This window comes from Cryptomeria japonica, chromosome 8, assembly GCF_030272615.1.
Source record: "Cryptomeria japonica chromosome 8, Sugi_1.0, whole genome shotgun sequence".
NCBI lineage: Eukaryota > Viridiplantae > Streptophyta > Pinopsida > Cupressales > Cupressaceae > Cryptomeria > Cryptomeria japonica.
In genome coordinates this window covers 211,480,806-211,552,894 of record NC_081412.1, presented here as the reverse complement: position 1 = coordinate 211,552,894, position 72,089 = coordinate 211,480,806, and the positions used below count along the sequence as shown (strand labels likewise).

The window sequence follows — 72,089 nt, the reverse complement described above, 5'->3', positions numbered from 1 at the left end:
TTTGTTGATATACCTTTAAATGATCAAAAGCATTTTGTCTTCTTTCATGGATCAATTCTAACTCCTGCAATCTAGATACTCGATGTTCTTCATCTGAGATAAGACCTTTTAATGATACTCGTAGAGAAGGTATCTCTACTTCTATTGGCAATAATGCTTCTGATCCATAAACAAGAGAGAAAGGTATGGCACCTATTGGTGTGTGGATACTAGTATGGTAGGCCCATAGAGCAAGGTTCAATTAAATATGTCAATCTCTGCCAGCATCATTCACTACTTTTTTGAGGATTTTTAGAATAGTTTTGTTTGATGCTTCTGCTTGCCCATTCCCTCGTGGATAGTAGGGTGTGGAAAATATGTGTTGGATCTTGAATTTCTCACATAGTTCTTGTACATTCTGATTCTTGAACGGTCATCCATTATCAGTGATAATGGTCATGGGTATTCCATAAAGACAGATGATGTAGTTCAAGATAAAAGAAACAATTTGTTTTCCCATGATATTTGTGAAAGGTACTGCCTCAATCCATTTTGTGAAATATTTTGTAGCTACAAGGATGAATTTGTGACCATTAGATGAAGAAGGATTTATCTTCCCTACTAGATCAAGACCCCATTGATAGAAAGGCCAAGATGTTGCCAAAGCATGAAGTTCTTGTGTTGGTGCATGAATCAAATTCTCGTGGATCTAACATTGTTTGCATGTTCTAGCTATTTGAAAAGAATCTCATTCCATAGTTGGCCAATAATAGCCCAAGCGTATGAGTTTTTTCAAAAGGGTAAGACCACTTGAATGAGTACCACAAATTTCATAATGGACTTCATGTAAGGCCTTCTCAGATTCTTCTTGTTCGAGACATCTTAAAAGAGTACCATTTAGACCTCGTTTAAATAGGGCATCCACGACGAGAGTAAAATGGGAGGATTGGCAAATAAAGTTTCTCTTTTGGTTCTTTGATATGTTAGGAGGGACAATATTATCTTTCAGGTATGTGTAAGTTTACCCATAGCGGGAGGAATCATGCCCAACAAGGTGACTAATAGTTTGGGAATCAAGATAATTATGAGCAGGGTAAAACAACTCTTCCACCAGGGATTCATAATGTTGTTGATTTTCCTGTGTCTGAAGGAGAGAAGCAAGTGTAGCCATGGTGTCTGCTGCTTTGTTGTCATTCCTTGGAATCTACTAAAAAGTTATTTCTACAAAGTATTTCTTGATATCATCAACCATCCTTTTGTAAGGCATTAATTTTTCGTCTTTTGTTTGATAATCGCCATTAATTTGATTGATGACGAGCTGAGTCTCCAAAGACTTGAAGTTGTGTAATGTTCCATTCTATAGCCATTTTGATGCCTATAACCAAAGCTTCATATTTTGTTGTATTGTTGGTGCATGGGAAGCTTAATTTGTATGCTTTCAGAATTGTATGACCTTGCGATGTGATGAATAGAATATCTGCGCCTGATCCATGCTATGTATATGGACCATCAAAGTATAATTTCCATGTCTTTGTGGTGACCATTAGGATATCAATATCGGGAAATTCAATCTGCAAAGGATGATTATCTTAAAGCAGTGCCTCGGCTAGTTGGTCTACAATGACTTGTCCCTTGATAGCTTTTCTATCTACATACTCAATATCAAATTCACTTAGGATCATGATCCATTTTGCTATTCATCCTGTTAATGTTGCCTTGCTGAGTAAATACTTCAGAGGATCGATTTTAGGTATTAACTTGATGGACTCAGATAGTAGATAGTGTCTTAATTTTTGAGAAGCAAAAACTACCACCAAGCATGCTTTTTTCTGTTGGGGAATAATTGAGATCACATCCCACTAGTGTTCTACTGATGTAGTAGATGGCTCATTCTTTTTCTTCATTATCCTATTGTGCAAGCATAACTCCTAATGATACTTCAATGGTCGATACATAGAGTAACAATGACTTTCCTAGAATTGGTGACATTAGGACAGGTGGTTGCATGAGATATGCCTTGATCTTTTTGAATGCATCCTCACATTAATGGTCCCACTTGAAATGAACATTTTTGTGTAATAGATCTGTAAATGGTTGACCTTTATTTGCTAGTTGAGCAACAAATCTCCTAATTGACTGGAGTCTTCCTTGGAGTGATCAGAGTTGACTTATATTCTTAGGAGATGCCATCTCCATGATTTCTTTGACCTTAGCTAGATCTACTTTGATACCTCTAGCTGAAACAATGTATCCCAATAGCTTTCCTGAAGTGACACCAAAGGCATATTTCTTAGGATTGAGTCATAGCTTATATTGTTCTAACTGGTCAAAGATCTTTTCTAGTATTCCTATATGGTCTTCTCTATTGTATGATTTTGCCAAGATGTCATCCACATAGTCTTCCATGAATGTATGCATCATTTCATGGAATATTGTTGTCATAGCTCTTTGATATGTAGCACCTGTGTTCTTTAGTCCAAAAGGCATGACATTCCAGTAGAAAGTACACCATGGGCATGTGAAATTTGTCTTTTCTTGATCTTCAGGTGCTATTTTAATCTGATTGTATCCAGAGAAACCATCCATTAGAGAAAACATGGAGTGTCTAGCAGTTAAATCTACAATGATGTCAATGTTAGGCAAAGGAAAGTCATCATTTGGATATGTGTTATTAAGATCTCTGAAGTCTGTGCATATTTTGATGCTTTTATCTGGTTTTGAAATAGGAACAATGTTGGATACCCATTAAGGATAAGCTACAGGTCTGATGAATCTGACATCCAATAATTTCTTTAATTTTGTTTTGACTAGGAGAGCGATATGTGGATGCATTTTCCTTAACTTCTATTTGACTGGTTTGGCTCTTGGATTGACATTTAAGTGATGCATAATAAGCTTTGGATCTAACCCCAACATGTCTACATATGACAAGGAAAAATTGATTTGTCGTCGTTTGAAGAATTCCATATATTGTTGCATTTATTCTTTTGATAGAGAAGTTGTTGGATGCAAGATCTTTGGTTACTTTGTTGTCCCAATGTTAACTGCCTTTGTTGGTTCAATCAAAATGGATGACCTTTCTTGATAGTGTATAGGTAAAGTGTCAAATCTCCCATCTTTTGGCACCTCGAGGAGGTTTTCACCGTTAAATGTGTTCTTTATTTTTACTTTTTCTTGATTAATGTTGCCAAAAAAAGGTTTTCAACATTAGACCTTTCGGGCCTCCCGAGCCTTTCACTAGAATTTCAAAATGAGGAAGTCTTTAAGGGGATAGCGAGCTCTTTTGGAGAACTTCTCTCGATCAACCCAATGACTGCAGCTAAATCAAGGGAAATGGACCCAAGCGATTGAATATGAATCGCTCCCATTTGCTTGCTTCCATTGTAAAAAATTGGGCCATTGGGCAAAATCTTGTCTGCTTAAGAAGGGTAAGGATAGAAAGACTAATAGCAATGTGCAACAGAAGCAGAAATGGCAAATGAAAGAGAAAAAAGGAGACCCATCAGTAGGGTGTGATCCAGATAAGGAAGTGATGGAGCCAGAAAAGGAGGTGAAGAAGGATGTGAATAGTAATAATGAAAAACCTGTTTGTGCTTGTGTCTGTTCTAATAATCAAATAGAAAGTGTAGACACTCAAAATTGTCATGTCTAATTAAATAAATATTTTATTTATTTAATTATCTAAGCCTAATTCTTCTATTAATTAAATAAATCCTTATTTATTTAATTAATTCATTTATCCTCTTCTAGCCTTATTTCTCATTTAAATAAATACATTTATTTATTTAAATTATCCTTTTCCTAAATTAAATAAATATTTTTATTTATTTAATTATCCTATTTCTTCTATTAATTAAATAAATCTTTATTTATTTAATTAATTCATTAGCTTTTTCTACCTATGACACATGTCATTCATCTCTTAATTCATACACTACCTACCCCTTTCATTATTTTGGTATTTCTTTTACCTACCCTCTAATCCTAGCCGACCTCTCTTTTTACACCTCTCAATCTTATCCCTCCATTTCATATTGTGTCTTCTATTTAAGGAGATGCCTTCTTCATTATCAAACCCTAATCACTCATGCTAATGATCATTTTTGGCTACACTACTATCCTACTTGCAACCACATTCCGTTCTTTGTTGAGCTCTTGTGCACATAAAATCTGAGAGCAAATATATCAAGCAAGATCAATGGAGATAGGAAGAATGGAGATAAAAACCCTATTGGACATCTGATGGTATAATCTTTGTGATTTCATTTGATTTGCATTGTCTTAGGTAATCTTCATATGTTATGGTGGATTTTTGTTGTTGTTAGGCTAGGGTTTTGTGGTTGGATTCATTTAGCCTTTCAATATTGTTATTATTGTTATCCATTTTCACCATATACATTTTGGCACGCCCAGTGGGACTCTTGTCCCTTTGCATTTAATCTTTTTGTTGTAGATTTTGCGTTTTTGAAGTTGCAGATCGGACAGTTTTCAATGACATTTTAGGTTTTTCCGCATCTGCAAACTTTCGGATCGCGTCTCTGAGTTTCAGGAGCGTCTGCAGATATAGGAGTCGCGTCTGTGTATTTGACAAGTTTTATTTTGCAGGTCTCAGATAGGAGCGTCTGTGTTTCATAAGCGCGTCTGTGTTGTTTATGCTCGCGTCTGTGTCCGATAAAGACGTTTGTGATTTTTGGCCGCATCTGTGGGTCACAGAACCGCGTCTATGTCATAAAGACGCGTTTGTGTCATGGGTAACAGCGTCTGTGTTTTTACTGTTTCGGAATTTTCAAATTTTCTTTGATTCAGTTTTCGGATTTAGTACTTAGGGTTTCAGATCTGGTATATTTTTAGACTAACCCCTATCAGATCTAGCTAACTAAGTTTGTGCAGCTTGTTTTGGAAGCAAAAACGTTTTGGTTGAAGGCCCCTCTTTCACAAAGTCTTTTGGGTTTCTAAAATTTACCTAACTTGTGTGCTTGCAGGAAGGGGTGATCATTTGAAACAACCCAAACTACTACCAAATTTTGTTGCAGGTCCTTGGCTAGGGTTTTGAAATTTTGTTGTGTGCCTTGTTTTCATAGATTAGCAAACACTTCAATTGATGCACTAAAATTGAATCATTGTCTTTTGTGTCTTGAGCAATAGGTTCTTTTTGTTTAATCTTTAGAGGGCCTGTCTTCCCATGTGGTCATTAGGACTACTAGTGAGAAGAGAACGACCCAAGTGGTAGCAAAAGAAAAGCCATCTTCTTCCAAACCACTATAAATAAATGTATTCATGGTGAAAACTATGAATAACGTGTGTTGATTGGTTCATACCGACACTATGTCTCCCCATAAACCCATTTGATCAAATTTATTTGATCATTTGTAGGGCGTAACCCCTACCGGCTGGGAGCCTTCTGTATTTACAGAGCTGAAAGTGCCGCATGTATGGCCACATGAGCGTATGCCCTTACTAGCACCTTTTTGTTTTAGAAGCCCAAATCCTTCTAGTTGTTGAGGCAGGAGGTCGGACCTCTGGTAGCGGCCCACACACATACTGTTCTTAGTAGAGATACAAAGTTCGCCATGGGGAGTTTTCATGGGGATTGATGCTTGGCTGGCCCGAGAAGTGAGTGCCGAGGGTGGAGCCAGTGACATCAAGCATCTAAGTATCCGCTCTAAATAGCGTAGCCTCGGGGGTAAAACCCTATGTGGGATCAACAACTATTGTCTTGGCTAGCCATAAGAATTGTGCTTGTAAGGGCATACATTGAGTCCTCATCAACATTGTGTCCTCTTGTCATGAAAAACAGTCAAATAGTCGGATTTGGTCACAACAAAACAACTTCACAGATTGGAAAAATTGCACGAAGCTTACAGAAACGCGTTTGTGTCTGTTTTAACCGCGTCTGAGTCATCTAAGCGTGTTTGTGAAGGGCATAATAGCATCTGTGTGTCTAGCAGCGTCTGTGTCGAACTGAGACACGTCTGTGTCTGGAAATCGCGTCTGTGAAGTATACAGAAGCGTCTGTGTACAGAATTGAAAATTTTTACAGTCCAGCAAACAAAGGAAATCAGTTTCGGAATACTTGAGCTTCCTAGGTTGTTTCTTCAGGTTTCATCTAGCATTCAATCTATCCTTGGGTCTCATACAGTCCATCATTGCTTCACATCTCATTTTACATTCACAATTGTCTAAACTTGAGTCAAAAGGTCACTTGCTTGTCCTCATCATACTTTGTCAACACACTACATACAACTACACTTTGCTAAGTGGTCCCTCATCAAGGTTTCTTACCTTTGGGTCTCATTTGGTCTTACTTAGAGTCAAGGTCAGCTTACCTCATCAAGAGAAACTATCATCTCTTTGGAAGTCACACCTACTCTACTACTTACATACTTGGTCTTACACTTTGGACATTGCAAGTACACCTCAAGATTCATTTACACTCCATACAACTCTTGGTCTTCCATACTCTTTCCATTTTTCATCTAGTCTCTCACATCTTGGTCAAACACCTAGTTCATGGTTGAAACCCGTCTTCAAAAATCTAGGAGAAAAGCTAAAGAAGCTCAAGAGTCCACAAACATGAGTTCTTATGAGTATGACAATGATTTATTTTTCAATCCTGAGCACACTACATTGCCTAACATGGATGTTTATAGACACATTCCAAATGTGGAAAATGCAGACACTACAAACAACAATGCTACACACAATGACAATGTGGACAATTTCTCAATACAATCAGCAGATATAGAAGAATCCATTATGAATCCTCATTTCAATAGATTAGTTGAAGAGATAATGAAGAGGGATAGACAATACTTCTTACACATGATGGCACAAAGTGGAACTAAAATACCTCATGACTTTGACATGTCTCAACTTATGGAAAACCGACCCTCGCAACAAACTCACTCCAACATGGATCAAAGAAGACCCAATAGTGGAGGAAATAGAGGACCGCATATGGTACCTGAATCACCATCAACTTTGCTTCAAAAATCAGAAATCCCACATACACATGGTCAAACATATGATACTTACCTTCGAAGACCATTATGGAAGCCTTATGCAGATAGATATGCTCAATCACATGCTCAAGCTATGGATCAATCAAAACAAGTGGAAATTCAAAGGCATGCTCAAAATTTGGACACAAGGAAACCTCATGTCAAATTTGGGGGCAATACATTAGAACACGACATGCCTATAGAATATGGTATACATGCACAAAGTAGATATGGGGTTCCTCAACATGAAGCTATACCAAGTGCTCCCTATATGCCGCATCAATATAGACCTCCTCCATATGAACATGTCTATGATCAGTATCATCCATACATGCAACAAGCTCCTCCTCAAATTGGTGTCTCAAACATGGGGTATGCTACAAGAAATCGATCGCCACCCAAGAGCAATTTGGAGCAACAAATCAAAGATTTACAGAAGAAAATGGAGGACATGAGTACACTAAAACCAACATATACTATGAGAGACATATGTCCTTATCCATTTGATAAGAGCATTCCAATGCCTCCGTTTCCTGCACACTTTGTGACGCCAAAATTTGACAAGTATAGAGGAAAAGGAGACCCCAAGGCACACATACGACAATTTTTCACAGCTTGCATTGAGGTAGCGGTAGAAGAAACATATTTGATGAGGTTGTTCCTGCAAAGCTTAGGCGATCAAGCTATGGAATGGTTCTCTCAATTACCTCCTGGTATTAAGTCATGGGGTGACTTAGCAGAGGCATTTATTTAGCATTTCTCCTACAATATAGAAACAGATATCTCAGTCACTACTTTGTGCAATACTAAGCAAAAGGAGGGAGAATCTTTTGCGTCATTTTTACAAAGATGGAGAAATCTAGCTAGCAGATGCTCTTGCGAAATCCCACATAAACAAATGGTAGAAATGTTCACTCAAAACATTAACAAGGACATTGGCTATGATCTAAGGAAAGCTTGTTTGTCCACCTTCAAGGATGTTATTGAAAAGGGCTTAGCAACAGAAAAGGTCTTAATTGAACAAGGAGTCATTAAGATATTCAAGGAAAACAAAGATGACTTTAAAGGAAAAGACAAGCCAAGATTTTGGAATAAAAACAAGAACACAGTCAATGATGGTGTTGTTGATGCCAACACAGTGAGACCCAAGTTCATCTTTTCAGGATCAAGTTCTACAAACAATCAAGTGAATACTCAAACAACTTCTAGACCACGAAGGAAGTACACCCCATTGGGAGAACCACTTGAATCAGTCTTCAAAAAGCTAGTGGCAAACAAAGTGATCACAGTTCTAGATTTTCCTCCATATGAACCAAAGGTCAAACCAAATTGGTGGAATGATGATGAGTATTGTGAGTTTCAAAAGAGCAAGGGTCACAAGACAGGTAATTGCCATTGACTGAAGAACATTGTGCAAGATCTCATTGATAGAGGTGACATTGAGATTGAGGGACACTCATCCAATCAAGAACATGAAATGTTTAAAGAGCCATTCCCAAAGCATGACAAGGGAAAAGCCAAAGTCACAGATGATCAGGCCAACTATACTAGAGCACCTTATAACTATGACTCAACTATCAATCACATCTCAATGGACAATCATATCTCTACTATTACCATCAAGAACAAAAATCCTGAGAATCCTCCTCAGAGACCCAAGATTGTTCTAAGAGGTGTTGGATCTTCTTCCGAATCTACCTCTGAATGTCATGTTACAACTCATCGAGGTAAAATTACTTTGCCAGGTGCTTCCACTAAAAATACCACTTCTTCATCAACCAAACCTGAGTATGACCTTGTAGAACAGTTAGGGAAGACACCCGTGCTCATCTCCATCCTTGAGCTCCTACGTATATCCCCCGCTCATAAAGCTATTCTTGACAAAATCTTGAGAGATACTGCTGTTCCTATTGATCTGAACGTGGACCAGTTTCAAGCCATGGTGGGATACCTTTCCATTCCACACTCCCTCACATTCATAGAAGCCGATGACGCCTCCGTAAGTCAGCCACAGAATGCACCTTTACATGTTGAAGCCTTCATACACAAACATTGAATAAAGCGACTCCTGATAGATGGAGGAGCTGGTCTAAACATTTGTACATTGAGCACCATTAAACAATTGGGATATTCTGATAAAGCTATGAATTCAACAAATCAAATCACCATCAAGGCATATGATGATGAAGAGCGTTCATCCAAGGGCATAGACACCTTACCTCTAAGAATTGGGCCAGTTACAAAGGATGTGGTTTGTCAAGTCCTAGATCTGGATCTCACATACAACATATTACTAGGACGTCCTTGGATTCATGAAATGAGGGCAGTCCCATCGACATATCATCAATGCATTAAGTTTCCTCATAATGGAGTCAAGGTAACAGTTAACGGTGATCCTAATCCGTTCATATATTGCAATAAATTGAGATCACATACGGACACCATCATTCCTAGTAATCGTGAAGTTGTTCCTTCCTCGGCATACATTGACCCTGAGTCATTGAAACCTTTGACATCAAAACAAGGTGAACTTAAAGGCAAATTTCAAGACAAAGGCATGGGAGAATACACTTTAAATCAGACAATGTATTTACGACAAGTCATGAGCTCTCCAAAAAAATATGGAAGGCCACATCCTAACAAGCAAATATCCATCATGATACTCAAATGGGATCCTACTATCTTTCAAAGATGGGGCGAACTAGAAGAAGAAGATTTATACAAAATGCTTTACAAAGACATTGAAGAGGACACACATGATCAGATCAATATACCCTATGAGAAATATGGCAAAGGCTTCAAGATTCTACAAAAATTTGGGTATGATGGAAAAAGCCCTCTTGGGTTACGCAAAGAAGGCATCATGGAGCCCTTACAACCTGAATTGACTGTGAAAAGGGAATGCTCAAAGGGACTTGGTTTTCTGACTTCCAAGATCCACACTAAAAGGACAGAAGAGGCATCACAAATCAAAGTTGCCAAATTTCAACAAAAGGATTACTATTCCACAGATTCCAATGAATGGGAATGGGGTTCAGACAAACCCTCCAGTGACTATGAGCTCACCGAGACATTCAGAGAGCCAGATGAACCCACAGAAGAAGAGGAATTTTATAAAAAGTTCAGAGTTGGTCAAGAAACAACCCATAAGGATTCCGCACAGTCTTCATCTCAAGGTTCTAGGTCGAAATCACATAGGATGAGGACACCTGTCCCGGAAGGTGCTACTAGTGACGACAATTTGGATTCGCTTGCGATCAAAACTGATGAGGAGAGTGCCATCAATGACCTCAACGATTGCCTCGATATACCTGAATATAACCACATCTTCACTCTTAGCCCTGCAAACTCCGAAAACATTAAAGGCCTTCCCCTTGTTCACCACCAACTCATTGACTGGGATTATGAAGGACCAGCACAATTTGACACATTCCAAAATGACGAAGCTATTATTGACTATCTTGGCATACGAGATGATCTTCCCCCTGGGGACCACAAAGTAGGATACACCATAGAACTCAACAACATGGCATATTTCGGTGAGGGTGTCGGACCTTCCAGTCGCAAAAATGTGAAAATAAGAACAAATCAAGGGTCTTATGGCGAAAACCACATTGCGGCGCTATCTGATTCCAAAAAAGTAAAAAGAAAGGACGTATCTGAGGGCGAAAACCTCTCTGGGGCACCCGAAGATGGAAGGCTCGACATTCTCCCAACATCATATGAGGAAAAATCATCCATGTTGGTAGAGGAGACTATCAAAACAAACATTGGTACAGAAGAGGTTCCACACAACATATTCCTGGCTCAATCATTGACAGAGTCCGAAAGGTCAAAATTCATAAGCTTCTTCAAAGAACGACAAATCAATTTTGCATGGTCGTACGCTGATATGCCTGGACTAGATCCGGATTTGGTAATGCATCATTTGACAGTCAAACCGGGGGCAAAGCTAGTGAAACAAAAATTAAGGAAAATGCATCCACAAGTGGCATTACTAGTCAAAGCAGAGCTAGAGAAATTATTGGATCTCGGATTCATACGCCCAATTGATTATCCCGAATGGATCTCCAATTTAGTACCTGTCAGTAAACTAGATCGCAGCATCAGAATATGTACTGATTTCAGAGACATCAACAAAGCTTGTTCGAAAGATGACTTCCCATTACCAAATATCGACTTGATCGTTGATCTCACAGTAGGTCACAAAATGTTATCTTTAATGGATGGATTTTCTGGTTATAATCAAATTAGGATTGCACCTGAGGATCAACACAAAACATCATTCACTTGTCCGTGGGGAACTTTTTGTTGGAATGTCATGCCCTTTGGGCTGAAAAATGCAGGTGCTACATATCAAAGAGCAATGACCACTATCTTTCACGATCTCATGCACATTACCATGGAAGATTATGTTGATGATCTCTTGGGAAAATCAATAGACAGAGATACATATTTGGACATACTTTCAATCATCTTTGATCGGTTGGAAAAATACAAAGTAAGATTAAACCCCAAGAAATGTGTCTTTGGAGTAACCTCCGGGAAGCTCCTAGGATTCATTGTGTCTAAAAGAGGAATCGAAGCCGATCCAGCAAAAGTCAAGGCTATCTTGGACATGCTGCCACCCAGAAATATCAGTCAACTTCGATCCTTACAAGGGAAACTCCAGTCTATATGAAGATTCATAGCACAACTTGGAGATAAGTGTAATCCTTTTCAGCACCTGCTACATAAAAATATCAAGTTCAAATGGGATGATAACTGTCAACAAGCTTTTCAGACGCTCAAAGATTATCTTTTGAATCCGCCAGTTTTGATGCCACCAATCCCAGATCAGCCTTTGTTGCTATACATATCAGCTACTCCAACAGCACTGGGGGCACTCCTAGCGCAACAAATTGCTGATGGCAAGGAAAAAGTAGTATACTATATTAGTCGCACATTGGTGGGATATGAGCTAAACTACACACCAATCGAGCGTGCATGTCTCGCTGTGGTCTTTGCTTCATAGAAATTACGACATTATATGCTCACTCACAAGACTAAGTTGATTGCAAGAATTGATCCATTAAAATATCTTCTCAACAAAGCTACACTTACTGGGTGACTGGCCAAATGGGTAATGATCCTTAGTGAATTCGACATCGAGTATGTGGACAGAAAAGCAATAAAAGGACAAGCAATCGCGGATCAATTAGCAGATGCTCCCATGATAGATGATGTTCCTCTAAATTCAGAATTTTCAGATGAATCCATTTTAACAATATCACATGCAAAACCATGGCAACTATACTTTGACGGTTCATACACACAGCATGGGGCAGGAGCTGGTATTCTCTTTATAACTCCTCAAGGAGATTCTATACCAAAATCATACCACTTATCATTTCCTTGCACTAACAATATAGCGGAATATGAGGCATTAACAACTGGATTACGAATTGCAGTTCAGTGGAAGATCCAAGAACTTCGTGTTTTTGGGGATTCTCAACTTGTCATCCGTCAAGCAACTGATGATTACCAAACAAAAGATGAAAAATTAATGCCTTACAAACAAATGGTGGACGCTTTGAAATAGCACTTCACAAAGATAGATTTTGAGCAGATACCAAGAGAGCAGAATCGTGCTGTAGATGCCATGGCTACAATTGCTTCACTAATTGATCTACCTCAAAATGAAACCTGCTATGAGTTCCTAGTAGACAACCTGTTGGTTCCTTCATATGAGATCGCTCCTACTAAAATGATATGCGTTGTTGGTCCTGAATCCCAGTTATATGGTTCCATATTCACATATCTTCGCGATAATATCTTACCTCCTGATCTATCGAATAACCAACGCCGCACTTTCATTCGCCAATCCTCTCAATATGTCATTTTAGCTGATATCCTATACCGACGAGGTCTAGATGGCACTCTTCTTAGATGTCTAGAAAGCGATGAAGCTCAGATTGCGTTACGTGAAGTGCATGAAGGGATATGTGGTCTGCATACTAGTGGTCCTACCTTGGCCAAGAAACTCATCAGGACTGGATATTACTGGCCCAATATGGAAAAAGACTCATATCAGTTTGTCAAGAAATGTAAGCAATGTCAAATTCATGGAGACCTCATACATGCACCAGCATAAGAACTACAACCACTTGCGTCTCCTTGGCCCTTTTGTTAGTGGGGACTTGATCTCATAGGCAAGATTCACCCTCCTTCTTCCAATCGTCATAAATTCATTATCACAGCCACAGAGTATTTCACAAAGTGGATTGAAGTCATGCCTCTCACACAAGTCACTGGGAAACAAATTGCTACTTTCATCCTTAACTATATCATTTGCCGATATGGTATTCCTAATTCCATTATTACTGATAACGGGCGTCCCTTCAAAAATCAGGATGTTCATGAACTCTGTGGCCGCTTCCACATTTCCCATCATTTTTCCACACCATATTACCCCCAGGGTAATGGCCAAGCTGAGGCGTCTAATAAAACAATTCTTAAAATCCTCAAAAAGACAGTCGACGATGCTGGCCATAACTAGCATATCCAACTCAATCCTGCACTTTAGGCCTACCGCACAAGTGTCCGCACACCTACAGGAGCTACACCCTACTCACTTGTCTACGGTGCTGAAGCCATCTTGCCTATTGAGGTCAAGTTACCTTCTTTACGGGTCTCTTTGCAAAACATCATCAACGATGAAGATTACAGGGTCTCTCGCTTACAAGAACTAGAACTGCTGGATGAATGGAGACAAACTGCTTTTAATCATCTCAAGGCTTACCAACAACGAATGAGTCGCAACTACAATCACAAAGTCAAGCCTCGCACATTTGAGGTAGGTGACTTGGTTCTCAGAGAAAATCCTAAAAATCAGCAAGACAGAGAGAAGAAGGGCAAGTTCGAACCAAACTGGCTTGGTCCTTACATCATTACAGCAGCTTATGGATCTGGTGCATATCAGCTCTCAACTACAGAAGGTGAACCTTTGGAGGATCCTATCAACAGCATGCACCTTCGAAGGTTCTACACATAGCTCTTCAGAATATCCTAAATTCAAAAATACAAAAAAATTATAAAAACAAAAAAATCGTTACTTGGTGAAAAACCTGGCAAACAGGCGCCTTGTGACACAAAAAAATTGAAAAATCAAAAAAAGTAAAGAGAAATAATTTCATCCAATGGTGAAAACCACTTCGGTGGTGCCCTGGGCAAGTACCATGGTGAAAACTGGGTCACCAACACCATGCGTAGAGACATTGCTCCTCCCTCCTTCAGGATTCACTTTCATCACTTTACTTTGCACACACTCACAACCTATTCATTCATAATAAACTTTTCCATTCCCATCATGGCTTATTATTGATCTACCCAAGATTGGTTAGCCATTCATAATAAAACCTCCCTTTTCACCCCTTTCCATCCATAATAAGTCAGATCCTATCTGTGGCTAAGGCAAATCCTACGTCTGGTGATGGGTGTGGAACTGAGAACACCACATGTTTTGAGGAGTACAGTTTCTTCCAGCTTTCTTCAGTCTATTCGTGCACAATCCGCAATAAAACAACATTTGCATCACAGATCCGCAATAAAGTTTTGTCTTCTCCGCAATAAAGTATCAGTTTCATGGATTCAGTCAGTTTCAGATGAGACAGCAGCAACAATGGGCTTCAACAAATCACATCTTTCAATAGACTTAGACAACACTATGGTTCAGTGCTATCTATCCTTTTTGTGAAAGTAAACATTATGACCACAATCAAATAAGACTTATACAAGTGACAAGAGACACTAAACTTGAGGACTACAGTGGATGTTGGTGTCGAGTCTTGGTTTTCTGTTGATTTTATCTTTTGGTGACATGTCTTTTAGCTTTTCCGGGGTGTCTCTAACTAGAGATTCTATCTCCAAGATGTCTTTGACTAGAAAGGCGAGGATGGGGTATCGTCACCTATTTTTGTTTGTTGTCTGTGGATTGTCTCTTAGTAATGCTATGACTTGTCCAAGGATATGAGGACACTGTGAGTCTAGTATGAACTGGGGCATTCCTTGTTTGTGACTGTCTTATCTCCATGCAAATGGGTACAATGACTTTCTGGGTCGAACATATGCCTCGATTGTCATAACCTTTTTTGCCATAATAAAGCTCAATGATGATAACGCACAAGAAGCTCTTTCACTTTCATATCTTCTATCTTTCATCCCCCCTTTCTTGATTGACTTCCATCATCCTTCTCGAGTCCGCGTAGCCTGCTATCACATGACTGAGTATAATGACACACCAAAAAAATTTGCATTTCATGTAGTTTGCACCTGCATTACCACATAAAGGCATTTTACACATACATATAGATATCACAATTGCATCACATCCTGCACACAACACCTGTTAGCACAATTTACATTTGCATTATCATATTCATTTTCATTACATACATTCACATTTGCATTGGCATAACATATAAAACATAAAAGAACAAACAAATATATATTGCATTGCATTATGTATATATTTGCATCCATATCATAAACATACATTATAAGAACATCTCATCACATAGGTACACATGCATATAGCTGCCGTAAAAATGAATCATCTCATATATATAATCAACAGTGTCATGATACAATGATGTCAAAACTCATATGGCTACAATCACCCGCAGGTGTCTACAATACAAAAAATGGTACAAATACTGATACAAGGGAGCCCTCTATGGCTATGATGAACTCCCTCCCTAGGAGCCGCCTGGCCTCGACGGAATCTGAGCCCTAGAAGGACCCGCCCCAGGATCACCCTGCCTGTCTGGTGGTGGTGGAGGACCCATCACCCCACCACTCGATGCCTGTCTCCTCCGACTCCCTCCCATAGCTGTCGCTGTCTGCGATGGTCTATGGAAGCTCCTCGCCCACTGATCTGCTGGCACGACACCATAATACAGGTCCCTCTAGTAGGCAATCTCCTCTCCGGCTCGTAGGACATATGCGTAGCCTTCTCCTGTGTCCTCCGCCACCTGCCTCCTTGCCCTCAGCGTTGTCTCAGCCTCAGTGTAGCGCTGAATCACCTGATCCCTCTCCCGCTCAGTATCCCTGAGCCTGATCTTGAGTCGGTCCCTCTCCCTCTCCAGATCTTGGATCTCATCTGCCTGGCCCTGGCAGATCTCCCTGAGCTCAATCAGCTCATCCTCCTCTAGATCCACACCCTCTGCCTCTGCCTGTGGCTCTCCCTCTGCGGGTGCCTGCCCCTGTGCCTGTCCCTATACCTGTACCGGTGCCTGAACGGGTACCTGTCTCTGTGCATGCCTAGGTACCTGTCCCTGTCTCTGTCCCTGTACCTGTCCTTGTCTCTGTCCCTGTGCTGCTGGTACCTACAGGGGCAATCCACCGCAACCCCTCACCACCTGGGCCTGTCCCTCCTGTCCACCCTCCCTCCGAGGTGCCACCCTCCTATCCCCAACTACCCCCCTCCGCCTCCGTCGGCCTTAGCCTCCATCACCCCCACCATCCTCATCATCATCTCCTCCTCCATCGCCCTCCAGTAACTCTCTTGGATCTGTCAATCGAGGGAATGGATGCTCAGCCCAATATGCTAAATACTCTGCATCCATCCGGCGTCCTCAATCTCTGGCCACATATCCCAGGGTAGGGGCACCATCCTTGCCAGCTGTGTCAGCACCTGATCATATGACAATAACGGCCTGAACTGCACCTGATCCCTAACTATACGAGCATACATACCCGAGCCTTGTGGCATCTTCTGGATCCTGCCATACTGCCTGCATACTCTGTCCACCAGCTGTCTCTCCAGTATATAGGGCGTCCGCCCAATCAGATACCTGCTCTGGAAGGTGTAAGGCAGCTCCATTGTGTCATCCTCCCACTCCTCACATCCCAGATACGGCCTCCAGATGACTACGTCGATGTCATCTATCACTCGCCGCCAATGCTCTAACCTGCCAATCCGAGGCTGCGAAGTGATCATGTCGTACAGATGAACAAAACTCCATCCATGACCCCTGCCTCTGAAGTGTATCGGCCGTGTGATAGGCAGATGCTCGTACGCCCAAACCTGCAATAGTGTCACTCCACAACCCAGTCCCACTGATCCATGGTAGACAAACTAGTGAAGCTCATAATATAGGTGGGCCAAAACACATGGACCCCACGCATATCTAGTGTGCTGCATCACCAATATCTCCAGTGCTCCTCCCCAGCCCACTGCCAACCCCCGTGTCGCCCTGTCCGGACATAGGAACCCACTGATAGCTCCTCCAATCACAGCTGGCAAAGCTAACCCTGTCACAGTCATGGTGTCCCATGCCACATGTCCTGCTCTCATCTCTAGGCCGGGATCCTGAAACACCCGTCTCAAAGCCTCTCTATCTCCATCGCAATCGTATGGAATCAGCTCTCTATTGATCGGTATATGCAGAATCTTGTATACATCCTCCAAGGTGACTGTCATCTCACCCATCGGCAAATGAAATGTGCAAGTCTTTGGATGCCATCTCTCGGCCAGCGCAGTCAGCAAACCCATGTTTGCCTAAAACTCAGGCACATATAGCACGTGTCTCAAACCCATCTCCTCGATGGCAGCCCTATCCTGAAATGACAACTCCGGTCGTAACCTCTGTGTCGATGGGAATCTCTCCCATGACTCTAACATAGGCAAATACTCCTGCAGTCAACCAAATCAATCATGTCAGTCATGGTGGCATTCACTATTCATCACAAAATGCTACTTTTTATCTAAATGCATATGGCTATCTATCCTAGTGACACTCACTGTTTATCACAAAGTGTTGCTATCTATCCTAGTGGTGCTCCTTGTTCATCACAAAGTACTACGTGTGTGACATTCCCTGTTCATCACAAAGTGTTACTCACATTTTGCACTCCCTGTTCATCACAAAGTACTGCTCATACTTTGGGTACTCCCTGTTCATCACAAAGTACTCTATCTTGGTGCTCCCTGTTCATCACAAAGTGCCTTGATCTATCCTAGTCTTCCTAGAGGACCTGCTTGAGTGTATCCTCTCAGCAGCTTATCCAATCGACAGCATATGTTCATCACAGAACTGCCGATTTGACCTAGAAGACAGAAACCTTGCATTTTTCGGACATAAACGCGTTTCTAACTCATAAACGTGCCTATTGACTGCACAAGCGCGCCTAAACAACACAGACGCACCTGTTTGACATAAACGTGCCTACATTTGTCACAAACGCGACTTTGCAACATAAACGCCCCTGAAGGACGTAGACGCGCCCGCATTTGACACAAACGTGGTTCCAGACACAGATGTGCCTGGCACCTACACAGACGCGCCTGTCGGACACAGACGCGCCTGGCACTGACGCAGACGCGATTTCACGTTTTTACATTTTTTGTACACTATTCCTAGGCTCATTTATTGCTCTATTTGACATGCATTAATGACAAAAGCAAATGCGTCAAAGTACGAGGAGGTTTGGTGGTACTTATCGGCTCTCCTGCCTCTGTTGGTCTCTGAAATCGGCGAACGCGGTCGAATCTGTGTACGAAAGCCATTGCTGCTGACTGCTGCTGCTCTTTTTCTCGCTCTACACTGTGATCTCGTGAGGGTGTAGATGACAATGAGGATGTCTTTTGCCCGTGGTCTATCTTATAGCCTACCCTAGCCTTGGCCTTCATTTTTCGAGTCAGTCTTCTTCATCCCGTGACTTTGTCACTTTATCCGGTCAATCCATTCTATCCCGTCTTTCTTATCGAGAGATTGTCTGCAATCTTTTCAGACATTTTCATCCAATCTCTCGAGGGGGCATATTATTCCCATTCTGGGGCAACTTTGTATCAGTTCATCTTATCTTCTTTGAAACAACGCGACAAGCCGCATTGTCTCAAAGAGGGGCAAAATGTAGACACTCAAAATTGTCATGTCTATTTATTTTATTTATTTAATTATCTAAGCCTAATTCTTCTATTAATTAAATAAATCCTTATTTATTTAATTAATTCATTTATCCTCTTCTAGCCTTATTTCTCATTTAAATAAATACATTTATTTATTTAAATTATCCTTTTCCTAAATTAAATAAATATTTTTATTTATTTAATTATCCTATTTCTTCTATTAATTAAATAAATCTTTATTTATTTAATTAATTCATTAGCTTTTTCTACCTATGACACATGTCATTCATCTCTTAATTCATACACTACCCACCCCTTTCATTATTTTGGTATTTCTTTTACCTACCCTCTAATCCTAGCCGACCTCTCTTTTTACACCTCTCAATCTTATCCCTCCATTTCATATTGTGTCTTCTATTTAAGGAGATGCCTTCTTCATTATCAAACCCTAATCACTCATGCTAATGATCATTTTTGGCTACACTACGATCCTACTTGCAACCACATTCCGTTCTTTGTTGAGCTCTTGTGCACATAAAATCTGAGAGCAAATATATCAAGCAAGATCAATGGAGATAGGAAGAATGGAGATAAAAACCCTATTGGACATGTGATGGTATAATCTTTGTGATTTCATTTGATTTGCATTGTCTTAGGTAATCTTCATATGTTATGGTGGATTTTTGTTGTTGTTAGGCTAGGGTTTTGTGGTTGGATTCATTTAGCCTTTCAATATTGTTATTATTGTTATCCATTTTCACCATATACAGAAAGTACTAAAGAAGATGAGCAAAGAAGAGAGTTAAATAATAAAAAAGACCCAGAGGACCAGGAGGTTGGATCAATCAGTTAGGAGAAAGTAGAGGAAAATCCCAATGATGTTGTGTTTGCATCATCTTACTCAAAAGCAATTGAGGAAGACTTTAATGAAGCGTAGGAATTTAACCTTTCTAATTTAGAGGCTCTATTGCTTCTAACCAATGGAAGCCCAAAGCTGTCCTAATGCAAAACCCCATCACATAGTCTGGAAATGGAAATCCTGGAAGGAAATCTTAGGATTCTTGGCACGAAAGAAAGAAAATCAAATAAGGAGGGACCCAAAGGAGGTATTGCAACTAGAAGCAAGAATAAGAAAAAGGCAGATGTTGGAAGCCAAAGCAAAAAGCAGGGGAGACCATCTCTAAAACATTAGAGGGAACAAGAAAGTTGGAAGAACCGTGCTGATGGAACACAATGCTCCATCGATTCAGCCCTATCTCCGGTTAAAGTATGAAGATAATTTCCTAAAATATAAGAGGGTTGAACACCCCTCACAAGAACGATGTGTTACATAACATTATAAGAGATCATAAACCGGATGTGGTCCTTGTTCAGGAGACCAAGATGTGTAAGGATAAAGTTGAAAAGATTAGAATATTTAAAAATAATGGAGTAATAGGATCTAGCTTGGAGGGAGCCTCTAGAGGAACTGCAATTTTTTGGAACCAAAAAACTATTAAAGGTAAGGAAATCATCTCTGAATTTAATAGGATCTTTGTGCAGCTTGAGCATATCAAGGATAACTTTGCCTGGGTTTTATCCAATGTCTATGTGCCTAATACCAAAACTAGGAGAGCTAAATATTAGAGAAGCCTTGCTGAAGACAAACTTAATTTTGTTGATCAAAGCTGGATTATAATGGGAGATTTCAATACTCCGCTAAAAGAGGAAGAGAAGATGGGAGGCCTTCCCTTGTAGCTTGATGGTAAACAAGATCTTATTGATTTCATTAATGATCAAGCTCTTATGGATGTGGATCTCCAAGGGATTAACTATACCTGGACTAATAGAAGAACTAGAGTTGATCTTATTCAAGTTAAGCTAGATAGAACCTTAATTTCTCCTGAGTGGTTATCTAAATATAGTTGTTCTCTAGCGTCTATTATCAAGATTGGTTCTGATCATTACTCTATTTATTTCACTGCCAATTCTTTTTCTGCTAGGAGAAATTTCCCTTTTAGATTTGAAAAAGTGTGGTTATCCCATCCTTCCCTGGAAGCTTGTGTTGTTGATTGGTGGAATTCTAAGGTTGAGGGAATGGCTATTTTCAGAATAGCTAAAAAACTCAATATTATAAAGGCTAAAATCAAAATCTAGAATAAAGAGATTTTTGGAGATATCTTCAAGAGTAAAATTCAAATAAAATTTGAAATAAAAGAAGTTCAAGATAAAATCCAAGAGGATGGGATTTTTGAAGAGTTGAGATCTGTGGAAAATGGTTTGTTGTCTACATACCACACTATTATTTCCAATGAAGAGATGTTCTGGAGACAAAGATCAAGAGCCTTGTACTTGAAGGAAGGTGACAAAAATACCCGATTTTTCCACTTAATTGCTCTTAAGCATAGGACGGCTAACAGGATATCCAGGTTATCCTATAATAAAGGGATTTTAATGGAGGATAATGATATAAGAAAGGAAGCTCTGGATTCTTTTGGTACCCTTCTGGGAGAAGTGGATAACTTTGACGCCAGTAACCAAAAGCTCCTGTTGCAAGCTATTCCTCCCACCTTGACTGAGGAAGACAATAAACATTTGTCCAGAATTCCTTCTAATCAGGAAATAAAAAAGGCGGCATTCTCTTTTCATGGAGACAAGTCTCCTAGACTGGATGGTTTTCCTATGTTCTTTTTCCAATGTTTTTGGCATATTGTGGAGACTGATATTTGTAAAGGTGTTAAAGAATTCTTTGGTTCTAAAAGGCTTCTTAAAGAACTGAATGCTACTTTCATTGTCCTTATTCCGAAGATCCCTAGAGCTGATTCTCTTAATAAGTTCAGACCTATTAGTCTCTGCAACTCTGTTTACAAGATTTTGTCCAAGGTTCTTACCTCCAGACTACTGGATATTCTTCCAAGAATTATCTTAGCCTAGCAAAATGGTTTTGTCCCTGGTAGATAGATTTTGGATTTCATTATTTCAGTTCATGAAAATATTCATTCTCTAAAGGTGGCTAACAATCAGAGTTTCTTTTTGAAGTTAGATATGGCAAAAGCTTATGATACAGTGAATTGGAAATTTCTCTTAAGGATTATGAAAGCTTATTTCTAACCCTTTTTTTTGAAAACCAATTTCGAACCCTTTTTTTTGAAAACTTATTTTTAATTTTTATTTTCAAATTTTAAACAACTGCTGCTAATAAAAATTTACATGTTAACACTGCTGCTCCACTAAAATAGGTAAAGATTCCAATTTATCTCTAAAATAGATAAAGATTTCAATTTATCTTTTTCCACCTAATAAAAGTTTACATGATAACACCTATTCCAATTTATCTCTAAAATAGATAAAGATTTCAATTTATCTTTTTCCTCCTAATAAAAGTTTACATGGAGTGTCCATCTACTTAAATTTAAGAACAAATGCCTCTCCTTCACTCGAAGGATGCCTCTCCGAAAAATGCCAGTTCAGTTCATTTGAAGCAAAATCATTGCAGAATTGCCATATCCGATGATGAAGTTCCAACCACAACAAAGAAGTGAAAGAATGATTCAAACATAAGTCCCCTTGGATTACTAGCATATCAGATCAAGCCAACTGAGTCATGTCTGTTGCATATAGAAACCTTGGAGTTGATTGTCTGAACTTACTGCAATCTTAATTTAAAGGAATGCAAACATTAGTGAGTATTTTCAAGCTACTAGGCATAGCAATGAAGACAAACCATCAAAGGTATAATAATCATAATGAAAGGTTACACATGACAATCTTCTGAAAGGGTATGTATATCATAGTGAATATAAAGGGCAAATTTTATGGAGAAAAGAGTAGGGTATTTTAGAATAGGAAATCAGAATTGATGCAAGGAAAAGGTAGTAGACTTGAGGCATTAAATATTTAGCCATAATAGACTACATATTGCTCACAGAGATTGGTGTGACAAAGATCTAGAGAGAAAATATCATCATCATTAGAGGAAGAAGATGTGCAAGAAGAGGAAGAAAAATCAGAGTGGGAAACTGTAAGCGAAACCCATGAAGAGGAGATAATTAACTCCAAACATAACGACTTAATGATACACATAAAAGCACAAAAGACAATCTTAGGTTGGAAAGTGGAAAGTGGACACCAATCATTGGATATATCATAACAACTTTTGGCAAAATCCTACACCTAGCTGGGGGAAAAACTCTTGATCATTTTCAGCTTAATCAAACAAGTAGAACAACGGTTAGACAACTCTTATCAAAAGCAAAAACTGAGACATATCCAACATTGAACATAAGATCAAACTAAACTATCAAGCTTTTTTACCATTGACTGTAATAAAACAAATTCACATTTAAATTGAGAAGCATTATCTCTATTTCTTAGGGGATGAGAACCATGTGACTAAAAATCAAAATCTCTTCTGGTAGATTGGTTGTGACCTAGCTAATGCCATGAATAAAGGATTGGAAGTGGGAATGTAGAATCTATTTTGACCATGTTTAGACAGTATCTAGTGGGTGGAAAGTATTGAGTCTTAATAAAGAAAAATGACAAATATGTTCTAGATCTAAATAGACAACAAACATATTCTCAACTTTGACTATGATTTTGAAGATCTATGAAGTGGGTATCGGTCAAGGACACTCTTACAACCAGACTTTTACCATTGACTGTAATAAAATGAATTCACATTTAAATCAAAATCACAATCAAAGTTGAAAATATGTTTGTTGTTCTTCTAGCTTCTTCTCTTAGTCTAGCATGTCTATCAGGGCATCCTGAAGCCATATGACCGATCTTATTGCAGTTAAAACATTTAAAGGGTGCTTTACCTTCATACTTACAATGCATACACACATATATACATATATATACACATATATATACATACATACACACAAACACACACACACACACACACACACACACACACACACACACACACACACACACACACACACACACACACACACACACACACACACACACAGATATATGTATAGGTGAGCTAGAAACGCCATCAGCAAGTTGTTCGCACAACCCTTTACCTCTAACTAGCTTGGTAACCTGAATTTTGACATCATATTCCATCACCTTGGTTACCCAATCGGCCCTCTTGTCATTGAGATCCTTGCTCAATAGAAACTCTTTTATGCTTGGGTGAGCAACCATTAGATTAATGCTATTGTTAGATAGCATGTGTTTGAATTTCTTCAAACTCCTGGTAACAACAAGCACATGTTACTACTCTTCTTCATAAACTTAGTATCTAAATCAACTTCAAAGTGGATGAGAATAACATAAGTCAAATCAAAACTTATAAGAGAGCACCGATAGTGGAAATGATCATAACTGAACTGGTAGCACCTACACCTGAACAAAATGTTGAATCAGTTACTCTGGAAATATCAAAAAATTCAACAGTAACTGAAGATTAATGCTATTGTTAGATAGCATGTGTTTGAATTTCTTCAAACTCCTGGTAACAACAAGCACATGTTACTACTCTTCTTCATAAACTTAGTATCTAAATCAACTTCAAAGTGGATGAGAATAACATAAGTCAAATCAAAACTTATAAGAGAGCACCGATAGTGGAAATGATCATAACTGAACTGGTAGCACCTACACCTGAACAAAATGTTGAATCAGTTACTCTGGAAATATCAAAAAATTCAACAGTAACTGAAGATTAATGCTATTGTTAGATAGCATGTGTTTGAATTTCTTCAAACTCCTGGTAACAACAAGCACATGTTACTACTCTTCTTCATAAACTTAGCATCTAAATAGCCTTCCATTGATAAGATCTTTCTCTTTAAATAGTTAAACCCTTTTCCAAGATTCGAGCTCTAATACCAATTGTTAGGCCCAATATGGAAAGCTAATGTACTGAGAGGGGAGGAGTGAATCAGTACTTTAAAACTTTTCTTGAATAATAACTTTACTGTTATGCATAAACCAAATAGTGCAGTAACATAAAATAAAGCTAAAACATGTGTAACTGATTCAACATTTTGTTCAGGTGTAGGTGCTACCGGTTCAGTTATGATCATTTCCACTGTCGGTTCTCTCTTATAAGTTCTAATTTGACTTATGTTATTCTCATCCACTTTGACATTTGTGCTCTCCACAATTCTCTACAATCTTTTGACTTATAAGAGAGAACCGGCAGTGGAAATGATCATAACTCATTTAAGCTTTGCTCTCAATTGATGGATACTTCCTCTTCTATTGTTATTGTCTATGGATCCCCTCCAAGTTTCTTCAAAAGTATCAGAGGTCTTAGATAGGGGGACCCCATTTCCCTTATCTTGTTTACTATTTTAGCTAAAAGTTTGGGTAGATTCATCTTTAAATATGTGGAAGAAGGCAATCTCAGAGGACTGAAACCTTCCTCCTCCAATTTTACCTATACTCATGAACAGTTTGTTGATGATTCAATCACTATGGGGGAAGCTACCATTAGGGAAGATAAAAATATGAAGAACATTTTGAATATTTATGAATCTGCCTCTAGTCAAAAAATTAATTGGGATAAGAGCTCTTTGTTCTTCATCAATACCCCTGTTCAAAGAAAATTAAGGATTGAAAGAATTCTTGGCTGTAAAATTGATGAGCTTCCCTCTACTTATCTGGGGCTTCCCCTTTGTATCAAGCCTGTGGATAATTTTTGGATTAAGTTGGTTGATAGATTCAACTCCAAACTGGCTGGTTGGAAAAGGGTTGTCCTTAGCCAAGCGAGCAAAGTTACTCTTCTTAAAGCTTCTCTCCAAAACCTACCTGTTTATGCCCTCAGTTTGTTTAAAATTCCTAGAAAGTTTGTGGAAGCAATTGAAAGAATCCAAAAAAAGTTTCTTTGGCCAGGAGTGGAAATCAAGAACAAAATTCCCCTTATTGCCTGGAATAAAATATGTTCTCCTAAGGCCATTGGAGGGCTGGGATTAAGGAATATTAGTTCTATGAGCGATGCCTTATTAGCTAAACAAATTTGGAGAATGAAAGGGGAGGAAAGAGAGTGGAATTTAATCTAGAGAAATAAATATCTTCACATGCAACCCTCTGAGGAAGAATTTTTAGATAAATATTTTATTGTTGAAGGTTCTGCAATATGGAATGCAGTTCAATCGACAAAAAGTTGGGCTGCAGCTGGTAGAATGTGGAATTTGGGAAATGGTAGAAGTATAAGATTTTGGGAAGACAGATGGATAATGGATAAACCTCTGGAGGAAATTCCAATCCTTTATGAGTGGAAAGATTGGTTCAAAAGAAGGTTTGGGGGTCTAGTTAGAGATTACTAGAGAAATGGGAAATGGATTGATTTTAGCAAGCAGAGTCCAGAGTTAAAGTTTCTTGAGGTTGTGCTTTCTTCTAAAATTCTTGGAGACAACAAAGAGGATAGTTTGATATGGAGGGAAACCTCAGATGGGAAGTATTCTGTGTCCTCGGTCATGGCTATCCAAAATAAAGTTGTGGAAGAAACTCCTATTTGGGCTAAAGTTTGGAACAAAAAGTTAGTTCCTAAAGTTAATATCTTTTTTTGGATCTTTATCCAAAACAAGGTATTAACTTTGGACAACCTTCAAAAGCGAGGATTTGTTTTTCCTAACAGGTGTTCTCTTTGTTGTAGGGAAGAAGAGTCCGCTTGCCATATCCTCCATCAGTGTACCTTCAGCCAAGAAATTTGGAAAATTATTTTAAGTAGGTGGAAGTTGAGTTGGGTCTTTACAAACTCTTTAGGGGAATCTTGGCAGCAATGGCAATGCCCTAATTCCAACCCAAAGATAGTGGAGCTTTGGAAACTTACCTTCCTGTATGTTATCTGGAATATCTGGAAAGAGCGTAATAATAGGATCTTTAGGGATAAAAGTGCCATCCCTGAAGAGGTGGTGGATAAAATTTACAAGAGTATCTTCAAATGCATCAATGGTATTGATGATGGACCAGTTGCTAAAGAAGACTTCAATGACAAGTGGAACCTCTCCACTACCAAACCTAGTAAGGATAAGGGTAGAGAAGGTCTTGTTTGGTGTTTTCCACCTTAGGGATGGCTAAAGGACAAATTTGATGGGGCTTCTAAGGGGAATCTGGGTAAAGCTGGTTATGGGGGCATTGTCAGGAATTTTGCTAGAAGTTGCCTAGTGGTGGTTGTTGGTCCTTTGGGGAGTCAAACCAGTCATTTTGTTGAAGCCTCAGCTATGTTGAATACTCTTATTATAGCTAAGAACCTAAATCTTGATAAATTATGGCTTGAGGGAGATTCACTTAATATCATTAAGTGTTTGAAGGGGGAGACCGAGCCATCATGGTCCATTGAAAACATAATTTTTAAAGCTAGGGAAATCATTGCTAGTTTTAAAGCAATAATCATTGAATATGCCTTTAGAGAGAAAAATATGGTGGCGGATTGTCTGGTGAACCTAGGCATTAACTCCAATTCTCAAATAATTTGGCACGGGGAAGATATTAATTTGAGTATTAAAGAGCTCCTTAGAAAGGATAGATTTATGGGGAAAGAAGGACCGCATAATCATGATAGCTTATATGAATAATTTATGCTTTGATGGAAAGGTTATGATTACCTGGCAAAGTGGTAGAGTCCCAATCAAATATAATATCACTTCGCACACTTTGTGGGTCATCTTTTTCAAAATCTTGAGAGACAACGGGAAGAAAGTTTTGAGTTTGCAGAAGAACAAAGGTGAAAGTCTGAAATTGAATATGGGAGGAGATTTAAGGAGGGAGGAACCAGGCAACATGTCTAGATGGAAGGACATGCCAAAAGTTTGGGTGGAGCTGGAAAAAGGATCCCTTACAAGTTTCATGGAGAAGCTGGTGGATTACGACAAAGGTAGGGTTAATCTCAGTGTTAATCTCACTATCTCCAAAATCTCTGAAAATTGGTGTAATGGGTCCTTTAAAACCTATGGTGTTAGGTTCAAATTGGAGGCAGGCCTCATCATGACTGTGATAAGTATGCCCCACTCCAGGCTTAATTTCTTTAGAAATCTCAAGGTTTCCTATAATACGGTAAATTTGTTCTCGCGTAAGGAAAATGAGAGGGCTAAAATTGGAAAAGCCACAGGGGGTTATTACGAAGCCTCCAACATCAAGAAAATCTGGGGCTAGGTTTTGAATGCCACAATGGAATACATAACTATTGAGGGCCTCTTTTCTAGGGCCCACTCTTATCACTTTGTGTTATTAAACCACTTTAGACATGAGAAACGGGTATCCCTACCCTACTATCTCTTCAGGTCCCTTTCTAGGTCTCTCAACTAACACAACAAGAATCCCTTGAATCCGGTGCTCCATTGTGGGATTTTGCTGCTCATTTATGAGCATTGTAAGACCCTTGCCATGCTAGAAAACAAGAGGTTATCCGCTTCTCCAGGGAAAGCCAAGAGAATGTTGGAGGAAGGGGAACCTAGCAAGGAGGAGGCTACCTCTAGGAAAAAAAGCAAGAGTGCCATTGGGATGAAAGCCCATGAAGATAAGAATGACATAGAGGAAACTGGAAAAGAGGGCAGTGAAATGGAAACAGATGAGTCAGAGGGTGAGGATAGCTGGAAAGATGAGGATGTGGGTGCAGAACATGAAGAAGGTGAGAATGAGTCCGACAATGATAGCCCAATTCAGAGTGCTAGCCCTGGCAACAACAACAACCAACCTATGGTAGATGTGGATGACAAGGATAATGAGGAAAAAAGTTTGAATTCTAAGAGGGAGAAGAACAAGGAACTTGAGAAGGATATGGCAAAGGATAGTTTGAGTGAGGAAAAGGAAAGTGTTGGAGAAGGGTTATTCTTGGATAACCTTAAAAAACTCACTAAGGCCAGATTGGGTTATGACAGATGGACTTATGAACTTTTGAAGAACATGGAGAAAAATGGGAAACAAATTGATGACAAAAGGAAGGAAGATGATAGGGATCAGAAGCAGTGGAAGAAGGAAATGGAGGAGAAAGTTAATAAAATGACTACTCAAATTAACTTGCTAGAAGAAGGGAAAGTGGCGATGAAAAACCTGTTGGGTATTATCCCGAATATCTTGTTTGTTATCACAAAAAACCTTGAGGATATTTCAAAGGTCCTTGATAATTCCAACTCTCCCAATCTGGTGGTGGACCTCAACATGGATGAAGTTGCTATCGAGATTGGAAGTGGTGAAGCTACACCGGGTGGAGTTGGAAAGAGAACCAGAGTGAGTGTCAAGAAAGATGCGATTGCGTCTACTAAGGAGATCCCTAATCTTATGGAAAATATCAAAGACCTATATGGGATTAGAAATAACTTGGCTAATGCCCTAAAAAATATTAATTAGTTCCTTTTGTCGGGTCTGGCCGAATTTTGCTGGTTTTTTTCTAGGGGGGCTTTAGCTGGTTTTCTCTGGTTATTTTGCTGGCTTTTCTTGGGTTTGTTCCTCCTGGTTACTTAATGCTTTTATCTTGTAAGGTCCTTTTGTAAAGGGTTTTGGGGTCCCTTCAAAACCTGTTTTTACCTTAATCAAAAACATTAGACCTGATATTGTTTTCTTTATTTTCCTTTTTATGACTAGGAGATTTGGCACCCACTTGACAGGAAGATGTGTTGCTGAAATTCCTGGTGAGAGTTGTTGCGGGTTTGATGGCATTAAGATATATGGATATGGCATGGTCATTTGGAAAGGTATCAATGGTAGTATGTCCTTCATTTTTCCAATCAATAAGTTCAGGGTGGATTAGAGGTAAGGGGTCATAAGGTTGAGATGTTTTGAGAGTATCAAGGGTCATGATGGATGTATCAAAGTTTTCAATATGTATGTCGATGTCTAGAACGGTACTCGCATCAGAATGACCTTGCATGAGAAGTTCTTGATCATCCTCAGTTAAGTCCAAGTCAGCCAAATGTGATTCTGATTCAAGTGAACTCATTCCTAATGTTTGTCCTGCATACGTGTGAACGACATCGACTCCTACATCTTCTTCAAAGCAATTTTCTTCAGCTGATTCTTCAGAGTGATAGGAATCTCATTCCCATTCATTAGAATTTGTATCACTTGCAGCTTACAATCTATAGATTTGTTCATATAGTGTTTGATTTGTTTCTTCAGATTTTCTTGTTACATCTTTTCTTCTCTCATATTCAACCTCTTTAGGACTAAGATTGAGTTTTGTCAACCTTGCTATGAGCTCTCCTTGATTATTACTAAGTTTTTGTTTGTTTTGATTGAGATTTAAGGCTGCTTGAGAGGTGCTTTTAGTTTGTTTTTCTTGTTGATTTGAAGCTTTCTTCTTTTCCCCTTTCATGTTTGCTTGTGCTTGTTGCTTAGCTAATGTTTCTTCTCTTTCAATTGCTAGTTGTTCTTGTTTTTTTTCATATTTCTCTTGTTGTTGGCTAAAACATGTGTCTTCTGGTAGAGTAACTTGTCCATATCCTAAGCATGTTTTGTCTGTATCTTGTTGAGTGTAAGGTTGGATAGGTTCTGACATACCTTCTTTTCTTTTACCTATAGGACTTGTTCCAGTATATCCCATTTTTCTGAGAATGTTGAATCCTTTTTCATACTTTTCTGTAGGTATGTGGACATTGTTGAACTTCTTCATCTTTGTATAGCCACTGTAGCACATCTTTCTCTTTTGTTTCCTCTAATAAGGTTCCAACACTAACAAATACTCCATCAAATATTAGAAGATGTTTCACAATTGGTTGTTGTTTAGAGTTTTATGGTTTTCCAAAGGATTTAGGAGAAAGTGGTAATTGTGATATTGAATATTCTCCATTCCCTCGATCTCTTAGCTGCATTTGTTTTTCCATACTTGACAAAATTGAGGCACATGATTTTTCTTTAGATTTTGTGTTAGAAGATGATGACTCCCTATTATGAGGAACAATGACTTCTTGCGTTGGTTTGAGATTGCTACAATACTGAAATGGATTTGAATCTGTTGAGATCGTGATTTTTTGCCCATTGTAGGGAAACTTTAAGCACTGATGATATGTTGATGGAACAACTTGTATGTCATGTATCTTGGGTCTTTCCAAGAGTATGTTGTATGATAAGTCCAAGTCTAGAACTTGGCATGCTGTGTCCTACTCTGATGGGTAACATCACAATTCCTTTAGAGGAACGTTCTTCTTCCTCATAGGCTTTAATGGTGATCTTTTTTTGGGGATCAACTGCATCCTAATAACCTAGAGTACGAACTATACTCAAAGAGAAAATGTTTAAGTTAGCTCCTCCATCTATTAGAACACATTTAACTTGCATCTTATGAATGATGACTTCGATATGCAAGGGAGAATTATGGGGATGTTGCAAGGACATGTCATCTTCTTCAGTGAATGATAAGCAGTGAGGGGTTGTGAGGTGTCCTGCCATCATTTGGAATTGATCTATATCCATATCTTTAGACACTATTGTATCTACTAATGCTCATTCAAGAATTTCTTTGTGTGCAGGTGAAAGCTTTAAAAGTTCCAAGATGGATATTTGAGTGGGTATTTTTTGTAATTGATCCACTAGGTTATATTGTTTTGTAGTGGATGATGTGTTCATTGTAGAACCTGACAAAACAACTTTATCTTTGCTTCTTGTGATAGCATGAGCAGGTTCTTGATTTTTCTTTTCTTTAACTACAATCACATTTACCACATTATCATATGTATGAGCATAGTTTACCTTTGCTTTACCCTTACCATTATTTGTTGTTGATGATTCACCTTTCTCATAGTTTGGAAGCAGAGTTTTAAAAGTTGTATGAGATTCATTTGTTGTATGTCCATCCATAGTTATTACTCCATTATCAATCAAATCTTGTATGACATGTTTCAACCGCTGACAATTATCTGTGTGATGTCCCTTGTTTCGATGGAAATCGCAATAATGGTTATCATTCCACCAAGGTGGTTTTACTTGAGGTTTGCAGTTCCTTTCTTTTGGTAAAGTAATAAATTTGTTTGCGAGAAGTTTCTTTAGTGCTGACCCAAGGGGTTCACCAATGTTTGTAAATTGTCTTCGAGAGAAATTTTTGATAGTTGCTTTTTGGTGATGATTGTTGTTTTGTTGAGCCATTGTTGAGTGATGGGATAAATTAAAAACTAGTTATTTTGGTTTCACGTTGTTGTTATCCACTATTCCATTGTTGACGACATTATGGTTTCTATTTCAAAACTTTGGCTTATCATTGTGGTTGTTGTTAGTGTTGTTAGGAGGATGAACTCCATCTTTGTATATTTTCAATTCACCTTTCTTTATCGTGGCTTCCTCCATTCTGATTCCATTATCAATCATCTTTCTGAAACTTTGATTTCCTTGCATTTTTAGATGATAACTCATTTGATTATTTAGGTTGTCGATGAATATGTCCTTTTTTTCATACTCTGGCACTGCACGAGGATATCGTGAAGCTAACCATCTCCATCATTGTAAAAATGTCATCAAAGGTTCTCCACTCTTTGGTTTGGCATTACATAGGTCTAGCATTGTTACTTCATGTTGTATGTTGTAAGATTATTATGAAACAAACTTATCCACCAATTCTGAGAATGATTTGATTCCAGGTGGAAGTTTGGAGAACCATTCCATAGCTAGTCTGGTTAAGCTTTTTGAAAATAATCTCATCAAGTAGGTATCCTCATGTGAAAACTCCATACTCATTGTGCAAAATTATCGTATATGATCTTGAGGGTTTGTGCTTCCATCATATTTTTAGTATCTAGGAGTTTCACAACCTATAGGAAATGGTATCATGTTTAGATTTTTGTTGAATGGATAAGGACAAATTTCTTGAAGTGAGTATCTTCTAACATTTCCTCTCTACATATCTTGAATTTGTGTTTACAGTGTTTGTATTTGTTGCGTGAGAGTTGTGATAGGATTATCAACATGATTTGTTCTTGCATAACCATGATTTTGCATTCTAGGAGGATCTGGATCTCTTCTTGTATCATCTCTACCTCCACTTGTATCTTCATTGGATTGAATGTTATTTAGAATTTCTATTTCATCTCTTTTGGGCATGTAAGCTTCCTCATTGGTTCTGGTGTTACTAGGAATTGACTTGTCATTCATTTTGAGACCAAAAATATCCTCATATTGTTCATTATTAGGGGTAGGGTCGCTTTTCTTTTGTGTCAATTTATTCACATCAAAATCTTGGGGGAGTGCAGCACCAATTCTTGCTAAAATTAGGAAGTATTTTTCTTTGTCTCCCTCCAATATTTTCTCCATAAATTTATCGAATTGGGGATCTTTTTTGATGTCTTTGACATGTTGTTCTGTTATTTCTCCTTCAACTTGTATTTCATCTTTGTGTTCCATGGTTCTATGCTCTTCAGTTATTTCGAATGTTTCGATTTCTGACTCTACGATATTTCGTCTCTGAGCTCTGGTTAAAACGGGCATACACGTGTGTTAGATATTGTGCTAGGATTCAATTGTCTAAAATTTGTTTTGATAAGTGATCAACTGTCAATGTAAATGCGATAGAGTGATATGACACGAAAAGATGGTTCAGGTGTTTAAAAGTTTGCAATTTTTTTGATTTTCGGTTTTTGGAGTGCAATAATGATGATTTTGATAAAAACCAAGTCCAATAGGAATGATATATCCTACAATGTGGGACAAGGTTATCTTGATCAAACATTGTAGTTTCGTGATAGAGGATGATTGATCCTGATGAGAAACTATTTTTAATGGATCAGTTTATCAAAGAGGGTGATAACGCACTTTGAGATGCTTAGATCTTGAACTTGCTGGGGGTGAATACTTGAAAATCTTGAGGTGTATAGCTTTGGAATCTGATTATATAAATGATAACTTGACCAAACAAACAAAGGAGACAATCCAAGCACAAAATGACAAAAATCAGATGTTTATGCTCACTATAAATTGATTAGGTAGACATGACAAATCTGAGAAAGACATGCAAGAAAACTGTTCTGGATTGATAAAAACAACAATTCGTACGACAGTTTAAGCAGCTTCAGACGACAATACATACAGACCCATACGACAAATTAGGAATCTCATACGACAAAACACAAGCTTGTATGACAATTCCCACTAAGAAAAACAATAAACTAGAGACCTCGTACGACAAAACTTTCTGAACCATACGACAAACAAGAAGGCTCATACGACAAGACTTTCTGAACCATACGACAAATAAGAAGGCTCGTATGACAAGACTTTCTGAACCATATGACAAACAAGAAGGCTCGTACAACAAAACACAAGCTCATATGACTCAAGACAGAACAAAGGTAAAAAATGTTGTTTGGACAGATTTTTGATCATTGAAGTTTGATGTTTTGCTTCTGTTTTCCAATTTTAGATGTTTGATTCTTTTGTTTCAGGGATGAAGACACAACAAACAAGCAATATAATTACGTGACCTCAAGCACATTACGCTACCTAAGGAAGTTGGTTGAGAGAGAAAACATTTTCTTGCAAGCTTAGGTACACACCCAATAGCTAATCAAAATACGACCACTGAGTCTCACGTAATGGATTCTCAATGCAATATTATCTGACTCCAAATGCTAATGGGGGCACGATATGACAAGTGTCTTGGGAGAGTTACTATCTCTCTTGCACACAAATTATCACCCTTTCAGGGGTGAATCAGGTAGCTTCTAATTTAAACAGAACTAGTAAGGGATCTATTCGGCGCGTCAAGGTATAAACTCAATTAAGAGGTCTCCCAGTCTTGAAAACCAAGGTTTGATATACCCGAAGGTACAAAGGAGAGCTATTCCTGAGCATTGTCATTGACTTGATTTTCATAAAATCACATTTATTTTATAGTGGGTTGGAGTACTTGGCATTAGTTGTTCCCACTTGGGTCGTTCTCCTCTCACCAACCTTAATGGCTTAGAGTTATTAGCTCCTCAGGAGGGCAGGCCCGCTAAAGATATGCACTAATGAAAGCAAAGGATGAGTCTAGCTTTCTGATCACCTAAGAAAGGTGAGAGCATACTCGCCTATCATCGAAACACATAATACATGATTGTTCATTCTCATTAGCAAAATAAGTGTGCCTAGAAAGTTTAAGAAAGACATAAAGTTTGGTTGAGTCCTCCTAGGCAACCTGCAAAATAGATGCATTAGTAGTCATGATGTGTTTTGGTGAAATGAAGCTTTGACAAGTGTAATCTTCGACAATCGTCCTGCAAAAAACCAGTTAGGCTGCCAAAAAACTCAGAAAAAGACCAAGGTTAGCATTAGTAATAATCCAAATTAAGCATAAAACCTTGAAATGCAATCTGCTTTGAAAACCAGTAAGCAGAAATTTGTACGACAATTCACAGTGTCGTATGAAACTCTTTACCCCTTTGTACGCGAGCGAAAAGTATGTCGTACGAGATGCAAAGGCTACTCGTATGATATTCTGATTCCACTTCGGCCAGAAACACATTTGATGATGCTAAGAGGCCAAAAATGAGATTTTCGACCCCACGGTGGGCACCAAAATGTCATGCTCTGTGAAGTGTGATACCTATAGCTGCAACACAAAACACTCAATAGATCCTTACAAGCTTGGTTAGTGAATTCAAATGCAAACGAAAGATAAAACCATGACAAAGCGACCTATCGCCTCCTAAGAGATGCGAGTGTGGGTTTGCTCTCAGATCTGGATAAGCAATCCCAGTGACTTGACTACACCTAGACGAAGGATTTAAAATGATATGATAATATGCAAGCTAGATGAGATTGATTAAGCTAGATGCAAGATCCAAGAGACTAATTAAGCTAATGACATGCATGATTAAGCTACAAAATAAGATTGATAAAAGATTGATCTAAGATGCAATTGCCTATAATAACAATTTCTCGAAAGATAAACTAAGATGCAAATGTCTATAATAACAATGCCTAAGATAACATGAGATGGGATCTACCTATAATAATAATGCACAAGATGAAAAGAGATGGGGATCCTTATTGCTCCAAAATGGGGGATATTTATAAGATTTCCAAGGCCAGGGGTGAGGTGGCAGGAATCAACGACCAAGATTGAGTCTGAAGATATCAAGGGTGAAATTGGAGGAGGTTGGAGAAGAGGTTGGAGGAAGAGACACTTGTCATCTCTGTGGTGACAAGTGTCAAGGAGCTTTGCTCATAAAAGGGCAAGTGTCCAAGAGAGGAGACATGTGGCCAAAGTGCCATGTGTCTCAAGAAGAAAATATCCACACCATAGGAGGTTAGGATAAGGAGGTTAGAATGTGCAAGATAGGACAGGGTCGGTTAAAACCCAGGTTAGGTGGAATGGGTGAGGTTAGAGGGATGGTTAGGTTAGGTGGTTAGAAGTTAGGAGGCATGTGGGTAATTTGAATTTAAAAATTCAAATAATAGGAAAAGACAAATTAATTCTCAACAACTCATAAATTGATTTGTTTTAATTAATTAGAGGATTAGAAGAATTGATTTAAATGGGAGGAGGATTAATTAATTTGAATTAATTAACCAAAGGGGACTATGGAAATCAACCCATTAAATAAATCCTTAGATTTATTAATAAGTAGATGAAAGGGAGAATTTAATCAAATTGCTAATGAATTTAATTAAATTAGGAAGGGGGATTAATTAAATAATTACTTATTTAATCAATTATCTTCAGACCATTTTTAGGTGTATACAATTACAATGACTATGTCCAATTGAAATGTAAAAGAGATAAAGTTTTGAACTTGTTGATTTGTATTTTAATGCTTTCCAATCTTGTTTGAAGACGTTTGATCCAATATGAAGAGCTCCAATCCCACTTTTGTTATCCTTATACCTTGAAATTCTACACATACAAGGACAACAAAACACACGAGAAAACCTTAGAAAGATAATGCTAGATCAAGTTGGGGGGTTAGATGTAACTCAAGAATGCTTAGGTCCAAGATATATTCTAGATATTGGCAAATTAAAAACTAAATCAAATAAACCTTAGCTTCCTCATAGTTTTTTGTATAAAGGCATATGAACAAGCCATAAATGGATGTGATCTACCAACAAAAGCACAAAAGAAACATATATATGCACACAGAGGCCTCACATATGCTGAAAAACTGAACAATAGTTCTATAGAATTGAATAATAACACAACAAAATTGAATAATAGAGCAGATGAACTGAACAATAATGCAACATAGTAGAACAATTGTGCAACAAAATTGAACAATTTTGCAAAAGTATTTGATAGATGCACAAAATCACCTAGAATTTTTGAAAACTTACTTAAGTCACTAACAAATGCACAAGATCGAAATAGAAGCACATAAGTGAAAATCAAAAGCACCAAAGTAGAGGAGGTGCACATAAACGGAGTGCAAAAGCACCAAAATATGAACGATTGCATATATCAAGCTTGTTGATGAAAATAAAACCATCTAAAATCAAAATTGATCTTCTATATATAGCATGCACAACTTTAGTCAGCCCAAAAGTATAAATATAACTTGTAACCTAAAAAATAATACACTTTTTGTAAAAAAAATATTTAGATATCAAGGACACGGGTATCACTAGACGTGCCAAAATGTGAATCATAATAATGAAAACAATGCAATGCAAGATCCAAATTCACATTCACTCAAACACGAAATGAAGCCTAAGATCTATGCATAAATCAAATGATAAACAATAATACCATCACAAAAACCTTAGGAGGCTCTATTGTTACTTGAGATTTGCTTGAATGTTTTGATGTAGATTTGCTCTTAGATTTTGTAGCATAACTTTGATATCATCAATGTATGAATGAAGGATTGATGCTTGATAATAATAGGAAATAATGCTCAAATGGTAGTAGTGCTCTTGAAAAAAATGCTAGCTCTAGGGAGAAATGAATGAGTGAAGGCCTTATTTATATGGCTCACATCACATTTGATCAATGGTGGCTATAAATTAGAAAGAACAACAATGAATTTTTTGAGAGAGAGTGGGTAGGATCTATAATGCACATGAATTTATGAGGTAGAAGGATAAGGTGAGGGTGTAAATGCATAGATGAAATAAATAAAATATTAATTTTATTTATTTGAGGCGATAAATTAAATAAATTCTTTAAATAAATCTAATTTGAGAGGGAAGCATTACCTAAAAAGTAATAAAGTTCTAGGTAGAAATGAATGAGTGAAGGTCCTATTTATGTAGCTCACATCACATTTGATCAATGGTGGATATAAATTAGAATGGTTAACAATGAATTTTTTTTGAGAGAGGTTAAGACCTATAATGCATAGGAAGTGACTATCTCCACATAAAATGACATTCCGTACGATTTTCAAAATGTGCAAAACACAACGGATTTAGACAAAATTTTCAGCATGAAATCTTCATGATCTTCATCCCCATTGCTGTAAAAACACAAAAAAAATGCACAAAAAATCGTTGTGTTTTGCATATTTGGAGATTGTTTTTATAAAAATTTTAGTGCCATTTTATGTAGAGATTAGCCCGTTCCTAATGCATATGGATTGATGAAGTGGAAGGATAAAGTAAGGGTATAAATGCATAGATGAAATAAATAAAATATTATTTATTTATTTGAGGTGGGAAATTAAATAAATTTTTTGAATTCTTTGAACTTATATAATTTGAAAAAAAAGTGTTACATGATTATGAAAGGAAAATTCATTAAATAATAAAATTATTTAATTAATAAGAAAAAAATGATAAAATTAGTTATGAATAAAAAAGACTAAAATAATTAAAAAATATTTAATTATTAGAAAAAATCAACTTAATTAAATAATTAATTGATGTGGATAATTTTAGAATTGATGATGTGGATAATTTTAGAATTGATAAGATAAAATGTATAGATGTCTACATATTATTTTACAAATATTTAATCAATCTAAATTTATTTATTTATGTAAAGCACTTTATTCCTGTACAAAGATAATGGAATAAAGGTCGATAATTTGAAATCTCCTTGAAAAACTATATACAATTTTCTCCGAGAGAATACCAATAATTGAATAATTGCCACGCGTACTTTTCAAGAGCTCTAACTACCTACCTTTGATGACGTTTAGTCGTCCTTTAAGAGACTTATGGAGCAAGCACAAGTTTATTGTGATCTGAGACGAAACAACTGTGGTTACCTTGGAAGGACCCTGGTCAAGGACAAAGCTTCATCATGAACATGTAGCCTGTAGAAAGAAACACGATAATTCCAAGGTTTAGAAGTTAGGTCCAGATATACTGCATTGTCTAAAAGGAAAGTAGAAATACTTTGGATGTCTAGCTACGTTTCTGTATGGATACAGAGCAGTAGGCCCGCTTCCTTTATTTTGAGAGAAGGGGCGGGGAAGATACATTAGGAGGCGTTGGAATTATTGATCCTTAAGCAGGAAGGAGGAGCAGAAAAACATTATGGAGATGGAGAATTACGATGAAGATTATGCATTCAAAGAGCAGATCAATGAGGCTTTGGCTGCATCCTCTACCTTTTCTTCGTCCTCTGTTTGGGACCCAATGGACTCTGAGTTTGTCTTGGCCCTCCGCTTTCAGGAAATGCTGGAAAATGAATTCAAAACCCCCCTAAATGATGAATGGCAGGATGCCCATCAAGATTTTGACCAGCGTACAGAAGAGGAGCGGTCAGATATTGATGAATTTGGCAGCTGTTGCGAGGAGGGAGAAGAGGAGGACGAAGAAGAATGGAGAGACGCAGAGGGATCTGAAGAGGTTTGCTGCCCCAGTTCAGCTTCTGGAACTGAGTATCGGGGTTCTCGTTTGGAGAGATATTACAGATTGTTCTTCAAGGGCATGTCGGAAATTAGGTCGAGGCAGAGTTGTTCTGGCATAGGAGTTGTGATACAGAATCCCAGCGGAGAGAACCTGAAGCAAGTGCAGAAGAAGTTGGACTTCTATGTGGATGGTACTGTGGCTGAACACCTGGCTCTCATGGACGGTCTCTTGGCTGCATTACAGCTCAGTGTCCCTCGTGTTCAGGCATTTACGGATTCACAGCTTGTGTATGACCAGGTAACATTTTGAGAGCACTCAAATGTAAAAATTCTGTAAAATGTGAACCCACATGTAGGAACTAACTACATCCACAATGGGCATCAAGCATCATTAATTTTGTTTTACTGAAAGAACCCACCTCCTTATGCAAAAAAAGTAACATTACTTAAAACTATTTGGAGGAACTTGAATACCATGCAGTGTGTAATTTCCGGCTATTTCCAGCGACTCCATCCTTTGTGGCAAGCCTGTTCGGAGTTCAATCTGATGTAATATGTTATTCACCATGTGTAACGACTGATGTAATATGTTATTCACCATGTGTAACGACTCTATCTGATGTAATATGTTATTCACCATGTGTAACGACTCTATCTTACGCCAAAAAACTGCCCATCGTCCTTCTGCAGGGACTCCATCAGATGTAGTAGAGCCATCACACATCTGGTGTGGCAAACCCAACACCCATTTGCAGGGACTGCATCTGATGTAGGAAGCCCATTACCCATCTATAAAGGCTCCCTGGGATGTGATAAACCCTTTACCTCATCTCTAAGGTTTCATTCTGTGTGGTAAGCCGATCAGCCATCTGTAGGGAGGTCATGTGATGTGGCGGACCCAGTGACCATCTACTAGGACTCCGTCTGATGCAGTAAGTCCATCACTCATCTGTAGGGACTTGATAAGATATGACAGTCCCATTGTATATCGGCATTTCATCTAATTGGTTGGATATCTGACTGTATAAGTCACTTGCAATGTGGCACACCCCTCATCCAGATGCAGAATATGATGTTGTAAGCCCATTACTTATCATTAGGAATTCCGTCCAATTTGGCAAGCCCACTACCTATCTGTAGGAATTCCATCTGATGTAGCATATGTATCATTTGTAATTTTGAACTCTGACAGAAATTAAAAAGTCCCAGCCTAGATTATTTAATTGGTAGCTCGGCTCGTGGGAACTCTGCAGCGAACCAGAAAAAGCTCAGTTGTGGAAAACCTTTCTGAAGAAAACCTATGTTGATAAGACCTGCCTGCATGTGGCTACATTAGAATGCCTTATCTCAAAATAATGCATTTGTGAAATAACCTTTGTGATTTCTTCCCAGAATCTCACGCGAAAAGCTGGATTCATTCTGATTGGTGTGACTGTGGGTTAGTGGTATACTCTTACTTGTAATGTTTGGTAAAGATTAACTGGCCAATTCATATATAGGCTATTTTCACAGTTCCATAACTGGGTTTATCTTGATTGGCATTTACTAGGTCAAAGATTCATAAATAAGATCTCATTGGAAAGGACTAACTCACTGCCTCGTTGCCATTTGTTTGTCAGATAGCCAGAGGCCAAAAGCTTGAGAATCAGCTTTTGATAGCTGTAAGACATCGCATTCTGGAGCATGCTAGGAAATTGGATAATTTTGTCTTAACACTAATTCCCAGGATTGAAATTAGAAAAGCTTACTCTCTAGCAAAAGAAGCAATTGACATATCCAGTGCTTCATCAAAGAGAGTTGCTCTTCAGGATACATCTCAGACAGAAGATTGCTTGATTTGTTGTGAAGAGAAGGCTCCATGGGAGATGCTCACAGTGAGATGTTTTCACAAATTCTGTTCTCATTGCATGGTAAGATATGTAGATAGTAAGTTACAAGCTTCCCAAGTTCCAATACGCTGCCCTCAAACAGGTTGTGAACACTACATGAGTGTGGATGAATGCAAGGCTTTTCTTCCAGCTGCCCTCTATGAAAATTTGCTAAAAGCTCTTGCGGAGGCAAATATTCCTGATTCAAAGAGGGTTTATTGTCCTTTCCCGAATTGCTCTGCGTTGTTTTACAAGGGACAAGATGCATCTACAAGAGCAAGCTCATCTGGTAATCGAGAGGATACTGCAATTGGATGTGTTGAATGTCCAGAATGCCATAGGCTTTTCTGTGCTGATTGTTGTGTGCCATGGCATTCGTCAATGAGCTGTGAAGAATACCAAGGCCTACCAGCTGATGAGAAAAACTCTGAGGACATAACATTGCATCGGCTTGCACAAAATAGACAGTGGAGGCGCTGTCAGGAATGCAGGCGGATGATTGAGCTCACGCAGGGTTGCTTCCACATGACATGCTGGTATGAATTCAATCCTTTTTAGATCATGTTCAATTTACATTTGACAATTTTTTATTGTTTAAGAATACAAAAGCTGGCAAGCTTTTTTCTAAGGTTGGATAAAGTATTCAGCTAGTTAATGTAGTTAGAAGACGTGGGTAAAGAATAATGTCTCTAGGTCATATATATTCTATACAATTTTTTTTGACAAATCATGCCTCTTGAATTTCCTTTTAGAAACTACAAATCATTTTTTATTTATATTTTATTTTATTTTATATTTTTTGTATTTATTTTTATAATTATATTTAAATATATATGCATATTCATTTTCTCTCTTCTTTTTGCATTCAGTTTGTTTCATTTTGTTTATGTTTTCTTCCCCTTTTTTATGTATTTTTGTTATTTTGTTGTTCCTTGTTGATGATTATTTTATTTATATTTTTTGAGCTCCTTCTTGGTCTATGTGCCTCTGTCCTTGTGCATGTTTCTTACATCTTTTTAACCTTTTAGGTCTGCTAATATCCTCATATTCTGTTCTCTTGGCTCTCTCACTTGCTCTCTTGCCCTAATGATGGATCATGGTATTTGATCTGAAACGTTGGCAGCATAAAAAACTACACAGTCAAATCCAGAAGCATAAAACAACAAATGATTTTTTGCCAAGAGAATTATCAATTTTGGTTCATTATTTTGTAAGTCCAAGATGTGTTTTGTTTGTTTCTTTGAAATAATTTGTTTTGTCATCTTGTCATTTATTGAGGCTTATGAAACATTTGCAGTGCTTCTGACGCTTTAACAATTCCCTTTTCCTTGGCATTCAAATAAATTGCTTCCAAAGTTGAACTTCTTAAATTCTCGTTTTATATGTTTATTTCATCAGATCCTTCTTTTCATAGACAAGGCTTCAAACATACTTGGCAAATTGGAGGCATTTCCACGGCATATGCATATAAAAAGCATCCAATCCCAATAGATATCTGTCTGCTTCCAAGTTCTTGCTTTAAAGCAGAGCTCTGCCCCACTTTGAAAGCTGTTTCAGCTTGTAATTTACTGTCTTAAATCCCAATAGATAATTGTAGTCGCATGGCTATGTTTACTCTATTAATGCTCCAGCAAGAAGAGTTGTCATTGGTGTAAAGGAACAGGGTATTTGGTACACATGCATGGTTTCTGAACAATGATCTTTTGCCTGGCTGTTGAAAATGTGCCAATATGGTTAACTTGCTTGTGCTTCACAGTTTGTGTGACTTTTTTTTTTTTAAGGATAATGCAGTTGCTTGGCTGTATTTACTCCATTAATTCCCCAGCAAGAAGAGGTTGTCATTGGTGTAAAGGAACAGGGATTTGGCACCCATTCATGCTTTTTAAACAATGATCCTTTGCCTTTATCAGATGATTCATGACTCTGAAATCCAACAGTGTTCATGTAATAATTACCTCGAATGCAGACATATAGAAGCCTTTCTATAGCTAAAAATATTTCTCAAGTCTTTAGCAAACATTTTCATATTGCTTAATTTAATTTAGATATCTTCTCTGCCTGCATCAGCTCATGTTTGTCTGGCATGCTAGAAGAGAGAGATTTGTAATCAAACATATGTAAGGTACATGGTTAATACATAACTAACAAGCCTAGCATAAACTGGATCAGGTTAGCTGAAACCCTAGCTTTTCGTGGCTTTTAACTCTTAAAGAGTTCCAGTTGAGCTTAGTCATGTCAGAATCCATTCTTTAAAATACATGAATAAGTTCAATTGCAAGTTCCTTCTCACTAAAGTCTTCTCTGCATGTTCATGCTTGTTTCTCCTAGGCATCAAAGTCTGGACACATTTGATGAGCAATTGTTTGACAGAAATAATAAGCTTTTCTTGACCTGGAATGAGATGATTTTCAAAAGTAATATTCAGATTTTGCTGGTGTAATTGAAATATGCTTTCACATTTTGACATCTTGTTCTCTTTACCATCACATTTCAAATAGAAGAGTGTTTTGGAAAACATTGAACTTGTCTTGTCCAAGTCTGTGAGAGAAACTTTTTGTGGGAGAATCTAAAGCATATTCATCTTCAAGCAACAATTAAGCTGGTAATTAGGTTAGTTAAAGTGTTTGACTAAAACTAAAATAATAGGTTAGTCTTCATTCTGCACCTAAAACCGTAGGAAAAGCTAGGTTTTGGTTATATAAGTCTATAAGATGTATTGAATAAACGATAAATGTTTTGGGATATTCCCATGTTTAAGTTTGAATTCCTGATGCTTCAGCTTGTATTCCTTTTAGGTTTGGATAAAGTTATAATGAAGTAAAAATAAAACACATATTAATAGGACTGTGAAAGAAGAGTTTACAAAAGTTAATATTAGTATTTAAGATTATATACATAATTATATTCTTTTTAATAATCATTATGACTATAAAGATGACAATGCTATTTCCAAGTCGAATTTTCGATGATATTTTCAAATCTATTAAACATAAATACTATTTCTGTTGAATTTTAACTCGTTGACTTTGATATACGCATACGCTATCCATGTGACCAGAGCAACCATTCTCTATCGTGTAGAACTTTCTGTTGTTATGCATAAATTTGTACTTCTTTATTGAAAGTTGAAACCCTTCAGAGCAGTTTTTTGGGAATTCTCAGTTTTTGCAAACATGTCCTGCTCTTAAAAATCACTGGAATGTGTTAACTAGAATTTATGGTTGATAAAATGACTCAAAGTAGGAAATTTATTTAATGGATAGTTTGAAATCACACAAACTAGATTTAGTTGATTCTGCCTCTGTAACTCCAGCAACTAACTCAAGGTCCCTGCATTTTAACTACAGGTGTGGACATGAATTTTGCTATGCATGTGGAGCTGAATATAGAAATAAGCAACAAACATGCCATTGTGCATATTGGGATGAACAAAATATAATTAATCGTCCAGTAACAAATGAAGTATCAAGTTGGACCTTATTTAGTGGTCCGATTGACCATTACACAGATAATGAGCAGTCACACCTGGCTTTGCTAGAGAGATTTCTTTTGGAGGACTTTACTTTAAGCTATCCATCTCAAACACCATTGAGGCCACGTGTACATGAAGAGTACATCGATAATGATTTTCGCGATCTTCATCGAGTACCTTTGCTTGGGAGTTTTGTTTCAGCAATAAGTGATACTTCATATGAACACTTCCCTGGACATTGAATCAATGTCTGTAATGTGGCATGCCATGGAAATGAAATTCAATTAATATCACAATACTTTCAGGACACCTAATTGTGTCTATTGTAGTTACTCACATGGTATATGAGTGTTCAAAGCAGGGTAAGGCTCTGAACTCAACAATCCAAAAGTCCTGTATCAAATACAGAAATTCCAAATTTATCTAATTGCACTCTTTTATCTGTTGTTCTTTTCTTACCTTTCAGAGGTTTTATTTTGGTGAGTATTTGGTAAGGAACATTAGCTGCGATCAATTTGTCCTTAATTTGTTTTAACTCGATGGTTACATGTAACAAAATACTTATGAAGAGAATCTTCATGACCAAATTTCCTCATTTCAAAATGCATAACTCATTGCATTAAGCTTGAAAAAGTTATGCTAACTCAAATGGATGTGTGATTATGTCATAAAGATTTAAATTGTTTGGGAGAAGAGCTAAAATTAGTAATAACTATGGTTTATATCACAAGGGCCTTGTGCTACTGTTTTTACAATACATCTAGACTTTCAGTTTTGGTTTGATGTTTTCTTGTAAAGTAGTTTCATCTCACAGAGGATTATATTTGGCGGATATTATGAAATTGTGGTGGCTAATCTGATTATTCAACCATCACTGGAAATGCTAGAAAAGTTGGCTAGATTTCAGATGAAGCTTTCTCAAAGGAGTTATATTATACGAAAATCCCTTGTTATGCAAGTGGTTTACAGTCTACATATGGAGGATTTCTTATTCACAGAGAAGTACTTGCAACATTGTCTGGTTGAATTTCCTTTTACTTTTTCTTTTTCTTTTTCTTTCTGTTGATTTCAGGAATTTAAAAGATTCAAAGCCAATCATAAAAACTCTATAGGTGCTCTGAATGATCCTATGCAGAAAGTTTTGGTGGTAAAACTTAATCCTGAGCATCCTTTGGAATTTAACATGGATCATAATTATTTGATCTGTCTGAAGTCTTGGTAGAAAAAACTTTCTATTGTAGATGATAATGCCTTATTATTTGCATTACAGTACTAATGGGTGTTTAGTGTCACAGGTCTGGCTCATGGTACTGATTGTTCTCTGATGGCACTCTACATTATTTTCTGAGAAAAATCTCTGAAGTTTGATAGCTTCTCAACAGCAGTATCAACCATAAGGCCGAATTGCAATAGCATATATCAAGTATTCAGAATGCAATTATGAATTTATTAAAAGGGAATTTGACTGGGTGCATTGGGGAAACCTATGTCCCAGCCCCCTCTTACGGCCGGCTTCCCCCCAGTCCCCCCTACCTGGAGCTGCATGGGTCTGGTTCAGGGCTGGGATGGCCTAAGGTTCACCCATGGGTGGCCAAAAGAAAAAGTAATTTTTCTTTCTTTTAAAAAAGCAAATTTTTTTATAAACAAAAAGTGCCAGAATACCTAATTTCAATCTAAGTGATAAAATGGTGAAAATGATGTGCACCATGAAGGTTTGTGTGGTTTCAAAGGCCTTAATTTGGGTTTGGTGGTGGGGGCTCTGCTCAACCCCGTTATGTATTGCGATAGGGATTGCTCTATGGGTGCTGCCCTTGAACCCTGCTTGGGGTGCTGCCCCTTGACCCCACTAGGGCTGTTGCCCATTGACCCCTATGAGGGGCACTGCCCCCTTACCCCTTACATTTGTGAGGGGCATTGCCCCTTAACTTTGATGGGGGCATTGTGCCTAGGCCCCCGCAAGGGACACTGCCCCTTGACTCTTGTGATGGCCATTGCTCCTTAATTTTGTTGGGGGCATTGTCCCCAGACTCTTGCGAGGGCTGCTACCTCTCAACACCATTAGGATCTCCACCTCTAGACCCCCACTAGTTGCCATCCCCCAAACCTTGGCCTTGAGTCCCCCCATCCTCAAGACCTGTCACCACATCCTCTTGTCCCCTCATTTTGAAATTGCATGGAATATATAGCTTATTTTGTCCAAAGATGAACATTTCTACAGGTTGCCTTTCAATTGAGAAGAATTTGAGAACATACTTTTTTATCCACTCATTTAAGTGCAAAAGAACTTGCTATGTTACCCTATTTTTTTCAGCCGTCCCCGTTTCGGGGACGTCCCGGGGACAGGGGACTCCTAGGGAACGTTCTCATAAACTCTGCATATAGACAATGAATTCTATAAGCAATTTGACTTTGACTCTCAATTTAACACAAATTTGCCATAAGAACTCTACTAGTTCTTATATGTTAAGGTTCTATAATGGATATGTGCATGTTTTATCCATGTTTTCATATGAATATTTAAAATTTCCCTATATATTTTAATTTTCCCTACTTTTATATAGCCGTCCCCTTTGCCGTCCCCTAGCCGTCCCCAAAACTGGCAAAAAAAATCACCGTCCTGGAAACGCGTACCCCTGTCCCCTGCCGTCCCCGTCCCGGATTTAGTCTTTGTGCACTGCAACTTGCATCTCTTGTCACATATAAAACTTGATTATGTTGAGGGGTTATAAAAAATAGGGATCTAAACCCTAAGAGTGCCGACTTGGATGTTATTGTTTGATATCTTGTGAAAATCTCTTTATATGAGGTAACCTCTTCATATGACATGGCTAATGGAATTGACATTGTGGCTGATTTTGTTTCAAATGAAGTTGAACCAAAATTTGACTTTAATGCTCTTCATGATGAATGATATGAACATTATTGAATATTGATTGCAATTTTCATTGTGTATGACATTTGATGAATCACTGAACTATGAATTTATGAGTATATATTTTTTTTTTTTTGGTCAAATTATGAGATATGTACATATACACACTCAAACCGGTACCTGTACCTGAGAAAAAAAACAGCCAGCCAATGTTCTCAAGCCTCAAACCTGTATCCATCCCCGTACAAGGACCAGCAAGTTAGACTGAAACAAAACAAAGTGAATTTGTAAGCATATAAGGAGACTTCCTGGATATTTTCTTGTGGTGAAGTTATTTTAGAAACTAAATCTTAAAAATGGTCTCAAAAAGACAGGAATTGGTTTCTGGCTTCCCTACAACGGGAAGTTACAAAAGAACTTAGTTTAGTATATGCAGGGTTACGGTTTTAAAAACACCCCAAACAGCAGAGGCCTATGTTTTGAGCAACTTGATGCTTAACCTAAACCCAACTCATTCTTTAATTAAAGCAAGACTGGGGAAATGCATATTAAGTGGATAAGTTCTTCTATGAAGAAGATTCAAAATTTGCTATATCAAGGTTTCATCTCAGTTTTGCCAATCGGTCGGTGTACATAACATTCAGAAAGAGGGAGCTCAATAAATTTTTGGCCAAGCAACGTTTCCAATGGAGAGGTCTTTTGGCGGTCAGGTTCTTTTTTCCAACAAAGAACTGATGCAAAAGGGAAATGTTTTGCTTTGATGATTACTCGGGCATCTCATAATTCTGTTTTTGTTTTTAGTTAGGATTCAGTTTTTAGACCTAACCCTTAAGGTTTTTGTTACCTCTCCCTCAGTGTAAGTACTGCTATAATTATATCGTGCAATTGAAAGAGAAGTGAGAGTTTTGAATGCCTACTAAGGAACATCAACTGATTACAGTTGGTACATTTCAACATATAAGTAAGATCGCGTCAATAATTTTTTTTAAAGATTCGTCTGCTTAATGTTGTCTATCGACGTACAAGCAGGTTTTGGTGGTCATGTACTCAGACTGATGTATTAGCATCCTATTTTTTCCCTGGTATCGACATCATTGCCTGTTTTAGTGTCATACCGTGTGGTACCCCTCTCATCTTATGTTCATTAATGTAACGGCCACTGATTTACAAGCTATTTAGTATTGGGTAAAGCTATGCTAGCGATGATAAACACTATATTTATGAGTAGCAATGTTATGACAAATATAGTAATTTATTTGTACAGGTAGTGAAAGGCAACGTCTATCCAGCACCCATATTGTACCATTGACCATATTTAATAATTAATTGAAAAATAAACATCAATTCTATTTTAATTATTAATTAATTAAAAAACATGGTCAATGGTACAATATGGGTGCTGTATGGACAGAGATGTCATGGCTAGACAGAGGTGTCAGGCCTTCCTCTATTACAACCCTATTGCTGGGAAAATATATTCTAGTCTTGAATGTATGCTGTCTTTGACTGGATGCTTTTCTTTTATCATCTCGTGTTTTCTGGATTTGATTGTGTGAATATTTTTTTAGTTACCAACATTTCAGATCAGATCAAACACCATGATTCATCATCGGAATAAGATAACAAGAAAAAAAGATATTTATTTCAGATTCAATATACCCAACTTCTTAATATTCAAAAAATACAGAACCTCATACTTAACTAGATTTTTAAACATAAAACCAACAAAGAATCAATTCTCAATTTTATTAGACCAATAAAGCAAGTTATCTTTAAGAAAGAGGAGAGTAAATAATCAACAAAAGCAAAATACAATATCTACAAATATATTCCAATTATATCATGTACTGTTATTGTTCTTTGGAATAGTAGATTTATACCCTCATTTCTGATTCATCAAGGGGTTTCAATTAAGTGTGAGGATCACTCGTCTGCAAATTTGTATGCTCAAAATTCTCAAAATTTTAATGGATTCTGATAGTGGGAGTCAAGATTCTCCCAATTTCTCAATTTCAAATAGAAGTTAATTAATTTTCTTTTCATAAAGAATCAAAGCCTTTTCCAAAGAAAAGGCTGGGAACAGAAGTGAAACGCCCAATTTACTTTATTTGTCAAACGAATGCATAGTCTGAGAATGGTGGGTCCAACTAGTGCGAACATTTTTTTTTCATATTGTTGTAAAGCTAGAGTCTTGATTTAGAAGACCATTTTGTCTGAAATTATAACTATGACAGTAGTAATTATCTAGTAAAGAGGTTAGCCATAGGGCACCACGTACATTTAAAACAGGTGACCGTGGACACTCTATCAGCTTCCACATTCCCTCTACGTACAGGGAAAGCTTGCTCTTTCCTTTAAAGTATAATAGCTGGTCGGACCCACCCCTTCTTCTGGAATTTAGAGGCCCTTAATGCTTAAGATCTCTATCTCCTTTATCTTTTTAAAGAATATTTAAAGGAGTTTGAAAGTATTAGGTCTACGGACAGGGTCTCTTAACAACGTGACATGGCTCATTATGTAAGACACAGTCCAAATGTAAAACACCTTCACCTATTACCGAACCATCCTTAATCTACTTTTGTCCGTCTTATTCATTAATTAATTAGGGGAGTCAAAATATTGCAAGTCTCTTGGTTCAAGGGCTAGGTATAAGGTTCAATTTGGTTTAGGGTTAGAACTTGGTTTAGAGTTTAGTTAGTTTTAAGTTTTTTGAATTTGGTGGCATTGAATGTATTAGGTCTACGGACAGGGTCTCTTAACAACGTGACATGGCTCATTATGTAAGACACAGTCCAAATGTAATGGGTTTTTATTTATTTATATTTAATTAGGATAAGCATATGTGTAGCTGTTATAGTCAATTTTGTGTATCCACAAAATCTAAATGGTTCATTAGATTTTGACAATTTTTTTTTGGGTTATCTTGGTATGCGATTTAACTTCTCATGGCTATTGTTCCGACTTTTGGATTGTAACGATGCACGCTATGAGATTCGTAATGCGCGCAAGGATAAAAAAGTGATCATTTCAAAGTGTCCCTTGATATAAAAATCTCCCCATGTTAAAACACATCATTAATGATACCACAAGATGTTGGATATCAACACCAAAAGGGTGGATATAAAAAATGAAAACATCTGCTTAACTCACACAATTTGCAATAATCCTTTGCATGGGAACATCAACCATCTATGATTTCCCTCTACACTATCCAATAGTTATAGTATCATTTCTAACAAAGAGAAACATATATTTCATCAGCAAAACAATAGGTTCAATCAAAATTAGTTGCAACATCAACAATGTGAGAAATATGGTTGTCGTTGCATGAAAAGATTGACTTGTTAATGCCTGATACAACCATAAGATTTAATCAATCCATGGGAGGCATTTAAGCCATGTTGCAAACCTGAGCACTGTAGTGCACAACACAAGGAGACCAAGGGCACACACCTTGCAACAATCTCTCTCCTAGTGCAAGTGAGGGGTTTGAATCCGTGACCTAGGTTTTGATACCACTTGTTAGAAACATGGTTGCCGTTGCACCAAAAGATCAACTTGTTAATGCCCGATATAGTCGCAAGATTCAATGAATCCATGGGAGGTAGTTAGGCCATGTTGCAAACTTGAGCATTGCCTTGCACAACACAAGGAGACCAAGGGCACACACCTTGCAACAAGCAATGACAATATTTAATAATTTCAAATCTCCATCATAATAACTTTGTACTTAATTGCACTGCGACATAAATGACAAGACACCAACATAACATATTGATTGTAGACTTCAACACTAAAACTATAGAGATCCACAACAAGGGATAATTTCAATCATTAAAAACCATTGTAGTGAAAACATTTGACAATTAGTGATAACATATGCCACAATCTCCCATACTTATGACAATCCATCATATGCTCAAAGACAACATACAAGTTCATGATTACTTTATTAAACAACTGCAACAATATCTATCCAACCAATCACCATATCGTTAATGACAAACACACAAACTGCAGGTTGACATCAGTGACAACAACTTTGCATCAATGACAACACAAAAATTATCAATAATCAAGCACAACATATATTATCAGACAACAATAAAGGACAACATATATTGTTAGTCATCAATGAAAACACATATTGCCAACAATCTCCCCCTTTGCCATTGATGGAAACACTTACCAATGTAGTGTAGAGGCACCTAAGCACACAAGCATACCAAGAGGTCAAAAGTCATAATATGAGCAATTTTATTGTATTTGAGTCATTCATAATGTATTAAGGTTATTTGAGTCCATTGAATCATAATATGTAAGGATAAATAAGGTATTTTGTCCAAAGATATCATATTTGGTCCATCTTGAAGTATTAAAAGTGTCCATGTAAGGGTTAGAGTCATTTATGTAAAAAATGCAAAACATGTAAAAATTGCAAAGTTGCAACATTGCCAAAAAGTGCAACAAAAGTGTAAGAATGAAATCCATTGGTCATGAGGTGGTTAGAGTAGTTAGTAAGGAGTTGGAAACGGTTTATAAAACCATGTTTAGTCGAAATAAAGAGGGTAGAGTAGTTTGGAGGATATTTGACAAAGATTATCCATCAAACCCTCAAACTGTCATAAGGTTTTAAGGAATCTGTGGTTGTCATAGATCCATGGAGTATCACATTTGGTGTAATTTTTATATGTAGATGTTTTTGAATGATAGATTAATGAAATATATTTCAGATGAATCCTTTCTTATGCATTTTTTGTGGAGTATTTGGCAAGATATGTTTGTTTTTACAAAAAATGTCAAAACCCTACCAAGGGTTACCCATTTTTGGAAAAATACTCATAAATTTTGATTTAACCGTTGGATCTGGCAATAAATTTGAGAGAAGTTTTTTAACTCAGTAATCTAAAGTCTGACCAGAGCGATTTTCTTTAAAATCAATATTTAAAAAAGTTATTGATGACTGTTTGCTACAGTCATGGTGAAAAGTAGATTGGTGAAGGCAACAACAGTCCGGTTGCAACATTTGGTGTGGTCACATGAGGGATCATAATGAAGAAAGGATATATGTGTTGGAAATGTTTCTGAATCCTCTTTCTACTTCTTTTTGTCTGACTTAATTTGGTTAAGAATTGAATAATTTGTGATTATTTTGGTGAAATTGTTTTTAAAGGATGAAACCCTGAACTAGGGTATTCCATGGCAATAAAGAATTTGTTCTCTTATGTTATGGTGAATGTTATGATCTGAAATATTGAATGAAGGTCTGTAGGGATTGAATATAACCTTTGAAACTGGTTTGGAGTTGAGAAGAGTGGTTGATCTTTCTATATGTCTCTTGATTCAAGTTTAAGGTCTTGTATTAGTTTTGGGTCAATAATACCCTTGAATGAAGGTTTTATGGTTTGTGATAGATGCTTTGCATCAAATTGGTTTCAGAGCCCAACAAATGATCTGGGATAAGAGAGATGTTTGTGTTACAGATGAGTTTTGGTTGCAGCTGCTTGTCCATCTAGCTGGAAGAGGAAGTTGGTGTTATGTGTGGGTAGACAAGGAAGGTTTGTTAAGGGCCAAAGGGATGGTCCATTGATTGCCAAAAGACTAGGGAGAGAGGCAAAGAGGATAACTTCTAGGTGAGGCACAAAGGTTGTTGGTGAGGTGATGCAACATGAAGAGGTGGACTTATGGTTGGTAAAAACACTTGGATGGTAGCCACTACAAACTCCATTGGTAGGAGTCACAAAGAGATTGTTTGAGAAGGAAGCACCAACATAAAGAGGTAAAGATGAAGACAAAGGTGAAAATTTCACTCAAATTTTTTCTTGCAAGTCATTGTATCTACGTTTCCAAGGGACTTGGACAATTTTTAAGGTTGGGAGTATGGTGCAGAGGCACCTAAACACACAAGCATACCAAGAGGTCAAAAGTCATAATATGAACAATTTTATTGTATTTGAGTCATTCATAATGTATTAAGGTTATTTGAGTCCATTGCATCATAATATGTAAGGCTAAAAGAGCCATTTTGTCCAAAGATATCATATTTGGTCCATCTTGAAGTATTAAAAGTGTCCATGTAAGGGTTAGAGTCATTTATGTCAAAAATGCAAAAATTGTAAAAATTGCAAAGTTGCAACATTGCCAAAAAGTGCAACAAAAGTGTAAGAATGAAATCCATTGGTCATGAGGTGGTTAGAGTAGTTAGTAAGGAGTTGGAAATTGTTTATAAAACCATGTTTGGTTAAAATAAAGAGGGTAGAGTAGTTTGGAGGGGATTTGACAAAGATTATATCCATCAAACCCTCAAGTTGTCATAAGGTTTTAAGGAATCTATGGTTGTCATAGATCCATGGAGGATCACATTTGGTGTAATTTTTATATGTAGATGTCTTGGAATGATATATTAATGAAATATTTTTCAGATGAATCCTTTCTTATACATTTTTGTGGAGTATTTGACAAGATATGTTTGATTTTACAAAAAAAGTCAAAACCTTGCCAAGGGTTACCCATTTTTGAAAAAATACTCATAAATTTTTATTTAACCGTTGGATCTAGATATGAATTTGCGAAAAGTTTTGTAACTCAGTAATCTAAAGTTTGACCGGAGCGATTTTCTTTATGATCAATATTTAAAAAGTTATTGATGACTTTTTTCTATAGTTCAAGGTGAAAAACAGATTGGTGAAGGCAACAATAGTCCAGTTGCAGCATTTGGTGTGGTCACATGAGTGATCATAATGAAGAAAGACTATATGTGTTGGAAATTTCTCTGAATCCTCTTTCCACTTCTTTTTGTCTTACTTAATTTGGTTAAGAATTGAATAATTTGTGATTATTTTGGTGAAAACAATTTTTAAAGGATGAAACCCTGAACTAGGGTATTCCATGGCAATAAAGAATTTGTTCTCTCATGTTATCGTGAATGTTATGATCTGAAGTCTTGAATGAAGGTCTTTAGGGATTGAATATAACCTTTGAAAGTGGTTTGGAGTTGAGAAGACTGGTTGATCTTTTTATATGCCTCTTGATTCAAGTTTAAGGTCTTGTATTAGTTTTGGGTCAATAATACCCTTGAATGAAGGTTTTATGGTTTGTGATAGATGCTCTGTATTACAATCCTTACTCAATGCAATGTTCCCTCCTTCCATATCTGCATTGTCTTCCCCTTTGACATCAAGGACAAAGGGAAAATATCTTTAATAGGATATGCAATAACACATTTGTATTCTCTATACTTTTCTATCATCCTTTCATCCCATTTCTCCCCCTTTCATTGGTATCTCTCTAGTGCAGTACTATGTAATATCTCGTAACTTTTGACAAACAAAAATGAGCATTCAAGAGTATCTCTCTCACATAGAATCTATCTAGTATCTCTCCCCCTCTAAGATAAAGGATCTTCATTTGATTCTGCATTCTTTACTCATCAATATCCAACACTTTCTTTCACTTACACATTCTCCCCTTGTCAACATTAATCCAATAGATTGTCTTCTCCTCCTAAGGGGTAATCATTAATATTCCTTATTCCTTTCTTTTGCATCCTCTGATAAGACAACCAAATCAACAACACATATTGCTATTGACATATAAAACAATACTTGAATCATCATCTTTTTTTAAGGAACTACTTGACTTCATCATCTCTTTAAACATAAAAACTAGTAAGCTTCCCAAGGAGAAGCCACAAAACTTATGGGGAATAGATATATGCAGTGAATAACTCTCCCCAAATCTATGCTTTCTTTTCAATTCCTAGAAGACTCTTCTGTATCCAACAAAAGCTTGGATCCGTTTACTACCTCATCCAAATTTTTCCATATCTCCTTCATCTTGTTCTTTTCCTGTTCTAGATCAATCTTCTTTTGCACAACAAAAGGTCTAACATTCAACCCTTTGCAAAATCTTGCAATATGTCCTAGTTTGTTGAAATTAGAACAAGTGATATTATGTTGTGGAGCATAACTACTTCTTATCAGATTAGATCTACAATCTGCGGCCTTACAACCAAGATTGTTGCATGTGTAATATGACCCATTGAAACAATACAAGGTTATAACATTGTTATTACCCATGTAATTGTTCCTCATTCTACTTCTCCAGTCATTATCCTTGTGACCAAACTTAGTATGAACATAACACTGACCACATGGAATGGTTGAGAATTCATAATATTAGACCATGAAGCTCTACCTAAATTCATGCCCATAGTGCCTCTACATTCAGTATCCTTATGACCATATTTGGTATAGGAATAATAGTTACCATTGAAAGGCTGAAAATACTTGGTCAAAGTAGTTTGATTAGGAGTAGGTCTTTTGGCTCTAAAGTTGTCTGAGCTTATTCTCTTCTGCATTTGTCTTCTTGGATTCATCACGTGTCTTCTCTTCCTTCTTCTTATTCTTGCTATCACCCATATTGTTTTTGAGTATTCCCATTTTTAAAAAATAGAATCATTCTTATTCTTATTAGTTCTTTTTGGCCTTTTTTAATTCTCTCTTCAGAATAACAATTTCTTCCTCAAGCTTAGTGCATTTAGTATTTTTGTCATGAAGATTGGAGTCTAAACAATCAACAATCATTTTATCTTCTTCAATTTGAATTTTTAGGTTGATAATTTCATCCTTTATGAGTTTGTCTGCATATTCTTTACTTCCTTGAATCTTAGATTTTAGCTTGACCATTTCATCCTCTACCTTCTTGAGTCTTATCTTGTACTCTTCACATTCCACCCTTACAACAACTAGGTCATCAAGAGAAAACTGGAGGTTTCCTTCAAACTTTACTTCCCAATCATCAATTTTATAATCGTCCTTATGATAATTCATCACTTTAGTTTCCACAAGATCTTCCCAAGCTATTATATTTAGAGCTATGAAAGGGTTGGCCTCCTTTAATTGATAGACATTGATCCCTATCCTTGTTCCTTTTTCAATTAGTCTTTTTGAACTAACTTTTTTTATTTCACAACCTCTCTCATGAAATGTATGTTTTATCCTTTGCTGCATATTTGATTGAAATTGAACAAATTGCATCTCAAACCCTTGACATAAAGAACATCTTCTGTTTTGTTCTTTCCATCAATGGTTATTGTTCCTTTACCATAATTTGAACAACTTCTTCACCATAAAACTTAACTGTTCCACCATTCCACTCTTCAAAATTGATAAACTTTCTTCTATCACTAGTCATGCGATTAGAACAACCACTATCAATTACCTAGAAGCATTTGGTTCTTCTTTTGCATGAAGAGCAGTCCATACAATCAAATATTTTTCATTTGTTTCATCAGCATGAAGGATACCAAACACTTCACATTCTTCAAAATCGTCAACTTTAACAACCATAAATAACATCTCATCATTTGGATCATCACATTCCTCATCTTTAGATGATTGACTACTTTAAGGAATGTCTCTTTTGATTCTGTCTTCTTCTCTTTTGTATCTACCATATCCTCTTCTATTGTTATATTTTTTGAAAGTACATTTAGTTGTATAATGACCAATTCTTCCACAATGAAAAAATCTGAAGGGTAACTTACCTCTATATTTGCTAGTGCATTTCTTCAATCTTCTTACAAATTTTGCTTCTACATTGTCAAGATCATCATTAGGATCAACATCATCTTTCACTTTTTTATTGGCTTTGAATGCAACTTCCTTCTTAGGGTTATCCAATTCAAATTCTCTCATCTCAAAGGTAGAGATCGCACCATAGATTTGATCATTATATATTTGTCCAAACCCCTAGTTTCCTTAATACCATACACCTTAGAACTATAGGATTTGGGAAGACTTCTAAGTACCTTCTTCACTATTTCATCTCCATCCAATTTTACACTAATACCTCTAATTCCATTTACAAATTTTGTTACTCTATATATGTAGCTATCAATATTTTCTTCTTTTGACATTCTTAGATTCTCAAATTTTCTTTATGAGGTTTTGCAACTTGACCTATTTACTTTTAGATCTCCTACATATATACTATCAAGCTTTGCCTAGACATCTTTGGCATACTTGCAGTTCATCACCTTTAAGAGTTGTGAGCTAGCCGAACCACTTATGATTGCATACCTTTCTTTCCCATTGTTCTCATGCATTTTGATCCCATCTAAAGTAGTTAGAGGAGTAGAAGGAGCATTATAACTATCTACACCAAAGTTATGGATTCCAAATACCATAGAGTTCAAATATGATTCCATCCTTAGCTTCTAGAAGGATTAGTTCATGCCATAAAATTGGGTATCTTGTAAGACCCATGTTGTGTCATCCTAGGCCTTCCTCAAGTGGTTAAGCTTCTTCCAAAGGAACTTAGCTTTGATATAAATTGTTAAACACACTCGAAGATTGAGAGGTGGGAGTGAATCAATCTTGATCAAAAACTTAATTACACAAATCAATACCAACTTAACCTTAATCTTATAAGCAACAATGAAAGATAAAACAATGAACACCATACACAAGAGAACACTCGATTTACATGGAAGACACAAATAGGGAAAAACCATGGTGAAATTCAACTCACAATGAATGAATGGGATTACAATATTATTTTAGGTTAACTACCAAGGAAGCTCATTTCTCCTTGAAGGACTTTTAGGCTGAGGTGCACTACCCCAGGACAAGGTATAAATGACTTATAGGCTGAGATGCACTACCTGAGAGCAAGATACAATACTTTCTAGGGAGACTCACTACCTTTGAGAAAGGTACATAAATATTGTAGCATCATAAAATTGCGACCTTGCAATTTTCAACCACATTTGGGTCTTCACATTGGCGAAATGAATCCCGAAGCCTGATTGGAGATCCAAGACATACTCACATTGCCCAAAGCTTGCATTTCCTTGCACCCCGCACTCCTTGTCCTAAATTAGGGCAAGACAGGGGCGTGGCGCCCCTGTCCTTGCCCTATTTTGGGCCCCCTCTGCATTTATCCTTCATTGGGCTTTGCATTTGGAAAGTGGGAAAAGTTTCCCTATGTCGGCCTATGACAAAAAATCAGTCAACTAACCCTAATTGACGAGTATATAAGACACATTTTCCCTTCCTATTTGCATAAGCAAAAGTAAGGTGAACAATCATTATCGTTATTCAAGCATTTGAGCAATCAAGCATTCAAGCATTCAAGTATCCTTTCAGACATTGATCATCTCAAATCTCCTTTCAAGGCTAAGTGTTGAATTCAAGTCAAGGATTCAACCTATGAAGAGGAGATCTCTTTGACATCCTATTCTACACACCCCTCGAATAATTCTATCAACATTTCAATTGCATCCTCTCTTAAGGTAAATTCTACTTCAGTCATTTACTTTCATTTACTTGCAAGTACTTTTTCATCATTTGGTTAACTCCAAAAACGGGGTTTGACCTGAAGAAAAACTCCCAATCCCAACAACATTTCCTCTCTTTTCTGTGTGTAGGTTGTGCAACTGTATTTCTAGATTCAAACTCCATTCTTAGAGGCAGAAAAACCCTTTTTGGCGCACGAACTTTTCGAAGGACCATGTGCACTTTCAACACAATCCCGACAAATTTTGCACAAATTTACAAGGGAGCTTCGTCTTGACCTTTTATTGCCAATTCCATGTGCACAACTTCATCCCGCATTTCTATCTCAACTTATAATCATTTCTTTGTTGCTTTTACACTTAGTCTTAAACCACATAATTCAACCTATTGCATTCTAAAAGAGGGGTTACTTTTAATTTCTAAATTCATTGTCAATTCACTTAGCATTCAATCTCTTGAGATTAGATCTATTGAATTATCCCCCCTCTTTTAAATGTAATGCCTAAGAGGTTGAAGAGAATCTTTTCCGAAATTTTCACTCCTTTCCTTGAGGAGAGAAAAGATTTCCTCTTGACTTCTCCATCACCCTTTTTCACCACATTACATTTTGGTGAACCCGATGTCTTACATGATTGACATTTCAAATCATTGCATATTTTTCATTTACAAGTTTAATTTTCTTGCAAAATTATAAAACTTAGTGGTTAATTCAATCAAAACCCTAGTTTTCAAAAATTGGAATTGAACTAGTGTCTTGTAAAAATTGCTATCTATTGTCTTGTTCAAATTGCAAATCAAATTTACAAAACTAAGTGGTTAATTGTCAAAACTCTAATTTTTAAAAATCAACTTGAACTTGTGCAAAAATTGAATTCACATTTAATTTTCCGATTTAGGACTATTTTCAGATTTGTCTTCTTGTTTAAAATTCAAAATTTCAATGTCCCTCCCTTTTTCAAAATTCAAAATTTTAAAATTTAGTAGTTAGGTCCTAAAACCCTAATTTTCAAAATTAATTGGATTCTGTGCAAATTTCAATCAATTTCAGTCAATTTCAGTTTCCTAAACATTCTTCAAGGTGGCCCTATCCATTAGGTTTGACCTTTTTCAAATTTGCATTTCAACTTGTTGTCTTTTTCAAAACCCTGTTAGGGTCCTATTTTCACATTCAAACCTCAATTTCACCTATCTAAACTTCGTAAAATCAACCTTTTTTTTGGGTTAGCACTAAAATCATCGTAACTTTCATCCCTGAAAATTTCCAAAAAAGTTGGGAGGATAGTGTGCACTTTCAACATGGTCCCTAGCTTTTTTCATGAAATTTTGGGATACTGTTATGATTGTATTTTAATTGCTTAAATCCAAAAAAAATTGGCTGATTTTCTCAAATTTTGCTCTCTCTAAAATAAAAAAATACTTCTCAATTTCAATATCACAACTTTCAAGGAAAATTTTGAAATTAAGCGGTTACTTCTAATCTGCCTTGATTTTAAAAATTAAAAATTTAACGAATTTAATTTTGAAATTAAGTGGTATTCAATTGGCCCTAATTTTAAATCTCAATTTCTTAAATTATTTTGGAAATTGTGTCATTTCGCCTTTCAACAAAGTTCAAATTGTGTAAAACTATTTTCCTTGAATTTTGCATCATTTGATTTTGCAAACTTTGTTCCTAAAATTTAAAATTCAAATTTTTCCTCTAGTGCATGAGTTTTACCACTATTAGTCCTACCTACACTATCCCCGTTATACAAAGTATTAGAATTTAAGGCTTCCCAATGTTTAATTACCAAGGAGATGGAGCCTAATTTGGGTGACTTTTACAATGAGGATAATGCTATTTCTTCCCATCCTAATAACATTCTTATTTACCCAATTGGTGATTCCAATGATGAAGAAGAAGCTTTGACTAGAGTTTCCATAGATCAACTTTCAAAATTGGATAATCAATTTGACAACTTTCGACAATGGATGTCCCAAGAATACCCTAATAGTGAAGCTCTTCCATTAATTGAAGGCCTAAAGCACATGATTCAAAGTGATAAGAATGAAATTGATATATTGCATGACATTGCTCGTATTGTTGATTCTAATGTCATGCCTACAAAGAGTTGTGCTGAGAACTTACATTATTCACAACCTTCTATACAAATCAATCATTCTATTCCTTTGACAACTCTGATGGCTAGTATTCCCACTTTCACTTCAAACATCATGGCTACATAAACTCAACATGTCATACCTACAACCATTAGTCATGGGGGAAATCCCTCTTCTTCAATAAGCCCTTCATCCTTACCCATGTCTTCAATAAGTATTTCCCTTGTCTCTCACCTAATCAATGTGACACAAGGGGGCAATATTCTATTCCTCCTTTTAGTGTCCCATTTCCTACTCAATCATCTCCTATGCCTACTTACCATAGTGTTCCTCCACCTTATTCTCAATCGATGCCTTCTTTCAACAACATCATACCACCTTATCAATCAAACATGTCTAACATTAATTCTGCAACCGAAGCAACAATTAAAAATCTTGCTCAAACTGTGTCATCATTACAACAACAAATTGCTTCCATGAGTCAATCCAAGTTTAGTGTGCCCACTTTTGATGTTGCGAGCCCACTTTCTCTTGATATTGTTAGAGCTGTCCCTCCTAAACATGTTGAAGTCCCTCAATTGGAACTCTATAATGGAAAAGGTGATCGTTTAACACATGTCAAGACATTCCAAACTTTGTGTACTGACTTTCCTTATGATCAAAGATTACTTGCAAAATTGTTTACTAGAACATAAAGAGATAAGGCTTTACAATGGTATTTCTCTTTGCCTTCTTATTATATTACTTCTTTTCAACAATTAGCAAATGCTTTTATTCAACAATTAGCAAATGCTTTTATTCAACAATTTCAAAACAACATAGGTCCTAATATCACTTTGACTGATTTAATGCATTGTAAACAAGGCGTTAAAGAAAAAGAGACTGATTTTATTGGTAGATATAAGAATTTGTGTTCTCAAATTTCTTTTTAAGTGCCTGATAATGATATTCAAAGAATTTTCATTTCTAATTTGCAAAAAGATATTAGAGAAAAACTTCTCTTTTCTGAGTTTACTTCCTTTCCGCAGTTGTGTGCAACACTTCACAATTATCAACTGACTGTGAGTCAACTGGAGCAATCCACTCCTATGGCTCTAAGTGATAAGGGTGACAATGCTTAACAACCATTTGAGAAGTTTAAACCAAGTAAAGGATTCATCAAATTCAATGTCAACATAAAAAACAACAATGTGAATGCTACAACAAGTGTGCCTCCTATTTCTAAATTTTTCAAAAGAGATAGACAATTTACTCCTTTGAATGAATCTTTACATAGCATTATGTCTCAATTTTTACAAAGAAATGTTATCAAACTTCCTCCCATAAAACTTGTTGACCCTTCTAAGGCAGCCTCACCTTACTTTGATAATAATTCTTTTTGTCAATTTCATCGTCAACTTGTTCATGACATTGAGAAGTGTTTTGCATTAAAAAGTGTGTGGGAGAAAAAGTGACACTAAGCAAACATGCCCTAATCTCACTTTCAACCACACACTTGTGGAATACGAAAGAGCCTAGAGGTATCACACAATTGGCTACTTCTTCTTGTGGAAGAGAGAGCCATGGGCTACCTATTAGGATTTCTATTCCTTTGTTGTAATTGAAAGATGAAATGATGCAAGTTCAATCCCTAACCCCAAAGTGCAAGTATGAACTAATAACAAGATTACAGAATTGAACTTAAATGATGGAAAGCTGTAAACACAAGGACAAGACAAGAATGCAAATGCATACCCGGAGTTAAAATCTGACTGAAAATGTTCGGGACGGGGGCGCGGGCGCCACTGTCTTGATTCTGCCCCTGAAACTGCTCCGGAAATTGCTGTTTTGCAAAGCTGTCGAAAATGCTGAAAACTGCTGTTAGAAGGACCAGGGTGCCCAGCGCCCCTGTCCCAGGGACCAGAGCACCCAGCGCCCCTGTCCTGGCAGGACCAGGGCGCCCCACGCCCCTGTCCTGGTCTTTTGCTCTGAGATTTGGTGTGTTGTTTGGTCTCCGTCTGCTTCTTCCGGATCTGTAACTTGCGGTGTCGTCCGAGTCCCAAAACCTACACTTATATCTGAAAAGGTGTTTGGGTGGCTATATAGGGTTTTGCCTTAGTCAAACCCCCGCTTCGGTGATTTCCACCTCCACGAATAGCCAAGTTGTATTGTAAAATGTATTGTGTGTGCAGACCTAGTGTGTGTGCAAGGTCCTTAAATGCAAGAAAGCAAACTAGAGCAACCTAGAAAGTAAACCCTAATTGCTTGTAAATGATAATTTAAATGCTCTAAATCAAGATGCAAAGTGATCTAAAGCATGAATAAGTGATGTATTGAAGCTTATGCAAAGACATGAAAACAACATGAAATCATACCCAACCCTCAAGGGAGGACTACAAGCCAATCTTCAGTCGGTAATCTCCTATTGTTCTTCAATGTCTCCCAAGCCCTAAATGAATGAAATTGATGAACGCTTGATGGATGGATGTTGAATGTTATTGAATTCTTCAAAGATCTGCTCTTTCGCTGCATATCAGGTTCCTGAAAACAAAATTCGGATCCTTTCAAATGAAGAAAGAGAGCTCTTATGTATGAAACCCTAGGTCTTAATTTCGACTTTTGGCTGACCTAGAGATTGAATATCCCGCCAATTTCTTGGGGTTAAGCTTTATTTTATGATTGGATCATGCTCCTAAAATTTTGAGAAAAATGTCCGGGACCATGTTGCACTCCGGGTGCCATGGTCCCGACAACTTTTCACCAAATTTTCAGGACTGTCGGATATGATGATTTTAGAGAGAATCCCGAAGTTACAGGCGATTATTCATGCTTTTTTCCTTTCTTCTCTTCTCTTTGCATTTTTTTTCCATTTACATCCTTCATCTTGTGTTAGAGAACTCTCAAATCCTCACACTCTTTGTTGTGTTGGAATTGAGATTTAGTCCTCTTTCTTACCAAATGATTCTCCATTAGTTTTTTATCAAATCTTCTTGTGAGCATTTGTCATCAATATTCTTTAACAATTCGAAGTGGTAAACATGATACCCTATTTCAACTCACTAAAATTAGCAAGCCGAAACAGGGGGGGGCATATAGCTACCCTCGAATTTTCATCACCTTCCTTAGTAAGTATTAGGTGATTTTGTGATCTAACGTGTGTTTTGTAGGGTGCGGTTCCTAACTGTGTACTGCAGATACCGCTGGGGGCTTCGTTCGACAGACTTATGGATATATCCTTTTTCAAATAATGTTTACTTTTCTGTACTTTAGCTTGCATATGCACGTAGTGTTCATATGACCGCTAAAGTGGGGGCTAAATGTGGCGTCGTAAATTGTACGCACTTGCTAGGGTGGTACAATTTCACACCTAGTTTAGCACCCGCCTTGGCGCATTTTGTATTTTGCATTGCATTTCCCCTTTAGCACTTAATTAATCAAATTAATTAGGTCTAAGGTTCTATTTCATAAAGTTGGGCCCTTTCCTTAAAGTGTGCCCTTTTCATTTTATTCCTCCAATACATCATTTAATCAAAAACCCTAATTAGGTCCTATTTTGAACTTGGGGGCTTGATTTCGGGGGTCAAAACATCTCGAAATCACCTGTAACTTCGGGATTCTCTCTAAAATCATCATATCCGACAGTCCTGAAAATTCGGGAAAAATGTCCGGGATCATGTTGCACTCCGGGCGCCATGGTCCCGACAACTTTTCACCAAATTTTCAGGACTGTCAGATATGATGATTTTAGAGAGAATCCCGAAGTTACAGGTGATTTCGAGATGTTTTGACCCCCGAAATCAAGCCCCCAAGTTCAAAATAGGACCTAATTAGGGTTTTTGATTAAATGATGTATTGGAGGAATAAAATGAAAAGGGCACACTTTAAGGAAAGGGCCCAACTTTATGAAATAGAACCTTAGACCTAATTAATTTGATTAATTAAGTGCTAAAGGGGAAATGCAATGCAAAATACAAAATGCGCCAAGGCGGGTGCTAAACTAGGTGTGAAATTGTACCACCCTAGCAAGTGCGTACAATTTACGACGCTACATTTAGCCCCCACTTTAGCGGTCATATGAACACTACGTGCATATGCAAGCTAAAGTACAAAAAGTAAACATTATTTGAAAAAGGATATATCCATAAGTCTGTCGAACGAAGCCCCCAGCGGTATCTGCAGTACACAGTTAGGAACCGCACCCTACAAAACACATGTTAGATCACAAAATCACCTAATGCTTACTAAGGAAGGTGATGAAAATTCGAGGGTAGCTATATGCCCCCCCCTGTTTCGGCTTGCTAATTTTAGTGAGTTGAAACAGGGTATCATGTTTACCACTTCGAATTGTTAAAGAATATTGATGACAAATGCTCACAAGAAGATTTGATAAAAAACTAATGGAGAATCATTTGGTAAGAAAGAGGACTAAATCTCAATTCCAACACAACAAAGAGTGTGAGGATTTGAGAGTTCTCTAACACAAGATGAAGGATGTAAATGGAAACAAAATGCAAAGAGAAGAGAAGAAAGGAAAAAAGCATGAATACACACATTGGTGATCCATGAGAAGAATAGTGAGAGAGAAAACAAGGACTTCTCACCCCTAGATCTTGTCTAGGTGATCCATGGGAAAAGGACATGGAAAACTAGCCCCTAGAGTCTGTCTAGGTGATCCATGTAAGGGAGGAGAGTGAGAAAGTCTAGCCTTATGCCGCTAGTTCCACTCAACCTCGTGCATGTGTGTGTAAGTGAGGTTAGAAGCAACTCATAGGAGTCTATGCCCGAGTATGCTACAACCTGTATATGTATAGTACAAAAGTGTGACATCTCGCTCTAAGAGTCTGTGCTCTAGTTCCGAGAATGACCCATTGCTCAAAAAGTGTAATGTTTATGTCATAAGAAAATTAGAACAAGGATACCTACCTTCATCACAAAAGAAGATACCCCAAAAATGCAACAATGTCATAGATCCAAGCAAGAGAGTTTTGCACTCTTTAAGCAAGGATAAGATAATTGAGAAGTGATATCCTGTAGTATGTGTAAAGGAGATCCTTAGAGGAGAAGAGATCTTTGTACAAAAGACACCTATCCCTGAGAGAAATTGTCTTAGACAAATATAACATCTTCTAGAATAAGACAAAGAAGAGAATAAGAATGCAATACTTCCTTCTTTTGCGAGGTGAAAGTGATTCTTAATGAAGGATGACGCTCTTTTTAACCCAATTAGGAGAGTGAATTTGTTATGGATGTATTTTACCAAGTGCAAAAGAGGTTGTAGTCAAGGACTTACACCTCTTGTAAGAGAGAATCCTTGAACAAACAACAACAAATGCGTACAAGGCATAACATCAAGTAATAAAGTCCACACCATCCATAAAATAGGAAAAAGTGGATCCTTAGATAAAAATAAGGAAAGATCATTGCCTCCCAAGGATAAGGACAATGAGAAGGACTTACACAATCTTCTAGGGAGAGATTTGGACATAAGCAAAAGAAGAGATGTATGAAATCACTCTTGTCCCCATAGGAACAAGAAAATTAGGCTATTATGTTGCTTCAAAAAATATGATTGCACTTGAAATTGTACCATCATGAATGACAATGAGCCCCCAGTAAATGAGCTACCAATGTCACATAATGATGAGCAACATAATAGCCATTAATGTTATTTAAAGACATGATAGATTGAATGAGGTATTTGAATATGACATGCTAAATGCTCAACTATAAGTGAGATCAAAAACATGTATAAAATGATAAAAATTGAAGAAGAAAAGTCACATGAAATCTTAGAAGAGGGATGAGTGTAATTTATTAGAGCCTTATCCCTAGAGGAAAGGACTTTATGATGAATAGGAGATAAAGATTCATAAGTGGATTTAGAAATTTGAGGGGATTCATAAAGAGATTTGTTCATTGCCAAGATTTCTTTATGAGGGGAATGAGAGTTGATAGAAGTAGAAGATGATTTAGTTGAAGTGAGATTATCATCACTACTAAATATAACATTCACATTGATAGATGGTCTTTTAGATGCTTTAGTGCGTTTGCAGGGATTGCAGCCAAGTCCGAAGGCATAATTGTGAAAATTAGTCTCTAGAGGAACCTTCATCCCTTGTTCATGAGTGCCACAACCATTTCCATGATACCCATGCTTAGCAAAAATGCGAAAACCACGACCATAACGATCAGCCATTTCAGAAAGAGAAGGTGGTTTTTCATAAGACAAAGAATCAAACTCTTCATAATTAGAGGTGTGAGGAGAAGAAGTTTGAGAAGCGGCCACAAAATTATTTCTCATAGGTTCAAGTAAGACTGATTGATCTCTAGTTTCTTCCTTCTCTTTAACTTTAAGTGCTCTAGGAGGAACCCTATACTCACCTACAAAGGTGGGATTAAAGTCAAGAGATCCCCAATCATCTTCTGCGAGAACCTTCTCAGGATCAAAAGCCTTTTCATGTGTAGATTCAAGTTGAGAAGAATTTTCTTCAGGAACTTCAGACTTATCCAAAGAATTTTGACTATCAGAGGATGATGATTTGTTCATAGGTATCATGTTTAAAGAGTCATCACTAGAAGAGGAAGGCTTAGAAGAACTCCCTTTGGAAGTAGATGTTTGCAAACAAGCCTGAAGATTAGTATCACCTATCAAGGTATATGTCTTATTGTTATAAATAAATTTAACTTGTCTATGCAATGTCGAGGGGACAGCTTGCATACTGTGAATCCAAGGTCTCCCTAATAACAAGTTGTATGTTAGATTTCCTGACATAACATGGATAGGAGTAGGCAAAGTAACAGGTCCCACTGTGATGGGTAAGGTGATAATACCTAATGAAGACTTAGCCACATTATCAAAGCCTCGAATGGGACGAGAGTCAGGCTCAATAAGGGATGTATCCACATTCATCTTATGCAATAGATTGATGCTACACACATTAAGGCCAGAACCATTATCTACCAGTGTTCGTCTTATAGCAGTGTCATTTATGATAACCACAATCATCAAGGGATCATATTGATGTTGAATTTCACTAGTAGGCAACTCATCTTGAGTGAACACAATTTGAGCTTTAGGATTCATCACAGAGTTAACCAAAGATACTATATTACTAGATGTATTAGGTGGAGGAACATTCAAATCTTTCAAGGCATCTTGTAACATTCCATGATGAGCGGAAGAAGTTTGGATCAAATCCCAAAGGGATATCTTAGCAGGGGTAGCTTTAAGTTGTTCTATGAGATCATATTCCTTACCAAGAACTTGTGAAATATGTGGAGCTTGAGGAAGAATAGGTTGGGAAGGAGGAAGTGAAGTTGGGATAACTAGAGGAGGATTAGGTTGCCTATTGTTTCTAGTATTATAAGTATGGGCAACCGCATGATAACTCTCTCTAGTCAATTGCTTAGCATACTCATAAGGACTCTTAGAGGAATAACCTCCTTGCATAGTAATAACAGGTTTCTTAGGAGTGCAAAAAGAATCATTAGCATAACCACCTTGAACCACTAAGATAGGCTTATTTAAAGGTTGAGAATTTTGAGAAGGACAAGCACCTTGGACAGTGAAGAGAGGTTTGTTAGGTGTCTCATTCACATGTATCAAATTGATTGAGGATGGTTTAGAGGAATGAACAAAAGTGTTGGAAGAATTATTGATAGTCTTCTCTTGCACTAAAACCTTATCACATATTAGATCAATTTTAGGAGAGAGACAAGGGATAGGCATTGATGTTCTAGTAGGCAAAGTAATACTAGGAAAGGTCATGTCATCCTCTATCATCAAAGGATCTACATGGGGAATAAACTCTCTAGGAGAAGAATCAACATTACTCTCTAAAGTCTCACTTTTGAGAGGGAGATCTTTGAAAGAGATGTTAACCATCTTGCTTTGAACTAGGGTATCCTTATGAGTAGAACCAAGTTGAGGAGAGGGAGATGCTTTATTTTTAGAGGGATAATAATTGAGATTCAAGGAAGGTGAGAAACTATCAAGGGAGTTTTCAATCTTGATTTCATCCCCTTTGGCTAGGGTTCTCTCATGGGGTAGAGAATAATCTACACCTTCTTCTAATGGTTCATCCCAAATAGTGAGTTTGTTGAAAGGAATGTTTGAAGTATTGTCAATTTCAGGAGAGGAGATAGCATTGTTTATTAATTCCTCATCCTTAGGAGGGAGAGCATCAATAGATGTGTTAAACTCATCCTCTTTCCTCAAAATATGTTCAATATGATCTTTAGGGGAGAGAGAATTAAGGAAACTGCTTATTATTTCATCTTCTTTCTCTAAGGGTTGCTTATGGGTAAGACAAAATTTAGGAGAAGGGTAAGCATTTATCATTAATTCATCATCTCTAGTGGGAATTTTGTTGGAAAAGGAAAGGCCATCACTAGGAAATGTAGGGATAATGTCATCTTCTTGCACAAAAGGATCCTCATGAAGGGAGTGTTTTTTAGGAGACACAAAGGCATCAAGGGCATCATTCAACAAAGCATGATCATATCTATTAAAAGGTTTATCTTTTGATTCAAAAGGAGATATCTCTTCATAGAGGGGATCATTGAAAACAACCATGTTACTAGATTTAGTGGAAGAGCTGATAGGAATGTACCCTTGAGAGGAATCATTCGACTTATCTTTCTCATCACAACAAAATGGCATAGTAACAATGTTTATGAGTTTTTGGTAAAATGAAGGTTTGGTATCTTTAGGTTTCAAAAACTCATCTAAAGCTTCATCTAACTCATAATCATCACAAATATGAACATCTTGCAAATAAAAATTTGACATTTTGAAATTGCATAAAATTTAAACACACAATGCAAAGAAACACACTTTTTTTTTTTTTAATGAAAATGAAATGAAAACACACTAAATCTAGATCTAGATCTAACAAATGCAATGCAAGAGGAAGCAATGATAGATTCACGTTAGGTTCACCAAAATGTGTGGGAGAAAAAGTGACACTAAGCAAACATGCCCTAATCTCACTTTCAACCACACACTTGTGGAATACGAAAGAGCCTAGAGGTATCACACAATTGGCTACTTCTTCTTGTGGAAGAGAGAGCCGCGGGCTACCTATTAGGATTTCTATTCCTTTGTTGTAATTGAAAGATGAAATGATGCAAGTTCAATCCCTAACCCCAAAGTGCAAGTATGAACTAATAACAAGATTACAGAATTGAACTTAAATGATGGAAAGCTATAAACACAAGGACAAGACAAGAATGCAAATGCATACCCGGAGTTAAAATCTGACTGAAAATGTTCGGGACGGGGGTGCGGGTGCCACTGTCTTGATTCTGCCCCTGAAACTGCTGTTTTGAAAAGCTGTCGAAAATGCTGAAAACTGCTGTTAGAAGGACCAGGGCGCCCAGCGCCCCTGTCCCAGGGACCAGGGTGCCCAGTGCTCCTGTCCTGGCAGGACCAGGGTGCCCCACACCCCTGTCCTGGTCTTTTGCTCTGAGATTTGGTGTGTTGTTTGGTCTCCGTCTGCTTCTTCCGGATCTGTAACTTGCGGTGTCGTCCGAGTCCCAAAACCTGCACTTATATCTGAAAAGGTGTTTGGGTGGCTATATAGGGTTTTGCCTTAGTCAAACCCCCACTTCGGTGATTTCCACCTCCATGAATAGCCAAGTTGTATTGTAAAATGTATTGTGTGTGCAGACCTAGTGTGTGTGCAAGGTCCTTAAATGCAAGAAAGCAAACTAGAGCAACCTAGAAAGTAAACCCTAATTGCTTGTAAATGATAATTTAAATGCTCTAAATCAAGATGCAAAGTGATCTAAAGCATGAATAAGTGATGTATTGAAGCTTATGCAAAGACATGAAAACAACATGAAATCATACCCAACCCTCAAGGGAGGAGTACAAGCCAATCTTCAGTCGGTAATCTCCTATTGTTCTTCAATGTCTCCCAAGCCCTAAATGAATGAAATTGATGAACGCTTGATGGATGGATGTTGAATGTTATTGAAGTCTTCAAAGATCTGCTCTTTCGCTGCATATCAGGTTCCTAAAAACAAAATTCGGATCCTTTCAAATGAAGAAAGAGAGCTCTTATGTATGAAACCCTAGGTCTTAATTTCGACTTTTGGCCGACCTAGAGATTGAATATACCGCCAATTTCTTGGGGTTAAGATTTATTTTATGATTGGATCGTGCTCCTAAAATTTCAGGAAAATGTCCGGGACCATGTTGCACTCCGGGCGCCATGGTCCCGACAACTTTTCACCAAATTTTCAGGACTGTCGGATATGATGATTTTAGAGAGAATCCCGAAGTTACAGGTGATTTCGAGATGTTTTGACCCCCGAAATCAAGCCCCCAAGTTCAAAATAGGACCTAATTAGGGTTTTTGATTAAATGATGTATTGGAGGAATAAAATGAAAAGGGCACACTTTAAGGAAAGGGCCCAACTTTATGAAATAGAACCTTAGACCTAATTAATTTGATTAATTAAGTGCTAAAGGGGAAATGCAATGCAAAATACAAAATGCGCCAAGGCGGGTGCTAAACTAGGTGTGAAATTGTACCACCCTAGCAAGTGTGTACAATTTACGACGCTACAAAAAGTAAGATTCAAGATTTGATTGATAATAATTCTATATCTATGGTAGGTGTGAATGACAAGGGAAACAAATCAGTAGCCCCTCCTAATCAAAATCTTATGATTTTTACTTATCCTTTACCTTCTCATACCTCTAACATGATTGAGACTGAACATACCTCTTTCTCTCCTGATGTGACTACTACAGTTCAAAATTTGGTGAATATGGTAGAGAAACAAATAAAACCTAAGAACTTCTGTATCACATTTGACCCTAGCGAGACCATTAGAGAACCTGATGGGCCTTTATACATAGTTGCAAAGATGAAGGACATGCCTTGTCATTATGTTCTTATAGATCCCTCTTGCATGGTTAATGTAATCACTAAGGAGTATCTTTTCACTTTACGTTTGCAACCAATCTATGATGAC

At 37.3% G+C, this 72,089-nt stretch overlaps 1 protein-coding gene across 1 annotated transcript; it reads left to right on the top strand.

Annotated features, from left to right (window-relative positions):
• Positions 1-38,869: 38,869 nt before the first annotated feature.
• Positions 38,870-45,294, top strand: LOC131067825 (E3 ubiquitin-protein ligase RSL1). The gene is made up of 3 exons (XM_058002996.2): positions 38,870-39,810; positions 41,132-41,916; positions 44,728-45,294. The coding sequence occupies exons 1-3, from the start codon at positions 39,196-39,198 to the stop codon at positions 45,092-45,094; spliced, it is 1,767 nt and encodes a 588-aa protein (XP_057858979.2). The 5' UTR covers positions 38,870-39,195; the 3' UTR covers positions 45,095-45,294.
• Positions 45,295-72,089: the final 26,795 nt, after the last annotated feature.

Coding starts and splice junctions, on each gene's coding strand:
- LOC131067825 (XM_058002996.2), top strand. CDS start 39,196: ATGGAGATGGAGAATTACGATGAAGATTATGCATTCAAAGAGCAGATC. Junction 39,811..41,131: donor CACAGCTTGTGTATGACCAG/GTAACATTTTGA, acceptor TTTGTTTGTCAG/ATAGCCAGAGGCCAAAAGCT. Junction 41,917..44,727: donor TGCTTCCACATGACATGCTG/GTATGAATTCAA, acceptor TTTTAACTACAG/GTGTGGACATGAATTTTGCT.